This window comes from Nicrophorus vespilloides, unplaced genomic scaffold (genome assembly GCF_001412225.1).
Source record: "Nicrophorus vespilloides isolate i.1.1-1 unplaced genomic scaffold, Nicve_v1.0, whole genome shotgun sequence".
In the NCBI taxonomy this organism is placed as follows: domain Eukaryota; kingdom Metazoa; phylum Arthropoda; class Insecta; order Coleoptera; family Silphidae; genus Nicrophorus; species Nicrophorus vespilloides.
In genome coordinates this window covers 47,500-108,447 of record NW_017098369.1, presented here as the reverse complement: position 1 = coordinate 108,447, position 60,948 = coordinate 47,500, and the positions used below count along the sequence as shown (strand labels likewise).

At 28.2% G+C, this 60,948-nt stretch overlaps 3 protein-coding genes and 1 non-coding gene across 5 annotated transcripts; 3 read left to right on the top strand and 1 right to left on the bottom strand.

The window, feature by feature from the left end:
* Window positions 1-1,696: 1,696 nt before the first annotated feature.
* Window positions 1,697-43,411, bottom strand: LOC108562266 (anosmin-1). Its single transcript, XM_017920542.1, has 7 exons — window positions 43,191-43,411; window positions 11,788-11,995; window positions 6,369-6,677; window positions 6,103-6,302; window positions 4,940-5,081; window positions 2,142-2,359; window positions 1,697-2,064 (listed from the first exon to the last, which is right to left on the bottom strand). The coding sequence occupies exons 1-7, from the start codon at window positions 43,374-43,376 to the stop codon at window positions 1,888-1,890; spliced, it is 1,440 nt and encodes a 479-aa protein (XP_017776031.1). The 5' UTR covers window positions 43,377-43,411; the 3' UTR covers window positions 1,697-1,887.
* LOC108562267 (protein trunk-like) lies at window positions 5,171-6,076 on the top strand. Its single transcript, XM_017920543.1, has 4 exons — window positions 5,171-5,274; window positions 5,383-5,589; window positions 5,649-5,758; window positions 5,814-6,076. The coding sequence occupies exons 1-4, from the start codon at window positions 5,206-5,208 to the stop codon at window positions 6,013-6,015; spliced, it is 588 nt and encodes a 195-aa protein (XP_017776032.1). The 5' UTR covers window positions 5,171-5,205; the 3' UTR covers window positions 6,016-6,076.
* Window positions 22,060-49,809, top strand: LOC108562268 (mucin-2-like). 2 transcript variants are annotated; one of them, XM_017920545.1, is made up of 2 exons: window positions 22,060-22,172; window positions 49,527-49,809. In XM_017920545.1, the coding sequence occupies exons 1-2, from the start codon at window positions 22,167-22,169 to the stop codon at window positions 49,752-49,754; spliced, it is 234 nt and encodes a 77-aa protein (XP_017776034.1). In that variant the 5' UTR covers window positions 22,060-22,166; the 3' UTR covers window positions 49,755-49,809. The 2 variants fall into 2 exon arrangements, with proteins under 2 accessions (XP_017776034.1, XP_017776033.1); XM_017920544.1 differs by lacking the exon at window positions 22,060-22,172 and adding an exon at window positions 49,191-49,253.
* A 5,603-nt stretch (window positions 49,810-55,412) lies between these two features.
* Window positions 55,413-55,484, top strand: Trnac-gca. The gene has a single exon. It is a non-coding gene; the product is annotated as a tRNA-Cys (tRNA).
* The last annotated feature ends 5,464 nt before the right edge of the window (window positions 55,485-60,948 follow it).

Genomic DNA, 60,948 nt, shown 5'->3' with positions numbered 1-60,948 from the left:
CGAAGAAGACGATAGCCAAGAATATACGTTCTTTGGTTGCTGCAGATGGGCGACGATGAAGCACGAGACGGAATCAAATCTCGGAGAAGTGATGGCACCAGAGACGTTCATCGGTGAGTTGTTAAAGAGCCAAAAGAAGTGGTACATCATCACAGGCTACATAGCAGGGGTGCTCTCCATTAAGGGAAATTGACGAGCGGAGGATGGTGAGAGAAAGAGAAGAAAGTGATAGTGAACACACTCTGCATTGCAGAAGTATGTGAAAACACCGGACCTGAATGCTGATGAAACAGGGGAGAGGTACCACAGTACCACGACTTCACCCGTGGTCCCTATATAAGGTTTCCTCTCCTCTACAGTAAGTTAGTGGTTTCCAAATTTGATGTTACTACTGCATGTTAGTATTAAGTCATTTTAAATTAAATTTCGAAGTGTATAAGCAATATTACAGTAATCCCTCTTTAGCGCTTCCTCGAATAAAGCTGATTCGATATTACAAAAACTAAAAAGAGCTTTAAATTAACTATATGTTATATGAGGCTTCGTTTAACGCTGTTTTGTTTAGCACTGAAACTTATTGGAACGTTAAGCTGAGTCTTACTGTATGCATATAGGATACTAAAGTGTTTTCTTATAAATAAATAAATTATTCAATTAGTTTGTTGATAAATTAATTATAACAATATTCCAGTATTTTGACAATTTTATTTGCATTTTTGTTCTAATCATTTAAAAATAATCTACAATTATTCTATTTTTAATATATAAAGACATTATATTAATTACATAAACCATTTATAAGCTCTATAAAAAATTGAAATAAAATAAATAATAAACATCACACGCATCTTCAATTACAACAAAAAGATAATATTACAATATATATTTTATTTTGATGTAAATATAGAGATAAAATATATAGAGACAGAAAATATTATATAATGAAGAAATGTGTACATTGAGGAATTTGATTAACTTAATTATCAATAGGTAATAAGGATTAAAACTTAATAATAAATTTTGTTTGTTGTTTTATGCTGAAATTTATCTTATACAAATTTATATATTTCATTACTTATAGTAATAAAAAGTGATAGTAATAATTACAAAATATATTAATGTACTGCATCTAGAAATATCACAAAATCTTTTATAATTTTCAAATCAAAAGGACAGAAAGTCATATGTTTTAAAGTTACTATATTTTGATAAAAAAAAATATGTTGTTTTAATTATTCAACGAATAAACAAAGAAATTATATCTTAATTATTTATTATAAACTATTGTGGCTTGTGTAGATAGGATTATCACAAAAAAATGAAGTAAAGTTCAAGAGTTTAAATTGTGAGTTTGAAAATTACAATTTGTTAACTACAACTTTTAATTAGTCATTGAAAAATTTAATAGATAATGAAAAAATATTTAATATCCTTTTTTAATCACATTATTTTATATATTATGTTATAAAACTTTTTATCCATTTAAATTACGCATAGCAAAAATTATAGAAAATTTAATGATTGTTGTCATTAGGACAATAATAATAAAATGTGATTTTGCCCAACAAAAATGTAGATTTATTATATAGATTTTATTTTTTTTCGCAGCAAGCATTTTGTGTATATAAATAATTATTTTATAGTCAATATTATATGACTTTTCAACTTTTCTGTACATTTTTTTTGTAAAGTTTGTCCTACAAAGACTTCTTGTTGTGGTATAATTGTTGAATACCAAATATATAATGTGAGTTGATGTGACTTTCAGGGTTTATTTTCTAGTAAACAAAATATTATGTAACTCTTAATTAGCAATTGACAATGAGTGTTTTGCTTGGAATGACTTCTGGTTATGGTACTGAACAAATCCTTAAAAAAAACAATGTTTTACAATCTTCTATTGCATTTGGTTCTTTTGTGTCTGGACTGAAGTTCCTTGCAGGATGGCGTCGTGAAGGTGACGGAGGTATCGAAGATAGTCTTCATGGAAGCAGCTGCGGTCTCCCTGACGCTCACGCGATACCTGCATTCGAACTGCAGATCGTATATATCAAAGTGGGAGCCCTGGAACAGAGAAATACGAGATCCGTTGAAAGAGGACGAAGAAGAAGTAGTGGGTATAAGTATTTGAATATTTTTACTTTTGTGGTGGCAGCCAATTTCAGATGCGGAGCGTAATGGTCGTTGTTGCTTTTACACGGACCACTCCACCAAACAATGGTGTATTTGACGGGAGAGCTCTTTGCTTTCCAAACAATGCGTGCCTTTAAATCGCCCTGCGACCAAAACAACTTCTGCAATTGAAGGTCCTCGACTCGCCTAGGCGACTGCGGATTCAAATGGATCAAGTTCTCCGTCGCTGAAATCAACCGACAAACGACACACATAATAATAATAATAAGAATAATATTCGTAATTAAACATGCTTCGAGTGCAATAACACTTTAGGTTTTTTCGCATTCATAAACGAACCACACTCATTTCTCATATGCACTTATATTTTATATTATACTCATAACGAACAGTTCAAGATCACATAAATTTACTTTCCCACCATTTGTAGCAATCATTTGCATAGTCCGGTTTCAATTATTCCGGATTAACTATAGTCTGCTTTGAAAATTTTAAAACAATCTAAATTTTAGCGAAAATTAATTTATTCAAAATTAGTACCCAAAATTGTATTTCACTTTATACAGTCAAGTCTCATTTTTTTTTGGGTTTATTAAGTTCCTCAATTAGTATGGATTCAAACAGTCCGGGATATTGATAGCTACCCGCACTATGCAAGTTATTGTTGTAGTACAAAGACAATTTTTTTTTATCATATTACAATACGTTAAAAAGGATATACTTTATTGATCATTGGATCTCACTAAAATACAATTATAATAAGTTGAATAATTGAAATCTGTTTAAATTTCTAATAACAGGTAATGATAACAAAGACAATTAATTATTCAAAAACGACTTTCAGAAAAAAAAATGCCTTGAAAAGTAGTCACAATATGAATTTTTTTGACGACATCATTGTAAGTTTATTCGAATATGTACGTACGATATTGAACGTAGAAAGGTACAGATAAAAAGAAAATGTAACTGAAAAATAACGATTTTTGTATGTCTTCATGTTTTATTAAATTCTAATGTAAACACTGTAATTCAAATAGAGAAGAAAAAAAACTAATAATTACTAAACATTATTGCTTAATTAAAATATAAATTAAAATATAAAATGTTTTATTCAATCATTTCTATTTACTTTAATAAATATTTGAATCAAATTTATAGGCGACGATAAAATATTGCTTCATAAAAATATTACAAACATAAATTATTACAATTTGATTTTATCTTCGTATTTACATGTTATTTATTAATTTCTACCTAGTTCAATAGATATCATAATTCATTTTATGGGAATTTTCCAATTAACTAATCTCTATGAGGCGGAACTGAACGTCTATTGTTGTAAAGATTCATTATTATTTTCAATTAACTTTAAAATAACGGTGAAAATAGTAAATTTCAATTACGGTGAAACTTCGCTTCACAAGAATTTTCACAAGATTAGCAAGAATTTCGAGCAAAATAAATTGTAAGAAAAATGACTCGCTTAACAACCGACGTTTCGTATAACGAGTGACGATAAGAAGAGTAGTCCCGGATTGTGCGCCTGCTACATCATTTTCAAAACTAGTGCATGCATATTATGTGTATATTTTGAAAATATAAAAAATATTGGGAAATAGTTCCTGGTGTTAGTAGTCATCTAGTTTAATCTTAGTGTTGTTTGATTTTTCCAAACTTGTGTTTGAACTTGTTATTTGTATTTTTTTTTGTACAAAATTTACTCTCCGATAGCAATAGCCAAAGAATAAAAATAATCATACATATGTTAAGCAAAACTATTATAAATAACACCGAGTTTTTCGGCATAGATCGCATTATCGTATTTTATATTAGTTTACAATACGGATTTTTTTTTCATAAATTTGGTAATTCTGGAACGGATTATGCTCGTTAAGCAAAGTTCCACTGTATATAATCATCTTACATGTAATTAGAAGTTTTCATCACATAAATATGAAAAGACATAATGACAAGAAACTGCAAATATTTTTCTAATTACACTAATTTTTTTAATCAATGTTTTATGATTGTGAATTTTTATACCCTTTATAGAAACTATAGAATAATTTCATAAACAGCAGTACGATTGTAGAATTATTGAATTAATATCTAATTTCGTCTTAGATTCAATATAAATAATTAACTTTTTTAATCTGTTAAAGTTACTCAATCAACTTAATTCATGAAATCTTATAGAACTGAATGACCTTTATTTGATCTGTAAATCAATTTTGATTAAGAAAATCCGTTAAAATTATACTTTTTCTTTAATTATGTATAAATACTTACAATTTATGCAATGAAAAATGACTTTTTAAATGGTTATTTTTTGTTTATATCTATATTTCATCCGTTAAATGTTAATGGATGAAATATAGATTTTTTTTTATTTATAATTACTTTAAAATTCATAATTAGCAATGAAAAATAATTTCTATAATATACCAATTCTAAAAAAAAGAAAAACAAAAATGTGCATAATTTTCATATTAATATTTTATGTTACTCAAGTAATATTTCATTACACATTAATTATTGTCATTAATCGTACAATACTCTCAATACATTTCTTTATAAGTTGAAACAAATATACAAATTAGAATATTTAAATTTTAATTAAATTAATTATAATCACATAAAGATACAAACCTTTGGCCAGATATATTTTATTAATTCTATACATTTTATTGTTATATTTTTCATTTATTCATGATTTAAGTTCTGTTTTAGATAAAATATATGATTAATTACTATTTAATTATTAATGTTTATAATATGATAATTTATAATAATAAAGTTTACTCACCATTGGAATAATAAGTTGTATTCAATATCAATCCGGACTTCTCTCCCCTTAAAATCTCTTTCCCATACTGAACAAGGGCCTGTACTTGCAAGAAATACAATGAATCCATCTCCAGGTTGTTTATTATGAAATGCGTTTGATCCTGAAAGTATCATCATTGTTTCCACCTTATTAATAATACGTGAAAACGATACGGACTAATGGATTTAACAGGGAGTGTTAGGTTTCCGAAAATAGGGCTCTTTTGTTATCAGGTGTATATAAGGATGGGATCCTGGACCAAAGGGCATCAGTTCATTGCAACCTGTACAACCATGTTCAAGTCTACAGTAACAGTAAGTCACCAATATTTATAATATTATTATTTATCATAAAATTAATTACTAATAACAAATATATTTTATAATATGTTGATTTTGTCTTAATTAATTGATTTGATTTAGTTCATCGTTATTCTCTGCGTGGTCTCGATTGGAGCCAACAGGTTTTGGGAGAAGAGCGATTTGATGAAGTGGAACGAAAAAACTAAGAACTTGCCCAACTTTTCGCAAGATTGCGACGATTCATTAGGAGATTGTCCCAACGAAATTAGCCATATGGAGTTTAAACGCAAACAAAATCCCAAGACTTTGGTCCTCTCCGATCTTCCGGTAAACTATCAAACAATTTCCTTCGAAACTTCTACCATTAATTTAAATTAATTATTTAGAGAGAAGACCCGATGTTCAAATATCTGCCAACTTCTCAACCCGAGGAAAACCAATGCTCTTGCGGAAGGGAAAACAGATTCGTCGACCTGGGACCCAACACTTATCCCAGGTAATTATACTAAGACTATGTAATGTTGTTATTTTTTGTTATCGTTGTTGTACAGATATATTGCTGATATGGTTTGCAATGCTGGAGGATGCGGTATTTACTCTTGCCGCCCGAAGACCTACAAACTTTGGGTGATGAAGAGACGTACCTCTGGAGCATCCGCCTTCTCCGATTTGGACCCAATTCCGATGGAGCTTAGAGCAAACTGGAGCGGATTAGGAGTTCTGGTTACAGTGGATTGCGAATGCGGACTTTAAATACTATTATATATTATAAACTTGTATACCCTTTGGATTTAAAATAAACGTAACTGTGTGAAGCAAATTGAATTATGTAATTATTACCTTCGGAACAGTTTGCTGCAGCACCAAAACAGAATCCAAAGCTGTGGCCCCATGCAAACGTCTGCTCCAAAAGACCTTGTACTTCTGAATGGGAAGATCGGAGTAAGGTGGTGTCCACTTTAGTTCTGCGTGAAGAGATCCGTTGATGGTCCACAGTGGTCCAACTATCACGCTCTGTGGTGCCTTAGGAGGTTTTGGACCTGTAAAATTGAAGGTTTTGTTTATTTCAAGAGAAACGGATGTTAAATGATTGAGGAATTCGTTACCTGCTTGCGCTATGTATTGGATCGGATCGGAGAATCCCTTTGTGCCGTTCGTGTTGACTGCTGCTATTCTGAATTGATACCATCTGCCTGGTCTCACGATGTGCTTCAATAAAGCACCGGCCTTCGTCGATCTGTAACACAGATTCCACTCGCCCATGTGGCTTTCGGTGAAGTACTTTCCCGGATGGTGACGCTCCTCTATTACGTAGAGCACACGGTTCGCCGACACTTTCTTCGCCTTCCATTCCACGAATAACGAGCGCTTCTTTCGCGCCCTGATCACTATATCCGATGGAAGTTCTGGTAATCCTAAAAAAAACACACAATTCCATACTTCAATTAACAATAATATTAATCCAATTTATTGCAATAATCATAAAAAGTTCTTGAATCATTAACATTTGCTAGTCCACCAATTAGTTATGTAATTATATTAGAATAATGATCAAGTACATACAATTACAATTTATATAATTAATGGTATAAATAAAATCTTTTTGTTCAAAGAAACGTAATATATTTATAGATTGAAGAGTATCTAACAAAATACAAGAAAAATATTTTTGAGAATCAATACTTTTGGTATAATTATTTGATGTTAATTAGCAAATAGTATTCAAGTAGTGCAATTATTTATTTTTAGAGACTTATCATTAGAAGAAAGCTGTGACTAACTATCAATTTAACAATTTGAGGTCAATAAGTTACACTTCCTGTTGCATTTATATTTAATGTCAAACTACTTTAGCTTAGTCTAAGTAGCATAATGAAATTTCTACTTTATAATCACTTATAGATTCTTATTCTATCTTATATAATTGACAGGTATATTGACATATAGAGATTATTAAAAGAAAGTTACGAGTGAAAATCAATGACAAAAATTCTTGTTCAGAAGAATTGAATATCAATAGTATGGTTCAAGTTTCATAAACATTTGTACTTATTTCATCTGCAAAAATTAATGAATTAGTTAGTTTTCAGGATCTGTACTACTCATAAGTGAAGTAATTGCAAAATTACATTGCATTGCATTGTTGGAAGAATGTTAAGTTTTATGTAAAACTATTTATATATTACATTAAATATATGAAATAATAGCAGTGGATATTGAATACCAATTTTTCGAACATAAATTATATTTTTCTTTTCCTTTATTTTGATGTGTTTAGTTAGTCCGGTTCCACGATTAGTCCGGTTTCAAACAGTCCGGGATATTGGCGGTCTACAATTAAACATTTGCAAATGTAATGTCTAGTCAAATATAATGGTAATGGAGAGTCATCGTTAGAAGAATGTTAGTAGCGTTGAGGATCAATACCATAAGAAAATGTGTTGGCTGTTATGGTTTCGATGGATAAGAAGACTATTGAAGTACACTCGGTGCTCCTCGATTTAATGGGGGTTCCGTTGGGAGCAGCGCAAGAGCATGTCATGTATAAATAAGTAAATCCTCGTTGTACAAGTTTTTTTCTTGTCGGCGTTTCGAGAACCGAGCGAAGAAAAAAAAACGGTTGTAAAGAATCCAAGTACCGCCACTGATGATGTAGTTAATCAGTTGTATTGAATAAGGATAAGAAAACAAGAAGAATAAGACGAAGAAGAACCTCCTCCTTCTTCTTCTTATTCTTGGAGGTGGAGGAGGATGGGGAGAGAGAGAGAGTTATAACGCACAGGAGGTTGGCAGGAAAAAGGACGAGAAAAAGGAATGGTGCATCTCGAGTCGGGAGGGACGGAGCGAGAGGACGAAAAGAGAGATCACCGTTGTTGCGTGGTCCGGTGGGGCTCTTCGCAAATAAATTTCACCAATATTGAATTACCAATGGCCTAAATGTATGACAGACCACCAAGGATTCAGAATTTATTATAATTACGTCGACGATTTGTGAATACCAAAGCGGTCTCGAAACGCAACCGATTATTAAACGGCGAACTTGATGGCTTGTTTCGTGCCGTCGTCATTATGTAATCTCTTCCACTCTTCGTCTTTCTCTCTCTCCGTTTCTCGTCCTTCTCTCATCTCTCTCTCTAGGCGAGAGCAAGTGTGTATGTGTGTATTGGAAGATGTCAATACATTTTCGCATGCCTCATCAGTCGGCAATTTACGGCAAATTATTAAATGCATGAGGTCTTAATGGCTTAATAAATACCTACTGCGAAACCGACGCACTGCCTTCTTCCAGGTACACCCGTTTTCATTTTAATTGCTTTTTAATACAAAATACTATTCCTCTTCCAATAACAAACCTTATTATTCCTACCATCGACCATCCACGATCTACCATCTTCCATCCATCCACAATTCACCGTACGCAGCAATTTTCTCGCATCCATTAGAATAATCGTGCAATTGCTACAGCCGCTTTATTTGTGTCCTGAGCCGTTTTCAAATTAAAACTTAATCTCGCGAAAATGATTCTGCGCGTAATTATATGCATTACACGTAAGAAACCCATAAATATTAATTATTTTTGTAGATCCTTCTTAAGAGGTGTGCGTGAAGCGATGGATGCGTGGAATGTAATGATGGAAAGAAACATGATTGAAAAATTACACATTTCATAGCTCGTTAGCTTCTGGTGTAAATTGAAAGCGAACTATGCGAATCTATTATGATAAAAAATATACAGTTCTTAATAATCTATACTTCATGAATGAAAATACCAGATTTAACATTCCAAAAACAGGCAACTTCTATACAACAATATAAAATCTCTTATCGATTTTAGTAAACTATTTATTTCGGCTATTCTAAGAGAAATAGAGATTTATAAAGTTAATAATATTGATAATTTTAATAATATTATCACAATAGAAACATTAATTTCATATTAATGTCATATTTTCAATTAGTATTAAATTTCATTACATAAATTTCTTGTATGTTATGTCCTGTGTATACATTAAATATAATTTAAATCTTATACATTTTTTGTTAAATTTGTAGAATTAGATTTTTTTAATGTCTACTTTCAAAATTAAAACAATAGTTTGAACTATTATAAAAAAAGGAAATCTGAACTTTATCTACAAATATTTTTGTATTTCTATAGTAATTTCATATAAGTATTTATAAACACAAAGATTTGTAATTATTTATTTAAATACTGATTAAAAATACAATTGGATTGATGAGTTTATGTGAATAATTAAATAGACAATTATTTTTAAATTAAAGAAGATTTATGAATGCTCATAAAAGTGAACTATTAATACATTCCATATTTATACCAATTGATAATGAAACTCAATTATCGCATCTCCACTTTTTCATTATGATTTATATTATTTAAACGAGGCAAATGAGAAGTGAACTGCCAGGAATCCCAAGGCTGCATCATATAATTTGGGAACATTTTATGGGTTGCTGCCTTCGAACCGAGCTAATTATTATGAATCACATGCAAAGAGATCAACAATAAGTACCACGAAACACGTACTTAATTATGCATTGTTTCGGAATTTTCTTTGCATGACTATGTGTGTGTGTATTTTGTCTTTTCGGTGCGTTTTCTGTTGAGAAATCGCGAAAGTTCCCAGATGCATTAACTAAATACGCAATTATAAGAGAAATGAGAATAACTGGGGGGATCGACTTTTATGGTAATTGATTCTTCTACGGGAACAATAGGAATTACCATCACGACTCACTGCTTCGCCTGAGAACCGGTGCAGAATCTCAAGGACGTATTTGGAATTATAATAATTATTATTGTTGTTGTGATTAACGTACATTTTTTTCAAGATATTTCATGAGTGTTCATGAAATTATATAGACGAGAAACATGCTGTTGACATTTGTATTAATATATCAAAAGTTTACAGTTAATGTTCGATTAACGTACAAAAAGTGCAGTACCTTAAACGAATGTGCGTTATGAACGTACACTATATTGCCAAACTTATGCATCATAAGTCCTCATCTTAATATATCAAAATACTCAAAATTATTTAAAAAATAATACCATATGAATATAATGTGCACAGACTGTTTTCATTGTACGTTCGTGCGACTATATGAAGATGTCAATACATTTGCGTATGCCACATTAGTCGACAATTTGAATATGAATATGTATTTTTTTAAATTATCTATGTATTATCGAAAAAACGTTAAAAAAGAACTACGTTACCATCTATATTATGTGAATCACAGTAAATTTATTTGCATGATGAGATTGGTTTCTCAAAAGGCAACGTACCCAGAAGGTATACCTACCAGTAATCACGTGTGTTCAATTTACATTTGTTGGCAACTGTGACGCCACTGCGTCGGGTGTAACTGATTGATTTTCAGCAAGTTAATGAAACAGGTTTAGATATCAAAATAATGGCCCAGTTCTTTTTCCCCATCGTCCGTCCTCCGTTCTTTTTTTTGTGCTTTTCGTTTCTCTTTCGCCTCCTACCTTTTTTTTCTCTCTTCTTTTTCTTCTTCCTCACTCCACCTCTTCGATGTGAGGCACTCGGAATCGCAATAGGACCACCGGCTTACACGCCATCATTACGTAACATGTCAATATACATCAAGTCAGTGCCTTTTATGTTGTTCCACTCAATTTGATCGAGCCGATTTCTTCTACCCAAACCCACCTCTCTCTCTCTCTCCTCCACCTCCTCATTCTCCTCTTCTTATTCTTCTTCAGCGCAGAAATTAACGGACCAGGAAGATGACTTTTGTAAAACGAAATAACCACGAACGTTCACTAATTGCTTCGCAATATTTCTCATACAACTTTTTTTAATGAAGTTGCATCAGTTACATTATTATACTATAAAGTTTAATTATTGTATTCTTAATCACACGTCATCTAGTACAGATATTGTACAATTACAAGAAAATGTATTTAGAAAGCATTGAATATTTTTATTAACGTACATTTTGTAAAGATATTAAATAAGCACGGTGTTGATTTGTAGTCCTATATAAATCATTTTTCAAATATAGTAAATGTTCGGTTAACATATATAATATATACTTTAATTGAAATAATTTCCGTATAAACGTATGTATATATGGCCTTTGTGTAATTTTTTCTCTTTGTTTATACTTACGTACTTGTTAATGTAAGATAAACACTTTTTTTTTATAATTATTAATTTACTTTGATCAATTTATTGAGTTCTGTTATTGTTCTTATTAAAGTTTATAGTCAAATATAAATCATTTTTGAAATATAGTAAATGTTCAGTTAACGCACATAGTATGTACGTTAATCGAATAATGAATTACCATATAAACATATGTATTTACGTCTTTTGAGCAAATTTGTCTCTTGGTTTACACTCACTAATCATCGTCAAGTAAACACATTTTTTTTATAATTATAAATTTTCTTTCAAATTAGTATTCAAGTACACGTTCTATTTTAAATATATTTTTTGTGTACAAGTTTTCATTATTTATTTTTTCATGACTTACCTGGTGCATTATTTAAATTAAGTGCTGACTGACAAGTAATGCCACACTTATGTCTGCAACACTTCGTGGTTTTTGGACAATCCGTGTCGACTTTGCACGTGTTCATGCATACAGCTGCGAAGGGGGAAAGGGTTGAGCCCTCCGGGTACAAGAGGTTTGGGCACGCGCCAGGTTTCTCTGAACCCTTCTGCAAACAACTTTTCACACACTGAAACCAACAAAAAAAAAACATGATTAAAACCACATGTCGATATCTTCATTACATTACTTAAATTTCATAAATCCAATACTTTGTTAAAAATATGAGTTAAACTAATTACAAATAAAATTAAATTAAAATAATAATATTTTTTAGAATTATACAGAAATACCAAGTATAGTCCGAGTTTCCACAATATCTAGGAGTAAATTGAAATTTTCAAACCGGAATATTCTGAATCCGGACTATGCAAGATACTGCTGTAATTTGAATTTATGTCAGTTTATTGTTATATACTTCAAAGAATGAATCGTGTATATTGTTCAATAATCAGTAAAAGAAATTAAGTTAAATAGAATAAAATAATACAGTTTTTAAATAAACTAAAAAATCTAGCTAATATATGGAAAATAAGTTTATATAACTTTATTATAATTTCAGTAAAACATATTATAAATCAATTATCAATATAAAAAGTATAATCATTGAATTATTTAATAATTTAATTCTAAGCAGCTTAAGAATTTAACTCCGGAAATGTTTCAAATTAAAAGATCTATCCTTAAGATTTGATTGAATCCTTAAGTTATTGATTATTATCTTGTAACTAAGGGAAATTGCGGGTTTTTAATTGAAATAATTTAGTTACAATAAATTGTAAATTTAATATTTCAAATAAATTGAAAAGAGTAATTAATGTTATTTTATGTTTTCATGAAACATATGTTAACTTTCACTTTTAATTGTATAACATAGGTGATATTTGTTAATTTATTTTAATTGAGATTAATGAGAAGAAATAGGGAAACGAACAGTGAGTAATTAAGAGAAATACATTGATATTCTTAATAAATTTATGAACGTCGTATCACGAGATAAGAACAATTATTAATTAATATCGGAATCATTACCAGTAACTGGTTTTCGTGGATGATGCGAGATTCTGCAAGAGTTAGAGTGGATTTTCACGCCCATCGGACGTCGGATCTCACCCGTAAAATGCATCAATAGCATTTTACGATTATTTTTCTCCCTTTTCCCCGCCGTATTTCTCGTTATATCCATACCATACGTACGTATGTATACTTTTACATTTCTTTCGCATCATCCTCTCCTTCAGTCCACTTTTATTCATCCCCGATCCAATCCTCCTCAGTGCGAACGCTAATTACGCGAAGAATGCGGTATGTATTTCAGTAATTTTACGGAGCCGCGTGGCGGAATAACGATATTTAGAACTTATGCAACCGGCAATCTTGTGCAATCTTCTATATTTTATTTACTTTATTGCGAACCGCCTCGCATTACCACCTATCAATTAAAAAAACGGGCAATTCCGTCGGGCTCTTCTCATCTCTGTTCTTTCGACTTCTATGGATCATAATTTATATAATACACATATACGCACAGACTCGTGCACGGTGTTATGCGAAAATGGAGTTTCTTCTTGGAATGGCAATTAATTCGTACACATACACATACCGAACATTGGCTCCAACAATGAGAGGAGTCCATATAAGTCTCTTCGTGGAGAGTATACATTGCTCATTTTATTGGGTTGACGGCCTTCGATCATTAAAAACATACTTGTACCATGCATCGATTTAGTAAATCTACATATAACATAAGAGTACTATTGTACTTTACATTTATACAAGACAATACCTATTTGATTTATTGTAAAGCCATTATCATATACTGAACATGAGTTGAAATTACATTTCTGTTTTGTAATTGAAAAAGTTATAGGTGTATTAGATCATTAAAAACATACTTTATTGCATTTTTTTCTTTAATACCAAATTGATATATGAGAAATTATTTTTTTACTTTATAAATTATTGTGTTGACATGAAAGTAATTACCGTTTTCACAATAGATTTCTTCCTTCTGTCATTTCAAAGATGTCTCTTTTAGCTTTCTTAGGAAGCTAATTTTGTTTGCAGCTGTTAGTTTAGAGTAAATTATAGTAAATAGTTAAACTAATATCATAGAACTTGTAGCCCTTATCAACAATATCTGAACCAAGTTCGATTTTTGATCATCATAATTAGTGAAAGTTTTACCATTAAAAGAGATTTGCAAACTTAGAAATAAATGATACCTCAGATTATCAGGGTAATATGGCGGCCTTACTTCCCAACAAGTTCCAATAATTTTCCACAAGTTACCAAAGGTGTATGAGGATTTGAATTGTTTTTTTGTCATATTCCTTTAGTTGCTTCTTCCAATTTCATTAGATGTTGACAGTAAACATATCAATTAATCATTTGGTTGCAGCTCAGAATATGTAGTTTATGCTGGTTCATCACACACAACATCCCTCAAATGGAAAAAGGAAAAAAACATAACATAATAGAAGTTCTTCAAAATAAAAATAAAGCTATTATAATTATAGGAAGATCTCGTTTAGCGCTTTAGATGCGTTTCTGAGACAGAGAGCTAAACGAAGCAACACATAGCAAATAAGGAAATGAGAACACGCGACCAAAAATAAACAAATTTTACTTTAATTTTAAGTAATTTGTATTGTAATATAGGTTTTATATAACACAAACATTTGAAATATTAAGTTTATTTTTGTGCTGAAGATCTTGGCTCTTCTGATATTTTTTTGGCTATAAAATTCATTAAGCAAATGTTGTAAACTGACGATCACACAACTTGATCAACGATTTCGGTTATAGTTTCTAAACTTTTTCTAAGACAATCTGTAGCACGTTCTTTTGGTTAATCGTCTTCAGAATCACTAATTTCACGTTCTTTAATTCCTTGTTCTGCCAGTTCTTGAAGGTTGTCATTGGCTCTCACCAGAAACCTGCAGTAACTCCTTAATATCCTGCTTGTCTACATCTCAAACAAGCATAGATTCTGTGAAAGGATAGTGCTACGAATTCGTGTCTAAAGTAGGACTTTCTGTATATGTTACTATGGTTTCAGTTTTTGAACAATCCTTAGGCAAAATGTAAGTTTAATGTTCGAGGTTCCACTTTACAAGAATTTGAAAGAAATAGTATAAAATGTAATAGAGAGAAACAAAAAACATCACCACTTAGAATTGAAAAGTAAATAAAAATTTCATTTTTTTTTTAAGAATAACACAATAATAATTAAATAATATAAATTATTAGTATAATATGAAACAGGACAAAAATATATTTATTTTATAATAAAATTACCAAAATTCATTTATTACATTTATTTTTCTTCAATTTACTATTGTTTATTTCATATTAATAAGTAAAGATTTTCACATATTTCTAAAATTAGATTAATTGTGATTAATAATTCAAAAGAAATTTTAGAAAAATGTGTTAATTTTTTCAAAATTTAATTTATTCCTGAATATTGAAAATAAGTTTTAATATCTAAAATTACTAGAAAATATCAACCAATATAGTCTGTAAACATATTGATTGATTTATAATTGTAATGAAAAGAAGGAATAAAAACTTTACATGAAATAGCATGACACCACTCTCGTTCGCTTTCAATAATATCCTATCAACTCACCATTCACTACGCCTGCAAAGAACTTTTTGACATGAGATTAATATTTATGATCGTACGTTTATCCAGTCATAAATTAAAGAAAGCCGCAATTAATCGCAATAAAGTTATTTGAATTTATAATTGAATTACAGCTTAAATTAACGTTTTGCAAGTCGACATCATACACGTTTCTACTCAGTCTTTCATTTCATATTGACTTTTTTTTTGTCAGCAGAAATGTGATGTAACTCGTTACTTATAGAATCCGGCCGGCCTTTTCTAATACGAACAAGTCGGCTATACCGTATCGATTGATTTTATTTGAATTATGTAACAGTTTAATGGGAAACAGTTAGGGCGATTTAGATTCATCATACTGTTTTTTTTTTTGTGAATGTCGTGTCTTTGCTGCTTCGACAAAAAATAAACTATGGCACATACAATTGTGGATCTTAAAGAAATGTACACTCCTTTGATGGATTTACAAAACAATAATTCATTTTTTTTTATAATATATAAGATAAATTGAGTCAGTTTTTAATAAAAGCAAAAAGAGTTCATAGCAAATTGGACTTATTATAAGTATTTTAATAAAACTAAAAATAAATAGAAAAGAAAATCAAAGATTTTTTTTTGTTAAAATCAGTAATTATTATCAGGATTTGAGATTTTCATTGATATTTCATTGAAAAGCTAATAAAAAGCAATATAACTCGCATAGTCCGCTTTATCAAATTAATAATAAATATTTTAAACTTAATTATTTTTAAAATTTACTTTTTATTCAATTTTCGAAGAAGAAAACTAGTTTATTTAAAAAAAAATGATTTAATGGGAATAAACATTCCTGAAATAATATGAATTACTGTATACTTTATGAAACATGATAAAATGTTTGAATTTGTCACAATACTACTTATGGGTCAAAATGACCCATTTATGAAATATTACAAAAATCATTTGTTTTAAATGATTGATTTTTACAATAAAATTATTATTTATTATTTAAAAATTGTTGTGTTTCAATAGTCATTTTAAGCTGCATGATATTTGCAATCAGAATTCTAAAATTTCGGGAAATCTTTTAGTAGCACGTTCGCTCATTCATATATGGTTCACACAACACACGTCATACTTATTTTATCGAGGAATACCTAAAATTCCTCTTTCCCAATGGTGAGGATTCATATATAACTGTTGATAGCAGCGACATTCAATGCTTTAGTCTCATTATAGAAATGAATGATATCATTTTTTTTTCTATTTTTATTGACAGTATTAGTGTGGTGCAAACTGGATATCAGATTGACATGGGTCAATTTGACCCGAAATACAATCTACAATAAAATAAGTACCTCTCGGCGCGACTGCTTTGCTCCTACTGAAAAGTGTCATAGAAAATACTGGAATAACTAGAATAGTTCAACCTCCTCTATATTAGATGGGTCACTCTGACCCATCCGCGGTACTTACGGGTTAAGTCAATTTATTAAAATGTTACCTAATATATGATTATAAATAACTATTTATGATTGAGTAATTTGATGCATAATCCGTATAGTGTACGTGTGAATTGATATGTTATTAATAATGTGTAGTGCGAATCCACCTATATTTCTTGTTGTATGTTATAATCGATCCGTTACCTCCTCTAATGTTTTAATCATACTTTGAAATATCATTTTCAATTTAATATAAAATATATCTCAATAGTTATAATAATATGTTTCCATACACTTTCAAGTATTATAAAACATCCTCGATTATAAAGGAATGTGTTTAGGTGGGTAGTCAGTATATTCAATATAAGCAAAGAGTTTGATAGTTGAATGTTATAAAGCAATTCGCTGGCATCATACAGCCAGTTTACATATTTTTCTCCTTTGCCCCTCGAGCGCATGACTCGTTTTATAATTTAACAATTTAATTAAAATATAAATTGAATCGCATTGAAATGGGGCACTTTATTACGTATTAAATCGAAGGAGCCTAAGAATAAGAAAAAGTATGCATCGTGCATCATGTTCTTACGCGCGTTACCCTCCATGTGTTTCTTATGGTCATCTCATCTTTACCGGAGAGCCACAAGTGTTCCCTCCCCATCCACACTTAATTTGTAACCATCTCGTATGTCATTATTAATGCCTTCTACTATTAATTTCTGTGTGTCTACTTTTTGTTTGATTTTTTATTTGCTGGAGCCGTTGCCGGCCTCAAGATTTATGGACATTTGATGAAAATGCACGAAGCAAAGAACGATGACGCGAAGAGGAGTCGGCGCTCATCTTCTTCTTCATCATCATCAGGATGATCATCATCCTCTTCTTCTACTCTTCATCTTCTTCTTGTTGCGGCCAATCGCTGAACGTAAAACTCGTCTTGCCATTTATGACGTTTTCTAAGTTATAACTGCCAGTTATTTATTGTTCAAACGCATTCTTCAGCGGTTGACCGTCCGCGGCCGGTGGAAATTAACACACATTCGTCTGTGAATTTTCTCACATTATTTATAGCAGAGCAAATAATGTCTCCACATTCCACGCTAAACCTATACAAAATGAGTTTTTCTTTTTTTTGCTCTTATAAGAAATTCCTTTACTTTAAAACAAGGATATCTTTTATAAATACGTATAAAATTTATTATATATAATCTGATATAATTAATTTAAATTTACATATAAAAATATTAAAAGGCGTTTACACACTACATTATTTTAGATATGAGTAAAATTCAACAAAATAATAAAAAAAAATACATTTATCTAATATTTCTAATCGTTACCTCCAACATCCTGGACTGTTTGAAAGCGGACTAATCGAGGAACTAAATACACAAAAATATTCTTATACCAACAAATCTCTATGTCTGGGATCGGTAAACGCCAAATGGGGTATGGGTTTTGGTGCAAGGGAAACCATGACATGGATAAATTTGATCCGAAATACAATCTACAATAAAATAAGTTCCTCTCAGCGCGAGAAAAATTACATTGATCTAGTATTTCTAATCGGTTCCTCCAACATCCTGGACTGTTTGAAAGCGGACTAATCGAGAAACTAAATACACAAAAAGAGTCCTATACAAACAAATCTCAATGTCTGGACTCGGTAAAACCCTAAATGGGATATAAATAAATAATTTGGGGTAATAAGGACTTTTAGTAAATAAAATTCCTTGTAAACAATATTTTTGTATGTATAAATTTTATTTTAAAATTTATTTTAATTTTGTTCAAAATTTAGTTTTTTAGAATTTTTCAAACCGAAATATAGTGAATCCAAACTGATCGAAGCAGCACTATGGGAGGTATTTTAATTGAAACTACTATATATCGCAATAAGTTGCATAGTCCGTTTTTTTAAACGACTAATAAAATAAATAAATTACTTAGTTATTGAAAGAAAATCTTAACCTTTTTGATTTTATTGTTATATTTGGCTTATTTTCTATAAAATTTTGAATTATTATAAGTTATACAATAATAAAACAAATACAATAATTAAATGCTTTCAAAAAATAAAAGATGGTATATTTGACTCCATTATGAAAAAAAAAAACGATCATTTCTGATTAAAAAATATTGTGTGTACAGTTTTTTGAGAATTAATTTGTTGCTCAAATAAAATGTGGGTTGTTTAGAAGTTTTCAAACTCGGATATAGTGAAGCCGGACTAATCGAAGCTGCACTATGACAGTTATTAATTTTTAATATACTACTATATATCATACTAACTTGCACAGTCCTGTTTTTTAATCAGTAATAAACGAAATAAATTACTTATTTATTAATAATAATAGTAAAAAACTTAATGTGATTTAATGTATCAATTAATAAACTTGCTAATTTTATTGTTTTTTTTCTCTCTTATTTTCTATTAAATGATCTCATATTATAATATTTCTAAATAATACAATAATTCGCATAGTCCGTTTTTTTTTAAATCAACAATATAAAATTAGTTTTTTTTGAACCAATACAGGAACTAAATGCGTAAAAAAATATTAAAGAAACTTGACTGCATTAAGAAAAAAAAAATGATTAAAAATAATTATGTGTATTTTTTTATAATTTCTTTTTATTTTGCTGAAATAACAATTTATTTTAAATGCGGACTAATAGAAGCCGCACTATGCGAAGTATACTGTATAAGTTACTATATAATGTAATAACTCGCGTAGTCCGTTTTTAGATTTTAGATTCTTAAATCTATTAAATATAATAATTTTTGTTAATAAGTAATCCAATAACTCGCTTAGTCCAGTTTTAATGAAAAATATAATAATATAAAAAAAAATCTAACGCATACTTTCATCGAAATTAAAACATAAGTAGTTATATTTAACAATCAATTATTAAAAAAAATAATTATCAATAACCGAAAATTCAACTTTATAATTGTAAAGGTTATTCAGTATCATATATAAAAAATGTATGTAAATATGATTTTTTTTGTTGATTAATTAATATCTAGAAGGTAACGATGAAAAGTAAAAATTAAAAATAATAAATTATTAATAACCGAACATTGAACTTTTTAATTCTGAAGTCTAATAATTAAAGTTAACCAGTATCAAATATAAAAATGTATTAGTTGATGATAATCAAAGAATTTAATATCTACAAAGTAAAGATGAAAAGAAACAAAGAGTACAATTAAAGCATTTATCTGATGAATCAAAAGCATGCAAATACGAAGATCCGAGCAACATTACATATTACATAAAGCAAGGTACGACCGAATACGTCATGCGTGTAACTGGCAATGACACGTCGACATTGCCACGTTCATAACATTTACCCCATCAGATTAATTACGCCACGCAGACTCTGGCATTCATCCAAACATGCAGATACGCTCAGAGCCACTAACCAACTTTATACCTCTTATTTTCCATACCGGGCTCAATAAATATAATCTTAACAAGTTTATTATATTATGAATGCATATAAAAGTGGACACCGTTTTTCGCTCCGTCTCTTATTTTCTTTTTTCCTTCCATTCCTTCCCCTCCTTCCACATTTCTTCTCCTTATTTTTTATTTTTCTTTTCTTTCGGAATCGCGAGAGAACGTGCAGGCAATAAATAATCTATCGTATCACACGGGGCTCGCAATTAATTTTAATATGGAGCTTTATGTAATAGAACTGGCCTCGCGTCCACTGCGAGAGAATAAAATCACCAAGTCCGAAACGTGGATATTAATTAATCTCACAATTCTATCCGAGTGATTAAAGCCTGATCCACAATCATAAATCTACACCAATGCAAAATTGGTTTGCCATTACGCATTACAACAAAAGTAATTTTACATTTATAAACCTGTCAATTATGTATATATTTTTATTTGTTTTCTCCATTAAATGACGTAATCATATTAAAGTTATCTATTTTCGAAAATAAATACTTATATGAAACAGTAACTCGTATAGTCCGTTTTATTTAATAATAAAATTTCAATTACCGAATTTAACATTACCTATTTTTGTTATTCTCTACTTAGTGATGAAATATTTCACTTTATTTGCCTTAATTTGATATTTATTAAAGTACAAGTTTTTGTTTAGAGTCCATTATTTTATTAAACAATATAAAATTAGAACATTTTTAACATTATTTAAATTTATATAATTATATTTTTTTTATTATTCTCACTTAAAATTATTTAATATAATAATTTAATATTCGTATAGTTCATTATTATCACAGAAGCAAAGCATTCGTAGCCAGAGATATGTATTTTATTGTAGACATTGTATGTAGTGTGTTTTGGGTCAAAATGACCCGTCTATAGCAAATACGTTCTTAAAATATCATACATGTACCAATAATATGCCAACAGTTAGTTCATTGTATATTAAATATCACTGGTGTCAACAGCAGAGTTATATTTTTTTATGCGGTCTTTTTTTATGCGGTAGAAAATAAATCGCACGTTCCATAATTTTTTAAAACCGGATAAAACTAAAGCAATGAGTTACAATATACCAAAAATCGCATAAAAAAGGGTTTATTAAATTTCAGAAAAATAATTAGTCTTACTATATTCTTTCTGAAATGTTTAATCATAATTTTATAAAAACGTTAACAATCATAGACAAGTTTATTAAATTTCAGAAAATATATACTTAACATATTCCTTCTAAATTTATACGGACAAATTTTACTAAAAAAAATACCGAAATTTTTTATGAAAGTTAATCTTTTTTCACATTTTTTTCTTTAGAATTATCGTCGCTATATGAGAGTGTTCGGAATAATTTACGAACTGGTTCGAAATCACTTTCATCACTAGAAGAGATAGTCTGCATATCAGATCTATGCCCTGAAGATAATGATTCTTCACAATAAAATTAGTTTCAACTTCGCATGTTGATTTTTTCTCTTTGACAATATAATCAGTGATTAAACTTTGCGATGAATTTGCTATTTTTTTGTACAATTCCTGATATGCAGAAATGCAATTCTGAAGCTCGGGTTGAAACTTAAATGCTCCTTCAGAATTATCATCTTTTTCGATGAAATGGTTTTCCAATTTGTGTCAAAACGTGTCAAAATGGCCTAAAATAGTTATTTAAAAAAAAATGCTTCTTGAAATAAAAACCGCATAACTTCAAAACCGCATAAAAAGAGGACCGAGTGTATATCCTCACCATAGTGAAAGAAGAATTCTAGGATTGCAAATATCATGAAGGTAAAAAATTCTGTTGAAGCAAAACAACTTATGAACAGATTCCTACATCAAAAAAGAATAGGCGACAAGAAAACAGCAACGTTTTGTGAAATATACAAGAAACTAATTCTCAGACTATTTGTGCAATAAAACCAGTTTTAAATGATGTTAAATTCATTAAATGATAATAATTAATATGTATTTATTTGAAAAATCAATAATTTGTTCTATTTTTTTTTAATATGGGTCATATGTGTAAACTAAATATTGGTTTTTTCGTTTTTCATTCAGTAAATTATGTAATATTAGACAATTTTGTGTATTGATTTAATATAAATACAAGTTTTTATGTATAGTCATAACTCGCTTAGTGAGTTTCTTTTATTAAATAATGTAAAATTTATTCATTTTCCAATAAACTATATTTATGATTACAAAATGTACCAAATTTTAAATAGTTAGACTTAAAAACTTATTTTTTTGTTTGTTTCTGTATTAAATTACGTAATATTACATCATATAAATATATTCATAACTCGCTTAGTACATTATCGATAATTATAGTAGCAAATATAAAACGATTTAATAAACTATATTTTATTATTATTTTTTATTAACTCGAATAGTCCTTTTATTTTTTAATCAATACATTATAAATACATTATCATAAAACTTTATTGAAAAAATCTTAATAAAATATATCGATTTTATTTAGGAACAAAAAATATAGCAGTATTAAAATTACGTAAGAAAATTCTTCATTTGATGAAAAGTTTCTTATATATACAAAGAATGATGTTAATATTATGATTGAAACACCATAAGAGAAATCCGCGAATGATTCATAGGTTTCTATAAATATATGTTTGTGCTATTCTCATACAGTTCATGCCCCATTGCATTTGATTCGATCTACACTCAAGAAATCGTAATACTAAAAATAACCAAAAATAATAATATGTGCACATATTGTAACGAGTGTCATATGTATACAAGATAAAAGCGTTATTTGTCTGTCAAATGTAAATGTCTATTACGTTTTGTAATATAATTGTTAATTTATTGCTTTATTTAGTTGTATTATATTATAATGATACTTGGAACTAACATTTCTAGAAAATGAATAATGAAATCGGACAATTCAATGAATTAAATGCAATGTCAACAGTTTAATGGGTCTTTTCTTTTATAGAAATTTGAAAAGAAAATAATTAATTAAATTGAAAAAAAAAATTAGACATTTTCATAAATTCTTAAATATAACAAATACCTTTGTATAATACATTACAAAAACTTAGAAAATACGTGAAAGATTTACGAAATACATGAGAAAGTGCATCCAAACCAAATAAATGATTAAATTACACGTTTTAAAGTATTTAATGTCTCATTGTACTTATAGAGGAATTTTCAAAATGCACATACATAATTCACTGCTACTCATGTTAATCCAAATCTTCTTGTGATGAATTGGTTCAATATCGACTAACAGAATGCTTTGAGCAGGCTGTGTATATGCACACTGATATAAAACATTACAATGGTGCCAACGCCGTTGGAATTGGTTGGATTTCATAAACCGCATAAAAATGGACCGCACAAATTCTACTGTATATAATAAAAATAAATACAGAAAATATATATTTTATTTTTTATTTATTCTCTGTTTTCTTCTCTCTATATATTTATGAAACATAGTTTATAATTTGATAAAAAAAAATCATAAGCAAATATTATAAAAATTTTGCAGAAATTTTAATTAAACTTGACATATTGAAACTTTCTTAATAACTATATAAAAAGAAACGTTTTATATAAGTATATGTGTGTTAGAAATTAATGGAAATGTAATAATTGAAACTAAATTTATATCCAATTTCTACTTGTTAACTTTTAAATCACAAAAAGATATGAGGAATAAAACTAATTTAATTTATAATATTGAAAAACACCTGGATACACGTGTAATAGTTTACTACATTCAATTTATGTTTTGCACTGTTATTAATGAAAATTGGCTAATTTGATATTCTAATAGTATTAATTTAAAAAACTGGACTAAACGAGTTTTAGCTGTATATAGAAACTTGTAATTGTAATATGTACACCGACTTAATGTTATTTTTTTAAAGATATTTATGAACTATTTATGAATTACATAACTAATATAATATTTTTTACTGAATAATACTTACTTAATTTATTATTTTTTTAAATATTTCTAAGTATTTATAAATATTGTAATTATACAATCAATATTTTAGTATAAACAATACCTTGCATAGTGCGGGTAATCACTTTTGCATTGTTTGAAACCGGACTAATCGAAGACACTTGACTATAAAAAGGAAAAACGATCATTTACGTATAAAAAAAATACACATTTTCTTAGATATTACTTCTCTGCTTTTCATTTTTTTATATTAAAGTATTCTTTAAAATACAATATAATAAATAAAGCAGTATTACGCATATTACGGGTAATCGGTTTCGCACTCTTTGTAACCGGACTAGTCAAAGACTTTAAAACCGGGCACTAAAAGACTGTAAAAAGGAAAGACTATTATTTAAGTATAAAAAATACACTTTTTTTTTAGAATTTATTTTGTCCATTAAAATTTAGTTTTAAAATATTCAAACCGTACTGATCAAAGCCGCACTATACGAGTTATTGCTGTTTAACATAAACCTTTATTTGTTTTTAGATTATTTTTTTATATTAAAGTGTAGCAATTAATAAATTAATGATTACATATTTTGTTTAAAAAGTATATAATTCCATTGATTTCCAAATTATTTCTATTAAATGAATATCAAAGTATTTCTATGCTTAAAAAAATATTTTTTGTTATACATTATTTATAAAATATAAGTTATTAAAGCTAGTACAAAGTAAAAACATAATAATATTGTATAACCAATTATTTTATTAAAAATGTATCTAGTTTGTGTTCAGTGAAATGGAAATGAGTTCTGTGTAAAAGCGTGCGCGTTTTGTTAAAAAAAAAAGATATAAAATATTCGATGAATTCGTTAATTTGTGCATAATGTATTTAGTTTTACGTAGCTTCATAAATAATGCATGTCCATACATCGGGGAATTGAATAGCAGCAGTATTTCAGACTTGCCAATGCTTACCTACCATTATGCCCGGTGCCCTGTCACAAACGACCGTTTACGAACGACAATCCGATAAAAGATTCAACATTGATATTTATCGATATCTTCCTATGTCATTGATGCAAAACGCTCTTCTACTCGTTATGATTTATATACAACAACCAGTTCTTCAGTTTGCATTTGCAAAGAACAACATATCAAAGTCTTATACAAATTTTATACATTTTTAAATGAAATTATCACTTTGCAAATAAATCAAATTGATTACATTAGATAAATCAACATTTCAATTTAAATATTCATATTCGACGCTACATCGGTTTCCCACGTTTTTTTCCTTCAATCCTTTATTCTTAACCTTTAAAACCTTTTATCCTCAACCATTTTATGGTTTAAAAAATGGCGCCTCAAAATTAACCCATCCAAGACCAAACTCCTTATTCCCTACCATCGCATATCCCCTTCGTCTCCCCATGTTACGTTAAATATTCATTCAGTCCTTCTTGATCTTAAACTCAACTTCAATTCCCGTTCGAAACAACTCAAATCCAAAATAACATCCAGATCTTGTCATTTCTGTTCCTTAACCTTCCGTAACTCCGAAGTAACCATAAAGTGCCAAACATCCATATACAAATCCATATGCCGTCCCATCCTTGACTACGGTTTCCCACTACTTTCCCAATATCGAAATCCTGTCCCAGAAAACCTGTCCTTATCCGAACGTTCCGCCCAAAATACGAAATCCTAATCCTCTACACAATGCTCCTAATGATCTCCTTTACTCCAAAACCAAAATAGTCCCTCCAAACAGTCCAACATCGCCCCCCTCTCTAAATTCTGTGCCCCTCGACACCCAAATATCCTTCCCCACTTAACTAATATTGTCACTTAATCTACTGCTTAACTACTAATAAGGATCTTCTTCCTGCTTTTCCGAGCTAAGCTTCTTCAACAACTTCATGTTGCCACCATTCACAACCACTGTTGCGCACAAACACTGATTATTTAAAATTTTCGTCAAAGTACTCACAAAGTTATTAATATTTTTAATATTTCTCATTAAATTAACAATAATTCAAGAAATAGCAATATCTCGCACAGTCCGGTTTAGATCAGCGCGGATGCACTACAGTACTGTTTGTAAATTTCGAAAAAAAACACACAACTAAATTTTAAATTCTTAAAAGTTAGTATACAATTTTTTTTTGTATTTTTAAATAATTTTCTATTTGATTTCCCTGAGTTTTCATAAAATATTCATATATATTGTACAAATTATTATATTTTTAAACCTATTAAACTAATTAATAGAAGACTTAATTATGTTTATTTTATACAACAATTTAAATAACTTAAAACTCTTATTGATTATTTTGAATTTTCCTTAAAGTTCTCACAAAGTTATTTACCTTTTTTTATATAGAATAAGAATGAAGATTATGAATTATTTCTCATTAGATCAACAATAACACAAGAAATAGCAATATCTCGTATAGTCCGGTTTCGATCAGCTGAATCCGCGCTACAATACTGTTTGTAAATTTCTAAACAAACTGAATTTTAAATTCTAAAAAATTGGGATACAAAATTATTTACTTTTTATTATTTTTTGCCTCAGTTTTCCCCAAACTATATTCATATTTTTTATATTCACTATAGTACAGTATGAAAAATGTTCAGTTTTTTTATTCCTTTATGTATGGTTTTAAAGTACTCGATTAGTCCGGTTTCAAACAGTGAGGGACACTGGTGATTATCCGCACTATGAGAGGCATTGCTGTTTTTAATAATTAATTCTAAATTAATATTAATTAACTTGTATCTAATTAAATTAGGAGATTAAAATACAAGTATAATTATTCTAAATTGTGTGAGTAACTAAATCTACAATTAAAATATATCAAATAATTATATACATATTAAAACAAATACTTTAACATCAATAAAATTTATATTCACAAAACATAAATGATTAAAAAGTTATAATTTTTTATGTCTGTCGTTAAATGCATGAAATGAATATCTTGTAATTAAATTCCAACGTATTAATGCATATTTCTAATGCAACTAAAGTTACCGGTTATTGCAGATTTAATTATTTTACACCTATTAAATATCTGGGAATGTTTATTACGAATAAATAGATATAATTTTCAATTTTAATTATGTTGTAATTACTATAATTAACTACGTTTAACATCAATGTATGCCTTTTTTTTCATTTTCCAATCATAATAATTTATTGGAAAAAAAAAACAATAACTACATGCGTAAATTATAATCTACAACGTATGACGCTAACAGTAATAAAATTGCAGCAATAAAACTTGATAATTAAAGAATTTATAGAGCTTATTGAAATATTGTAAGTAATATAATTTTGTAGCTAATTAAGATTTGGTTTTATTCAAATTTTATCTTTGTAGCAAAATAGGCTTATTAATTAAATTTATTTTCTTATAATATTGCAAGTGATTAATGTAAATAATTGAACTTCAATGTCTTCTTGTATATCTTAACTTGGGGTTGTATTTTGTAGAAAAAACGTTCAATCAGTCCGGATTTAAAAATTGTAAAATAAACTACATTTTAATTAAGAAAAATAATAATAAAAAATATACAAAATTATTTTTTATCTATAAAAAAAAATATTTAAATGTGCAGAAATACCTGGCATAATGTGATTCAACCAAAATCTTGAATTGTTGAAAATCGTACTAATTGTGAACTTAAAAATTGCACAACTGCACTATCCGAAGTATTTCTGTATATATTAGTTAATGATTTAGCCTAGATTTTCCTTAATAATTTATAGAAAAGAAGAAAAATTTTATAATAATTTATTGGTCTTTTTTATGTACAGAAATATCTAACATATCTACAATATGCGAAGAATTATGCGGTTAATCGATTCCGTCAATATCTGGGAGTTTGTGAAACTGGTCTAATCGAGAACTTGAAAAATCCTATATCTACAATATGCGAAGAATTGATGTATATTTTAGAAAATAATTTAGCCTACAATTTTCTTAATTATTGATAATCATGAAAAAAAATTTATACAACATTTTTTTTTCCCTTTATATCAATTGACTTTTGTGAATGTACAGAAACACCTCACATAGTGTGAGTAATCTATTCCGCCAATATCTTGGATTTTGTGAAACCGAACACTATGCGAAGATTTGATGTATATGTTAGAACATTATTTAATCTACAATTTTCTTAATTATTTATAGAAATGAACGAAAATTCTATACAAAAATTATCGTTTTTTATACAATCAAATGACTTATGTTTATGTACAGAAATACCTCGCATAGTGCGGGTAATCAGTTTCGCCAATATCTTGCAACTTGTGAAACCAGACTAATCGCATAACTGCAATGTGCGATGAATTGATGCATATGTTAGAAAATTATTTAATCAACAATTTTATTAATTATTTATAGAAATGAAAGAAAAAATTATACAAAAATTATCGTTTTCCCTTTATACAGCCAAATGTCCTATGTGTGGTTTATTTTTTGTAGGTGGAGAAATACCTTGCATTGTGCAGGTAATCGGTTTCGACAATATCTTGGATTGTGTAAAACCGTACTAATCGAGGACTTCAAAAAATGCAGAGTTGTATTGCTGCAATTATCAGTTAATTATTTACCATACAATGGTGTTAATAATTTGTAAAAATTAAAGAAAATTTAAAACAAAAAAAAACGTTTTTATCTTTATGCAGTCAAGTCTCTTTTGTGCGGTTTATTTTTTGCAGGTACATAAATACCTCGCATAGTGCGGTTAACCGATTCCACCAATATCTCAGACTGTTTGAAACCGAACAAATCCAGAACATTAAAATCGCATAACTGTAATATGCCGGACTATTCGAGGAATTGTTGTACATGTTAATTATTTAGCCTATAATTTATTGAAGTGAAGAAAAAAAAATCCAGGAAACTGTTACTAAATTATATAAACTATTCGACAAAACACATTTTATGAAATATTAAAAATTATAATCCTGTATATAATCCTATGTAATTGGTGTACAGTTTCCAATTGAGCCGCTTTTCCTGCTGGACGTAATCTGCTTTAAATTAATTAAATTTTATTGCCCGATTTTCGTAACGTTGATCTGAACCATTTTGCATAATAGCTAATTTCATCGGAACATGATGGACGAGAAAGAAACCGCAATTACTGAATCATAACGATTATTGGGCATTATCGTTGCTAATTTTCTGCTCTCCTTTAAACTGGACCGTTTGTTTTTATTGATATAATAAATATGAAACACCGTAATTACTTATGATGTACCATATCTTTCTCTACATCTCTCTGTCTCCATTTCTCCTATAAATTATTACGTAACTGTGCGCATACTAAGTATCAATTCAAATACATGGATTTATTATGCGAGGTGCATGTATCATCAATAAAGTTACTAAATGGCAATATTATGATCATTAATTATATTATAGTCATATTTTTGAAATGGCAAAAGTACCAGTAAAAATTTTCATATATTCTTGATTTATAAAATTATTGTTAGTATTTCTATTTAAATACTAACAATAATTTTATCAATCAATCGAATAATTTAATAATCTTCGGCAATACAAGAAGTCTTAAATTAATGTTAAATATAAAGAAAAAATAATATGACTTAACCATAAATTACAAAATGTAATCTGTAAAAGGCAATTTGCTATATAATCATAAATCAATGCCCTTTGGCCAGCCTATTAATATATTTTTTTTATTTTAATTTATGTTAGAATGTATTTATTTGTAATAAAAAAATACAGTTCTGTATGAACATATTTAAGAAATACAGCAATACTTCACATAGTACGGTTTTAATCTGTCCAAATTCAATATATAGACCCGTTAAAAAAGAAACTAAATTTGAATGAAGAAAAATAAAAATAAATTGTAAAAAAATGGTACACAATTATTTGTTTGTATACAAAAATGATTATTTTTCTTTATACAGTCTTATGTAGTTTATTTTAAAGTCCTTGATTAGTCCGGTTAAAAAATAGTACACTAAATTATTTTTTTCTATACAGTAATAATTATTTTCATTTATTCTGTCAAGTCTCCATTTATGTAATTTATTATAAAGTCCGGTTTAAAAAAGAAATCAAAAAAGGATGAAGGAAAATATAAAATAAATTCTAAAAAAATAGTACACTTTATTATTTTTTTGTATGCAAAATATGATTATTTTCCTTTATACAGTCAAGTTTCTTTTTATACAGTGTATTTTAAAGTTCAGTAAGTTAACGAAATCGATACATGCACTATGCACGCTGTGTTAAGAATATAACTCGTTTTGTCCTAAATTTCAATATTTCGTTTACAATTAAGTTATTAATTAGAGTTTTCTTTAAATTAATTTTAAGCTTTACATCTATATCAAAGTACTTTACTGGCAACAATAATTTGATTTCTAATTTGACAAGTCAAGTCTCTATTTGTAATGTTTATAATATTTTAAAGATTGGATTAGTCCGATTTCAAAAAGTCCGCAATATATTAAGAAAATTGCTCGTTTTGTCCTTTATTCTCATATTTTGCTTACAATTAAGTTGATAATTAAAATTTGTAAGTATTTATTTTATTTTATTTACAAATAATTAATTTAATCCTTTTTAAATGAATGGAAAACAAAATCTTATTATTGAAAACTTTGTCATCATTATTTCTCAACCAAGTTCAAAAAGGTAACCCAAAATTCGTTTATTTTTCTAAAACTTCATTTAAACAAATTATATTTCTGACATGTTAAATTAATTACGTAGTTATTAAAATATTTTGCTTTTGTATTATTTACAAATTAAATGATTAACTATTAAGTATACAAGATACAGTCAAGTTTTGATTTGTGCTATTTATAAGATTTTAAAGCTTGGATTAGTCCGGTTTCAAATAGTCCAGGATATATTAAAAATATTACTCGTTTTGTCTCATACTTTGCTTAATTGTAAGTAAAGTATTCTTTAAATTCATGCAAACGAAACTACTTTGGTGTTATAAATTTACCGTCGAGAATAATAGATGTTAATTTTTTTCTAATGTGTAGAAAAATATTAATTAAGAAAAGGATTCAAAGTTTATTTCTTCCTTGTTGAAATTTATTATAAAAAACATAATAATCAATGTACAACATAAATTATTACATGTTTTTTTTTCTTTTTTATTAGCATAGTTTTCAAAATTTTGTAGCAATTATATCGTTTATTATAATTTCTTAAATCTGTGCGTAATATTATAAAAATATGTGAATGTTGTCTTTATTATTTCTCACAAAACTTGGATAATCTAGGTTTGTTGCATTTTCTAATAAACTTTAAATTATTTTGTATACTGTTTACAAATCAAATTAATTACTATGATGTTTTCAAGAGACTATAATTGATTAATCCTATTAACAAAGTAAATGATGACTTAATTATAAATCTAAAACGTAAATTAATGATTCCAGTGCGAGCGCAGTAATTAATTAATTTCAACTCAGTACAAGCAATTACAAATCAATTAACCGCGCATATTTTTTATACTTATATTAAAAATAAAGAAACCACGTTTCTACAATTAGTAATTTTATACTTCCACTTGAATATCCATGGTTATCCAAGTAAGTTCGTTGTTCCCATAAATCAAACTCATTGTTTCTATCCAACTGACTTTCAACGATAGACTTTAATTCAATAAATACTGTTCATCGATATCGATCATAAATTATATACAAAAGCATAAGTAGAGAACAGGCGAATTTATATAATCACTCAAGACTAAAAGGCGACTCATTCTGTTTGAAATATGAACCTTCCCAGACGTAAATAAATATGTGGGCATTGACCCATTTACATTACAAACATCGAATGCTATATTAATTATTAAAACTAACATTTATTTCTTTCAACTGACGTTTGCACGTTTTCCAGTATAAACACTAAAAGTAATTATATACATACAGCATCCATTGATTCATGTGTATAGAGCTTCTATTCAATTCGAAATATGAGAAAAATAGAATACAGTTAAATCTTTTTTTGTGCGGTAGATAAGGACCGCATAAAATAAATCGCACAAAACAAATAATAGAAATTTTCATAAATTTTTACATATAACAATGTAATATGCAGAAACTTTTATGCGGTGGATAGGGATCGCTTTTAAAAATACGTCAAAGATTTACGAAATAAATGAGAAAGTGCATCCAAACAAAATAAATAATTAAATTACACAGGGAAACATTTTAAAAACATTTAATTTCTTATTGTACATATGTAGAAATTTTCAAAATGTACATATATATTTCACTGCTACTCATGTTAATCCAAAACGCGCATCTTCTTGTGAAGAATTGGTTCAAAATCGACTAACAGAATCGTTTGAGCATAAGCACAATGATAGAAAACATTACAATGGTGCCAACACCGTTAGAATTGGTTGGATTTCATATACCGCATAAAAAAATCGCATAAAATAGAACCGCACAAAAACAAGTTTTATTGTATTGTATACTTAATTTAATCTTCAATTCTTAAATAACTAAATAATTTCAAATATATAATTATTATTATTTACATTTTTTTTTAATTATTTACAAGTTAATTGTTACAAGATTGTTAATATTTACAAATTTAAAAAAAAAATTAATCAAAATAATTAAGTTTTCAAGTTATTTTCATCTTTAATTAAATTTTATAGTAATAATATGAAATGAATTAAAATTTACTAATTCTTTATTAAATTAATTTATAAATAAAATGTTTATATAAAATTAATATTAAGGATTAAAGATTTTGGAAAATGTAAAAACAGTACTTAATTAAAATGCATCAACTTTCTTTGTATTTGAACTTCACCTGAATGGACTTTAGATTTACTCAATCATCTTATGCATCCTCCTGGAATGCAGTTTATTCTTCTATTCCTCAACTTTCTATTAAATTTCTCTATAATCTCATCACTTTTATCCCACCAAATCCGGCCTTTTATACATACCTCAAATAGTTATTTTCTTTGATTATTACAATTAAATGTACATCGTTATCAATTTAATAATAATTTATATTTAATTTAAAGTGTTTCGAACATTTTCTTCTATTATTTCAAATTATAGAATAGTGTATAAAATGATATTGAAGTAAGAATAAAAAAAAGTTATATTAAAACATAGAGAAGTTTCGTTTTCAATTTGATAATAAATTTTAATAACATACGTAAATAAAACACTGATTACATAATTATTTTAATGTGTTTTAAAGAACTTTTTAAAGTATTTCAATAATATATATATATATACATAAAAAGAACTAATTTTATAATTTCCATTAATATTATTCAACTTTATATATAACTCTAACAAATTATTAAGAAAACTTAATTATTGAAACAAATTGTATTTGGCGCTTGACCTCATTCCTTCACTTTTATTACTGATAAACTTTTGTATTCAAATTTCTTTATTCTCATTTTCAGTTTTAAAATAATCTGTTAAAAATTAACTAATTATATAAATGTATTTTAAAAATTTATCACAAATATTTCAATAAAAAATATTACATAAAACTTGAGAGAAAGTAAAAATAACTAATCTAATGACTTTCACTAATTTTATCCAACTTTGTATATACATTTCGAATATTCACCTTAATTTTTTTTACTCGTTCAACTTTTTAATTGGTTATTTTTTATACAGATATATTTCTTCGGTAAATTCTTTTTATAAATATTTCTCATAATAATTTTACTCATACAACTATTTCCTTAAAATATGTTATTTTTACTTTAAATTTTATACAAGTTGATTGTTTTAAATCGCAAATTACATAATAAATTTAATATGTAACATATTTAATATGTAATTTAATAATAATTCAATGCAAAACAATATTGTTTCCTTCCGTTTTACTTATACTTGATTTTGAAGTAAATCTGAATTATGTTCAAAAGTAATCATCTTTGTGTTTTTTCAATGTGAAACCATTGGCAAAATAAATGAAAGGAACATTTACCTTGACCCATTTTCTTGATAGGCTCAACACGCAAGCAATAAACTCAACGTGGTGTCCATGTCTTGTCTGAGCCTTAAACTATATATCATAATATGCGTGATACCTCTGTATAATAAACACACACTGACTGTATTAGACCTATTAATAGACAGCTCACTTAAATTATATATGTCTGTGAATTACATTCTAATTACTTATGGTTTAGTATGAAATATAAGACATATATGTGTTAGACATGATATCCATTTGAATCTCAATTACGCCCACCTTAACATCTCCAATTTTGTATGAAAATACAGTTATTTCTTCTATATTCTAGTATATATGTTACGAGGTTTTTATTTTTAATCATCTATCGACCATAAATTCCTTTAGAATCAGAAAATAATTAGAAAAATATTCATGAATATCTCGGCTTCACTATACAAAGTTATGAAAATTTGAAAACAAACTAAATTTTAAATGACAAACTAACAATAGATTAAAAAAAATACATTTTTTTATTTTAAATTTCTCAATCAGTCCGGTTTTAAACATTTCTGGATATATGCGAATTATTGCTATATTAATACATTTAGAAGGAATTTCAAAAGTTCAAGCAAATTCAATTTTCCATTAGAATTCGTGGAATTATATTGTATTTGACAATCATAACTTATTCTATATAAGTATGAATAAATGAATCGAATTTACTAATGAAAGGAATGGCGTTACGAAGGTTTTCTTGTAATTAGCAATGTAAAATAAAATTTGACGAACAAATGAGCTGTGACCTGTTTATGCCGAAGCAGGAGCAACGTTTCCCAATTCGATTATTACATAATTAACTGCTTTGAAAATATAATTAATTGACGTTTAAAGTCATAATTAATTATATAATTAATGAAAGGTTAATTCAGTGAGAAATTGGACTTAATTTCCTTTTGTTTCATATATGTACAATATTATACATTTGCATTTTTTGCTTCATACTTTTAAAGTTATAATTATAATTGACAATGGTTAACATAGTAATTTATTGCTAATTAAATTTACAATAATTGTGATTTATGATCAAAAGATACAAATCTTCAAAGAAGGATATATTTAGATTTGTTTTTGCGGTTAATATTTAACTACAGCAATTTCTCGTACAGTCCGGATAATCTGTTCCGTCAATGTCCCGGACTGTTTGAAACCGGACTAATCGAGGAACTGAATACACATAAAAATGGAATTGACTTATATAAAGGAAAAATATACATAAAAGCATACAAACATGGAAGACGTATTGTACGATTAAATAAATTAGGTTTAATGAAACTAATTAACTTCAATATGATTTTTATTGTTGTTATGTGATTTGTGCATAAGTTAAAGGTTTTAGTGTTATAAAATAATTTTAATTAAAATAAAATTAATATTTTACATAGAAATTTCAATTATAAATGTTAGGAGAAGTTTTATGGAAACTATTATAATAAGTTTTATTAATTGGACGGAGCTAATTCGAAAATGTCAAGGCTCTAATTGCGTGCGATATAAGATACAATTTACATTTCACGACCATATCGTATTTCGCATTCAAACCACTTTAAGAAACTAGTCATTCTACGAAAATAGACGTAGATTAATTTAGTTAATTCATTGTCTGATAAATAAAATGAAAGCCAAAACGAGAAAAAGGTTAAGTCAGATGGATTTAGGCGATTACGGTTTCCGACGTAATGCAAACGTATATATAAATGTCACATTTGTGACACGTGCAATTAGATATGACCGATCCATGCACTTGAACGTTGATGGTGATGAGAATGTGGATGTGGACGTTCCGAGGATTTCGTTAGATGGGATGCTAACGGTGATGCTACAAAGTTGGTCACATCTCTCCGACATCTGTGGGCGGATTTAATCATTCATTGTTCCGCGATTTATTTTTACTGCCACAGACAATTATTGTTAATAAATTATACATTTAGATGGAGAGACATTCAATTTCTCTCGCTGAACACGTTTACTATTCAAGCGAAGAGTTTGTCAGCGCTTATGGAACTTTGAGAAGAGGTCAATTTTACCAATGTCAAGATATCTGATATCGACAATAAATTTCATTTATTACAATGTTTCAATAAAATTATTTTTATTATCACAACTTTCAATTAAATTTCTATTTACCGTAGTTATATAACAGTAACTTTTGTATAAAGTAAATTAAGTTATGAATGCCTATATTGAATTAAATATACGCACCTATTTATAAAACGATTCTTTGTTAGAAAGGACTTACCTCATATTTTCAATAAAATTTACTTAGGTCTATAAATATGTTAGCAGCTTCCAATTAACGTATCTTATTCTGTACTTTTTGTTGTATAATACGCAACAATTTAAAAGACGCATCTTTGGTATAAATGACATACCTCATATATTCAATGGAATAAACTTTAGCTATACGATTATTGAAGCAATTTTCAGTTAACTTCTCTTATTCTTCATTTGTCGTTGTATAATACGCACCAATTTATAAGAAGCTTTTTCGGTATAAATGACGGATATATACAACTTTAGAACATTTCAATTAAGTTCTCATATTCCGTACTTTTCATTGTATAATACGCAACTTATTTATAAGATGTAACTTTGATATAAAAGACGTCATATATAAAATAAAATTAACTATATCTCTATAATTATGTAAGCCAGAGATGTTAATTGGAACTTCTAATATTTTCCATTTTTCGTTCTATAATACGCAACAATTTACAAAACAATTCTTTGCTATAAATGATTTTCCTCATATTTCCAATGGAAAAAACTTTAGCTCTACTATTATATAAGTAATATTCAATTAACTTCTCTTATTCTGTACTTGTCGTTGTATAATACGCACCTATTTATAAGACGTTACTTTGATATAAAGGACGTATATCACATATTCAATAAAATTAAATATATTTCTATAATTATATAAACATGAGAAGTTAATTGAAATTTCTCTCATTCTCCATTTTTCATTGTATAATACGCACCAATTTATATGACACAACTTTAGTATTAAAGAATCATCTGGTACATTCAATGGAATAAAATTGAATTTTACTATTATGTAAGCAACTTCCAAATAACTTCTTTTATTCTCTATTTTCTGTTGTATAATCCGCACAGTTAATAAATTAACTTTATAGTTACGCAAGTACATACTTTCATTGTATAACACGCATATATTCAATAAAATTAACTATAACTCTATAATTATGTAATCAAGTTAATTGAAACTTCTCTAATTTCCCATTTTTCATTGAATAATACGCAACAATTTGTAAGACGCATCTTCGTTATAAAGGACGCCCGTACATATTCAATCAAATAAACTTTAGCTCTACGATTATGTGAGCAATGTCCCTTAGACTTCTTTCATTCTCCACTTTTCGTTAAATAATACGCACCAATTTATAAAACGTGTCTTCAATATAAAAGACGTTACGAAGTGAATAAAATTGGTTTTGACTTTAGCTTTAAAATAATATTAATAACTTAAAATTAACTTCAATTTATATGTATCTTTTTTTGTACAATACACACCGACAAATAAGACGCAGCTTGTGTATAAAAACTAGAACTTTTTGTTAGTAATTGGGTAATAACCTTTATATTAAGTGATAATTTATCCGTAATTTTCAATGTATAATACGCACCAAAGTATAAAACGCCTCTGCGATATAAAAGACGTATGTTTATAGATATTCAACAAAGTTATATTAACTTTTATAATTTTCTATCTTCCAATTAATTAATATATTTTTCTTTGTATAAGACGCACCGATCTACAACATGCAGATCATTTAAAGACGTATCTCATATTTAGATATATTTTTTTTAAAGAACACAATAATTTAATTATATCTATATTTAAAAGTTAAGCATGAATTATAAATGTTAGTATTTGGATGGATGATTTTTTTGAATTTATTATCTACCACATCCAAAACTTAACGTATTCTGGACTAAAGTAGATCATGTTCAATAGCTACTTAAAATAGAAACTAATAAAGACATAAAGTTTTACTAGTTCATTTTATCAATCACGCACAAAACTGTCTTAAGTCACATTTTAAACGTATTCATAAACTTCAAAGTAATAAATACACTTGTCCATTAATTTACTTTAATAAAGATACAATAATTTGCTTACAAGAATATGTAAGGAAAATTATGAGTGTATCAATAAACACGTTTTTCTCTTTAAACTAATAATTTATGTTCTTTCACAACTCACATTATTGCTGAATTATTGTTCTATGTCAAGTTTAAGCGTATATTACGTTACATATGTTACATGAGTTATAGATATAATTATTAAGTCATTTTAGGTCAATGACTTACATAAATATTATTAGTTGAAACATATAAATACTGAAAAATGTACTACTCAAAAGTGAAAAAAATAATATAAATTAGATGATAAACTAGTTATATAATTATTTAAACATAAAATCATCACGAATAAATAAAATGTAAACAAGACGCACTTAAATAGATTCAAGTTTCTGAAGTTATTTTAGGTTTATAACTTACATTAATTTTAATATATAAAAATAAGAATACAAATATTGCTCTATTAAAAATGAAATACAAAATACAATATAATCCAGTTAATCAATCATATAAATCTATAATTACTTCATTAAAAATAATAGGCAAAGTTTTTGTTTTATTTTAATAAAATTGTTAAAATTCACACTATAAATATTAAAAAATACGTGTATATAAATTGATATACATTTTATAATACATGTAAAATTGGTCATAATTTCATTAAATTTAAGTTAAATATAGCAGCGTAAAAACCGCATAAACATAAATTATGATTATTGCTGCTAAGAGTGTAACCAGAAATGAATGATTCATGCTAAAACGAAACAAAGAACTTCTCGCGTTAAGGCGCGAAGGATGCAGGTTGCAGCAGGTAAAAGGCAACAAAAGAACATCTATGTGAATTATATAATGTTTAAAACATAACGAAGTAAATAAAATCTTAAGAACGAGAGAGAGAGAGAGAGAAAGAAACGAAACAAATAAGAATATGTAATTTGCATATAAATAGTGCTGTAATTTTTTGTTTATTTGCGTGCAAATTAGTGAGTAATAATTTAACGCGAATACGAAACAAAGAGGTTTCATTTATGTAATCAATTTAGTCATGAAATGTATACAATTTTAAAATAAGTATAATAATAACTCGCATAATGCGGTTTTGATTAGTCCGGTTTGAAAATAAAAAAAACTAAATTTTGGTCTATTAAAAAAGAAATTTTAAGAAAAACACAAACATTATTTTTATACATAAAAAAATATTTTTCTTTCGTTTTATACAATCAAGTTTCTTTTTCTGTGCTTTTTTTTGTATGTATTTAATTCTTCTAATAAATCCGGTTTCAAACAGTCTTTGATATTGTTGGAACCTCTATGCGAGGTATTGATTTATTTTAATACCAACACCATAATTTAGAAATACTTGTCAATTACTTGGAAAGTATTCCGTATTCCGAATACGTAAATATACCATATAATGTAATGCTTTTTCTCAACAAATTAGTAAAATTATTATGTTTAGTATATAGAGAAGTATATTCAAGCCGGGTTCTTCTTCAAGTATTAGATACAGTACTGTTCTACAAGTAATTAGCCAAGTACTTATGAAATCTCCCATGACTACACATTTTGGAACTTTTACTTAATACTTTTTTTTAGAAAATGTTATGAGATGTGACTTTTATTCCGAATAATTAAGGTAAGTCATATACTTGAAAAATAATTTATCAAGTGTGTGAAACTTCTAATAAAATCATTGTACTATACACAATATATTTACTTGACAAGTTATTTGGCAAATAACGCGCATTGTTTAAGTATTTTAATTTGTTAATATGTTAATACATGTATTTCTAAACAAATATTATGTAATAAAATGTATTGGCAAGTAATGAAAAGTACTTTATAAAGGTTTTATATTGAAGTAAATGTGATTTACAAGTAGTGTGTAGCGTTTACTTCTATTAATTGACAAGTATTGACTAATCAATAACTGCAAACCATTTGACAACTCCTTGACAAGTAATTTTTATATGTTGCATGCACATATTGTACGAAACATGTACTTCTACATGTATCATTGTATAAGTAAATTAACAAGTAACGTAAATCTAAAAATGTGTTATAACAAGTATCTAAGTATAAGTTGAAACAAGACGATAACTAAAATCTTGTAATAAGTAATCCTTGAGTAACGTTTAGTATGTAATGTACCTCTACAAGTATTCAAGTACATGTTAATATAGTAAGTATTACGTAATCAGTATCGTTTTAATGTTAAGCAACGTACGTATACGCTATTTGTAGATATTGTCCGGATCATGAACTTCTACAACTATTCAAGTACAAGTTAAATTGACAAGTGTTGCGTCTTACAGCCTTTTAAAGTTAAACAACGTGTGTATCAGATTGTACTCAGATGAACGCAAGGTTCAGAAACTATTAAGATATAAAATGCAGATACCACAACTAATTGAAACTAAAGAATCTCAATTCGCTTCAACTACTTTATTTTGCGTAAATTATAAATTGTCTTCGAACAGCATTTTCCATCTAGCAAATCGCGACGGCTACGAATAAAGTCACTAATCCCAAATATGGAATATCTAATTTTCATACTCTATAAATCAACATTAAGTTGCATTACGTTACATTAAACATATTACGTTCGCTTTTTCCTTGTTGCCTTTCGGTATTACATATGTTAAGACGAGTTACATCAAAATGTTCGGAATACCTGTGGAAAGAAGCTGCATTCGCATTCCCGACGTTCCATCGCCGCAAAGCGCCTTCGACTCGGAATATAATCTTGAAATAAAACGGCTTTCCATATAATAACCATTCAATTCCATTTATTTCGAGCAAAACTTAAACGCGAAACGTTTTATTATCTAAACAATTAGAATTTCTATTTGCGTAACTACAATATTAGTCAGACGTTTCAATATGAATTTTTTTTTCTTATTATTCTTGTTTTGTTAGGTTTGTTACAACTGACGTTGGTAAGATAATGTTCAAGAAATACAAATAATTGGGACACATGTAATTATGAAATACAGTTTATTGCGTGGGTAGGTCACTTTGACTTTAGTCGCAATTGTTATTTACATTACGTAAACATAAATACAAAATATTGAATTTGCATAAAATATTTAATAAGGAAATTATTTATTTATTTTTAGGAATATTTACATATGTTAAAATAACAGCAAATGAAAGGAAACTCAGTTTAATTGAGAACAAAATCATAAATTCACGTTATTATTGTAAATTTAATGTTTTTAATACATTGTTTTACATTTATGAGAAAATGTATACAACATTCTTATTAATAGGTTTAAACCAAGAGCCGGCAAAGTCGGAAGAGCCATTTTTTTTAGATATTGACTGTTATGAAATAGACCAGTGAGCCGCATTACATTCACTATTTTTTATTTGTGAAATGATTTTTCCAAGATAATCACAATTTATCATCAAAAGAGACAAATGCGGCTCCGGAGCCACAAGTTGCCGACCCCCTGGTTTAATATATTTAATAAAAAGATATAGTAAAACTATTTCCTTATTATAATTTGGAAATCTAAAACAATTTTATAGAAATTAATAATAATATAAATTTTTGACAATAAATTTAATCATTTTAATTAATTTAAACAATTTATCAATTTTCTTAATTAGCAAAATTTTTAATAGAAATTAATTACAGTGATTTATAACAGTATCGTTTCTTGGAAGTCCTTAAGTGTTTCATTTTATACTATCTCTTTATTTATGTTTACTGAACAAATATAATTATTATTAATAAGTGTTAACCATTCGAAAACAATGCTTTCTCTTTTAACTTTTATAATTAACAGTTTTTTTGCAAAAACAAAACACGAAACGAATATTTATATTTATGCAGTTATGTAATTATATTGAAATCAGTATCAGCAAATACGTAAATTACTTATATTACAAGAAAAATATATAAGATGATAAAAATATTAAAATTATTACTTACTGTATTAATATTTTTTAAATTATGATCTCAAATTTAACTTTAATGGAAATTTCGAATATCGATTTTAAAAGTTTATATTAATAAATGAGTTTCAATTTACGAGAAATAATTACAATTATTTATACATAAACTTTATATATTTTTGATAAAATGTTTAGAAGATATTTTAAGTAAATAAAATAAGTAATTCTATTAAAAAGAAAAGAATTGATTGGAGGTTTTTTACTGGAAATATTTGCCTAAACTATAAAAACAAAAATTAAATAAAAGTGATTCAAAGTTAAATCATTTCTTAAGTAATTACCACAATGATTTATTGATACAAATATTGTAAGATTTATGGTGATAATGCAATATTAATTGTGAGATATTTCGACTAAATTATGAAATATTTTATTGTATGAAAATTAATAAATGAAAATTGATATTACGTAAATAGATTCTTGATTTTTCTACTACATTTTTAATAAAGCAACACTAAGTAAATTACATTCAATATTTAAGAGAAAATATATTTATTTGATTAAAAATAAGAGTACTTAAAACTGAATTCTATATGAAAATTTTAAATAATTTAATTAAATTAACTTATTATAAATTTTTAATAAAAATAATATAAAATTGTAAATTAAAATAATTGATTGATCTGAAGACTTTTATGTAATTAATGAAATTATAAATAAATCAATTTTAAATAATTAATAATTTTACCATTATTAAAACAATAAATTAATTGAAAATTTTATATTTCGTATGTATAATGTGTTTGATCTAAGATAAAATTTTGAAGATGTTGAAATTGGATGACTTACGACGTTCCTATGGGAGTTATCCCAGCATTTGGCCTCGCAGGTAGCCACAATGAGGACATCATAGTGCTCATACTCTTTGGTCTTGGGTCGATGCCGGCCACTTAACACAGTAGTGGCCAGTTGAGCCGCCACCAGCAGAAGGAGGAGGACACTTGTATGCTGCACCACCGACGACGACCAGACCATACTGCCAGCTGCTGCTGCTGCCGGCTGTGACTACTGCCATACTCTGACTAACTAGTTAGATCTCGTATCCCTGTGGCCCCTGTGGTACTTACCTACTTTCCTCACCTATATTAACGGGAAAATGTGATTCGGCCACCACCCAAAAACATAAACACAACAAGAAGAAACAAAAAAGATGATGATGAAGAAAAAAAAGAGTAACAACAACGTAAAAATAATAATTATTTAAAAATAAAAAGGAAACGAACCGAAGCGAAATAACAAGATGGACTTAAATTAAAACCCAAAACACCTTCATCATCCTCCACCTCTTCCTCCTCCTCTTCCACCACTTCCCCCAAACACTCAAAGTGTGCTCTCATAAACATACTGAAATACCCACATGCAAACACTGAAGATATGATTAACCGTCTTCTCTAATTACGAAAACCAATTAAACCAAAACAAACAGAATTTATTTTATATAAAGGATCGTACACACCAACGCTTAACCAAAATTTTTCACAACAGTACAGTAATAACTCGCATAGTGTCGGCACAGACTTTTGAAACCGGACTAATCGAGGACTTTATATTTAGCTCAAATATAATTTAATTATCAATTGCTGTATTCGCATTGTTTTTCAATACGAGAATACTGGTTGTTTTTTACATTAATGAATTTTAATCATCGGTTTTGTTTACTTTACATATTTTCAAAAATGTACTTACTTTAATTGCTACCCTCCAGCTCGATATCAGAATTTGCACATAAAACACGTAATTACGATCGTAAACTTTCATACCAATTAGATAAGTCCTATTAATTAAGATTTTGCTTTCGTCGTCCGCACCTCGTCCAGTTTTATTGCCGACGTAACGATAAATAAACAAATAAGTAAATAAACGAACGCGGCATATCCTTGGCCTTGCGTCTCTTCCATTTTTTTCTTTACGTTTCTCTTTATTTATTTTTGTTTGTTTGTTATGTTTTTCTCTTCACCTGCCTACACGGAGGATTAGTTTTCTGGAAACGGTGTCACAAATTGACGTGCAACGGACAAACGCTTTTCGCACTCCGACTTACTTATATAACGAGTTTATAACAGCCTGGCATTCCGTGACTTCTTAATCAGCGCTGCTGTTAAGAGTGTAATGATAATTCTTTGTGTAACCTTTTGCGGTCGTACAATTCACTTCGCTTTGGAGGACCACAGTGCTCGCAAGAGAAATAATTTAATTAAGAGAATTCTCTTTTTCTTTTTTACTTTTCTTTATTTCTTTCTTACTTTATTTTTTTTTGTTCGATTGTGGACTAAAGCAATTAAAATTATCTGAGCGTTTCGTCGAATTGACCAAAGTGTCGCAAGATCCGCGCGCACAATTAAGATTCGCGGAATAATTAAGATTTTCGGACGCTATTTTTAACTCCTTCTGATTGTTGAAAAATCGCTTTTGAACTTTTCACCATTCGATTTGCTTTTTATCTGTCCAATATTTATCTGGAAGAACGAGATGCATTTTAACCATAAATTAACACAATCAATTGAGGTTATCATTTTTTTTTTTAAATTTTATATCTTTACATCCTTATTGGATTTACGCACATTTTTTCTTCACTCAATCATTAAAAACATAAATATTTTATCACATCTTTTATTTCATATATTTTGTATTTATATATCTTATTAATTCAATTACAATTTCTTAAAAATGTATTAAAGTATATCAATAATATTTACAAGAATTTATGTGCAATATACATTTTTATACTTTTTTGTCTTTAATTCTTGAAATAAATGTATTACTATTATAATTACGATTACTCAAATAACACGGTTCTTATATGTTAATTTGTGTGTATATTAAAATACCGACAATTAAATTCCCGACATACAAAATCGCAACGGAATCAAAATCCTGACAGTATCAAAATCTTGGCAGTATCTTTTATCATTTGATATAGATTTATTCATAATAAACTTTAACCAATTGTATTTTAGATTATTTCTTATTATTATAGTTTATTGTGAATAAATCTATAGCAAATAATAAAAGATACTGCAGCGATTAAAGTTGTCGGAATTCTGATGGATATGGATTATCGAATAACACGATTTGTAATAATCATTTATATCCAATTTCTATTATATTTAATAATATTTTTTAGTATAAATATCATTATATTAAAATTACTTAATTTAAATATAATTTACTCATACTTTTTACAATTTACATTTGTAATTATTTAACTTAAGTAATATTATTTAGAAATTGCTAATTTCCTGAATAAAAAGCAATAGAAAATTTATTTTATTTTTAAATTACTTTATTTGTTCTTATTACATTTGTTTTGATGATTATTAACTAAAAAGATAGATTTCTAATGACGTCAATAAATTTAATACTCTTACTAATCAAATAATAAAAACTAAAATATTTTCAAACTTATTTATACGACTTTCAATATTTATTTATTTCATTCACAAAATAATAAGTTCATTTTGTGTATGGGCATTTGTATTTTGAACGTATTTTGTAATTCTATAATTAAAATAAATTTCTTTCAAAAAATCAATTGTCTTTTATGATTTTTTAAATTTTATTTTGAAATATTGTTATAACATTGAACTAATTGTTCTTTACTAATAATTGATTGTAATTATTATGTTTCAAATTTTTGATACCATTTTAAATAATTGAAAAAAAAACATCTATAAATACTTAAACATTTGATTTCTAAATTTAGAACTTGTGAAGTTTGTAACATTTGATATTTTGTAATTACAAGAAAGATTATAAATATGTCTGTTAATAGGATTGCAATAAAGTCTAAATATCCATTTATTTTTAGATTAGTTGCACTGGCTGTATTATTTCAAAATTGTCGAACGATAAATTTCCTAGTATTATTACGACACAATTTACAACTGCATAAAATCTATATTTTTCAACAAAACCGAAATATTAATGTGTGCCAAAAATTACATAGTTTACTGTTTCTATTTTAAAGTAAAGGAAACGGATTGTTAAATTTTTATAACTCAAAATATTTATATCATAATTCTAAAATAATATAAAATTAGCATATTTATAACAGTCTTAAAAATGTATATATGTATTACCTCGCACAGTGCGGTAAGTATTCACAAAAACAAACTAAATTTTAATTGACAAAAATAAAAATAAATTCTAAAAATTGCATAAATATGTTTTTATTGTTTCAAACAGTCCGATATATTGGCAAATCAAAACTGATTATCCGCACTATGCGAGGTATTGTTATATGAATTTTATTTAAATAAATATATATTAGTTAATTGTCTTTTGTAATTCTGATGATTGTTTTGCAGACGTGTTTGATAGCAGCTTGTGAAAAGATATATTTCTGTTTTTTGGCTTCGGATTAGGTGTGTGCTGTGTGATCGCAGTTCATACTGGTGACCATGAAGCCTCAGAGGGCACCGATTCATCATCTTGCCCTTCGGAGGCCATGGGTTCCGGATGGGAGTAGGGAAAGTGGAAGCTCGGAAAACCGAAGAAAGGATCCGCAAGCAACAAATATTTGAACACTTTCAAGATAACGTTCGCGAGGCGATATCGAGATCGCAACTATCAAAATTGTGGTCGAGGGGAGCCGGCAACAGAAAAAATGTTATTCTGCAAATAAAGACAGTCTTCATTTTGAAGTCAGACAACCCTAAGGCTGCGTATCTGACCGATATACTTCGTTCCTCCGAAGGAGCCAAAAAACACGGCCACAACGCGTCGCTGTCCTCACAAGGATGTACCTGGACATTACAGACGCGGAAATCAGCGATCATCTCAAGTCGTCTGGGGTGGAACACAGGTACTGCAAGAGGATCGTATTCAGGGCGACGGGACAACCAACCTACAAGATGCGCATCATTACCGGGTTCGCGTCGTCCTTTCAGAGACTCCTACATGAGGGCTTGTTCTATATAAACAAGCACTTCCCGGTAGTACAGAGCATTTGACCGCCTCCTATACCTGAACCTTGCGCTAGGTGTCAACAATTTACTCACGCAATGAACGCATGTACCAACAAGACCGAGTGCTCCAAATGCCAGGGCCAACATCTGACAAACCGATGCACTTTGCCACATCCCCCCAAGTGTTTGGCATGTAACTCGGATGACCATGTTGCATGCTCTTCCAAATGTCCGAAGAAGCCAACAAAACACATACCGGGTATACCTAACATCAAAGTAAGGCCACTTAATAAAAAGACGAGTGATCTACCTAAATACCTTCAGTACAACAAAATTCACAGGCCAATAACAACACACACATAGTTACAACCTATATTAACAAATTAAACTCGCCAAAGAATGCAGAAAATCGCACAGGGTTGCTGAAGCGTTTGAGAAGACGATTTATAGAGAACTTTAATGTTGAAACACACGTTCGCTTTTCTGGAAATCATGTTTATGTTCTAATGTTCGATGTCGGTGACCGGGTGCGGGACTCTTCTATGGATGTGAATCAGGGGAGGGTGGATAGACCGTGTCCGGACGAATTTTATCATTCTTCAGTCGAATGATGCTTCAGAATATATTATTTGTTTCATTTCAAGAAGATTTACTTTTATTTGGTTTATTTATAATTTCATATTTCAAAAAGTGTACTTTATAATCAGTTTTTCCGTCTATTATTATAATTTCATGATAATTTTAAGTATATTAGTTATAAAATAGACACAAAAATGTATATACAAAAGTGTCACTGTTTTTCGACCAACACAAGTTTGAGTAGATAATGCCTAAATCCTCCCATGTATAAATTATAATAAAATATGCTTGAAGTTTTCAATGAAAATTTTAAGAAAAAATATTTTACTTTATAATAATTATGAATAATTATCCTTATGTATTTATATAATATTAAACATTATTACGGCTAACAATCACAGTTTTTCCGTCTATTATTCTAATTTCATGATAATATTAAGTTTGTAAATTATAAAATAGAAATAAAAACGTAAATATAAAAAGTATACAAGATTTATAATTTTATACACAAAATATTTATATCATAATTCCGTAAAATCAGTTTTATACGTTTTGAGGGCCTACGATAAACATTGTTTAGGGGCCTTGATTAATACTGTTTAGTGGCCCTCGACTCACACTGTTTTGAAGCCTACCCAAGTTTGGTGAAATCATAACTAAATTCGTTTCCATAAAAATAATGATCGAAATGAGAAACTATTTTCTTATATACATGCTGAATATATTCATTCCATCTAGCGTTCTGCAATACTAAGCAATTTAGCAGAAGTTTAAAAGTATTGCTCAACATTAATATATATGCTTAATCCAATACTCCACGCACGAGAGAACTGTTACATTTATCAAAAATTACTTCACAATCACTTCGCATTAATCTATCCTAATACTAATTTATTGATTATTTAATCATCTTGGAAATAATACAAAAAAAACGTATTAGTTCAAGCGTTTAAACAACTCTGTTTACAACAAAAATAATTTACACTTGACATTGCAAAATATTTGTAAACAACAATAAAATTCATATTTTTTATGACCAAAGTAGAACAAATCTTTGTTCCGCTAATAAAGCGATAGAAATGAGCGCAACTAATCTTGATTATCGGTCGGCCAATTGCAGATTATCGGGGTGACATAGTTTTTCCGTTTACTTTCGGATGTTGTTTAAAGAAAATAAAAAAAAACCCGAAGGACGTTTTGAATTCGTGCACGAAACAAAAGGGTTTGTTACGATGATTATCCTGTTTTCGTATTATAAAAGGTGTTTTCGATGCATTTGCAGACAGAAAACGTTAGAATGTTCGGCATGAAATCAGTTACGTTTGGCATCTTGCTTTTGGTGCTTGGCATTTCTAAAAGCGAAGCAGTAAGTTTTTTTTACCAAAATTTAAACTAAAATCTGTATTGATTCCTCAAAATTGATTTTAAATAGTTTTTATAGAATTATTTGTAAAAGTACTACATCCAAATACTGTCCCATTCATTGCTTAATTCTTCCACAAAATTAATTAATTAATTAATTATAAATCAAAGAGTTTTCAGAAAAAAAAAACAAGAGATGGTGTAATAATAGTTTAATAAATTAAAACATTTTTATACTTTATATTATACATACTAATATGTTATTATTTATTACTAGTTCTATTGCTGCGAAGATTGTTCGGATGACAATGATGAAATTTTACTTGACTTCTTCTGCGATTTGTTCTGCGAAGACGATGATGAGACAACGACCAAACCTCCTGTTACCGTTACTACTAGTACTACAGTCGCGCCACCCTCTGAAACCACAAAGCCACCTCTAATAACCACTGCAAATGTCCCTGATGCACCACAACCAACTACAACAACAACAGCTATGCCTTGATTTTTAAATTACTAACTATAAATATTTATAAATTGGGAATATAAGGTATGGTTGTTAAATGTCAAAAAAAAAGTATATTTTCATATACTAATACAATCAATTAATGTTCTATAAATAAATGTACTAATAAAGCAGTTATAAATTTTATATATTTTTTTAATTACTGATAAAATCTTGTGAAATTAAAAGTTATTTTTTTATTTGTAAAAATAATGGATGCTGCAATTAATTTAAGAAACGTTGCTATTCTCTATATCGAAATCTCTAAAACACTGAAATCCCGACAGTATCAAAATCTAGACATCATCAAAATCCCGACAGTATCAAAATTCCAATAGTATCAAAGTCCAGACAGTATCAAAATCTCGAACATTTCATTTTATGTGACGAAATTATTTGAGAACATTAATTTTTGCAAATCTTGATGAATCTTAGGGTTAACAATAGAATATCGATATTCTTTTTTTTATATTCACGTAGTAAATAGCAAAGCTCACTTTTTTCAATTCATTTAAATAAGAAAAAATACTTTCGGGATTTTTAGTATCGGGATTTTAACACTGTCCGGATTATGATTGTCGGGGTTTGGATCCGAACCGATTCTCAAGATATTAGATTGAAATTCATTTATTAACTAAAACGACAAAGACATAGAAATATTATTTTTAGGATTAGTTTTGAAATAATTCGTACTTGCAAAATGTTTATATTTTTGTAATGGAAAATAACTGATTCGGTAAATATATTTAAAAAAAAAATAAGTTTTCGAATGAATACTCCTTGTATTCGGCATTTCGGATTGAGAGGAAGAGAGGTAGGTTGACCACCCGAACTTATTAATGCAACTCGTGGCATCTCTATAAACCTGTCAGAGAGCGCGACGGGGTTCCACTTATATAAGCCGCCCCATTATTCACGGAACGCAATCATAAAATAGGCCACATTTGTTTTCGTTTTTCGTTATTTACTTATTTATCAGCCCTCTCGTCCAACATTCGTCCCTCCGCTTCTTTTATTCTCACTCGCAGTTTGTTAATATTATCATCATTATTATTATTTTCATCATCATCATCATCATTCCTCGTTCGCTCTTTTACATAATAATCATAGGCGCCGTTATTATCATCATCGTAGTTACGATCATGGTAAAACGTCGACCGAATATCAACGCATGCTCGCATATTTTAAGAGACTATTTTGAACAGCTTCATATCATTATCTAAATATTATAATTTTATTACATAGATCTGAGCTATTCAATTTCACTATTAATTTACTTTCTATAAACTTAAATTAAATTTTGAATTAAAATTAATTAATTATTTCTAATCAATACAATATTCTAAATTAGATATAATCTTGTCCTAACTAACTTATTATATTAACTTAGATTAACTTAATATATAAACCTAGGTTGGTGGTATCTTACATAAATAATGTTATCTTTGTTAAGTTAGGTTTAGCTAAATATATTTCAATTTTTACCTTATACATAGGTGAGATAATTAATATTTTTTTCTTATAGAATTATTATATAGTATCCAAGGGCTTGTCAAACACAAGGCCCGCGGACCGTATCATGACTTTTATAGATACGTCCAAAAGAAATATTAAACTTACATCCTTTGCTACTAAAAATAATATTTTTATACTTAGATTATCGTGAGTATTGACGTATTTTACGTGTAACTTAAAACAATTATACTTCTTCCAATATGACACAAGTTAAAAGTTTGTACAACACTATATCATTTAGAATTAAACCTATGAAAGTACAACATTGAAATTAAGGAATTGTCTATGCGTAAAATGTAATGGAAAAATGTCCAATTTATGTCTTCAATTAATATCATTACGTGTATTACCAGAAGTGGCTCAGAAAGTGGCGCATCAGAGTCAACGAAACCAAATCCAGCCATTTCCCTTAAAAAGGGATTACATTACCTTGGGTATGTTCTTGGATCGCCGCATCACGTGGAAGAAGCATTGTAATATACAAGACATTGCTGAAGCCCGTGTAGACATACGGTATCCAGCTTTGGGGACAGCCAGCAATTCCAACACCGAAATCCTACAATACTTCCAGGCCAAATGCCTGCGCACCCTGGTGAAAGTCCCCTGGTATGTGCCGAACGACATGATACACAAAGACCTCCACATGAACACTGTTAAGAGTGAAATCCCAAAATTTAGTGCCCGTTATTAGAATAGAATGGAAAACCATCCCAACAGTTTCGCGTTATCCCTGCAAGACAACAGCAGACCCCACAGACTAAAGAGACACATTATATTTTCTTTTTTTTTCTAACAATATTTTAATAAATTTCTTAAAAAATATTTTGAAGCTTATATCTATCAAAATACTACTTTTATATTCTAACAAAAATCATATTTACAATATTTTTCCAATTATAAATTGCACGAAAAGATTAGTGTTAATCCTCACAAATGGGAATATCGAAAGACTTATGAAAAATTTCATATTGCCATGTATTTCAAAATCTTGTTAAGGCTATGGCATCATAATTCTTTAGATTTAAATTAATATCTACTAATAAACTATAGATGTCAAAGGTAATGAAACTCATTCTTGAACTTTAAAACTTGTTTATTTTTCTTTTGTTTCTTTTAAAATCATGCTATTTTTTACATTCAATGAAAGAAATTATTTATTTCAGCAAGAAAGTTTTGAAGTATTTTTTTAACAAATAAATTAGTTTAATGAAAATTTCCAAAAATTAAAATTGAATTCAATATACACAAAGATTGAAAAGTTTTATGTATAATTAGATAATAATAATTTTTAATCAATAATATTTTTTATTTCTAATTATCATACAATTATTTAATTCATTGAAATGAATATACTTAAAGTAATAAGTAATTAATGAAAACAGTAAAAAGTAACAGTAAACTCTCTAAAATCCAGTATAAATTCAATGCTAAAGTGTAAATAATTCCATAAATTTTGAAAAGTATATTATTTTAGTGTTGAAATAATGTGAAATAATTACGTAATATTTTTTTTTCAAAACACCAGATATTGTTTAATTATTGGTTTGTTTGTTTATCTTCACATGTTTTTTCCTAGGTAGTAGCGGACTTCCCGTGAATTATTGGTTTAATTGGATTAATATTATGTGCATGATCTCAAGATCCATTAAGAAACGTCAACGTAACAGTTTTGCCACGCCATCTATCGTTTTTTTGTAAACTCCCGAACTGAAAATTACTTTAACTCTTTGTGCGGCGGTGGGAATTGTATAGGAAAGAGGAATTGGGATTGGTCCAGTAACCAACCTTAACATAATCACTTTAAAAGCACACGCACAATCAAGACGCACATTCTAAAAACGATTTGGTAGGTCTTGGGGCTTGAAACGCTTCAATCTTCGGCGATGGTTCTCTGTGTTAGTCAGCTCCACAGCAGGTATTGATAAATAACGCTGAGTTTGCTTATCTCTTCCTTCACTAGTTTGGTGTCGGTGAAGGAATGGATATCGTCGTTTGTGATATACCACGGGAGCCCGGTTACCATTCTCAGCGTTTTAGATTGAAACCTCTGGATCACATTGATAGTAGCGTTACATGCAGACCCCCATAATTGAATACGGTTATGGGTCTAGAGTTATTTTATTTATTTGACTATCCTTACAATGTATTATCATCGTCATCATGATTAGTATTCCAAGTTTTCTCCTTTGCATAATAATCGAGCCTCACGTCAAACATCATCATCATAATAATAATAACGATCATTATAATAATCTATCGAAATATAAACATATTCATGCATCCGCACACTTTAGCATATAATCTTGCTGGGATCTATAAAATACGTATCTATATAGATACAGATACGCAAACAAATTAATACAAACTCGGCGCAATTTATGTGGCACTTAATAAAAAAAAAAGAAGCAACGTTAAAAAACGCTGCGAAAACGGCCGTTTTCTCGTATAATTTATATAGGAAATAATCGTTGCGATGTGCGGCATTAATGAGCCGCATTATATAATATTGAATTTAATGCGATGCACGGGAAGGGAAAACAAACGACCGACGAAAACGGAAAAACGAGCGCAGAGAGCAACGACGTCTCGGGGTTCAATTAAAAGTGAAACAAGCAGTTTCAAATGCAGCATTCCAGACGCCATCTGCACGCCGTTTGTTAAATATGATTGCGCTATTAATTACGTTTTAAGTCACTTAAATCCAATAATTACTATTATTACATGGACATATTTGCGGAGCATGAATAGATTAAAATAAAAAATATATTTTCACTAAAGTGGTGTCATCATAGAATCATCAATGTCTAATCCATCATTAATTCCTTTCATATATAACGAGTCGTTAAGTTTAATTACGAAATGGAAATACCGCATTCATTACAACCATTACAATAGAATAACAATTTACTTGTTGAGTTAAAGTTGGATTATACTTAATGTATAAGCAAATTGTTACTCTTTTTGTTTCCAAAATGCTTAGAAATAATTTATTTCATCAACAAACAAGTCAATTTATAATTTCTTATTGATAATTATTGTTTTCTATGGTTGAAGTTTTTACTGTGAATAAAATCTTTTTTTATTTATTACATTATTAGCATAATGAATTAACTTTGTTTTTTTACTAAAGAAATATAAATATAATTTAACGTAAAATTATATAAGAAAAAAATTACTTTCCTTCATTTATTATTAATTTTTGCGTATTTATTTTTAATATCATATTTCCAATTTATATTAATTCTTTTCATTCTTTTTTTTTCATTTAAATCTTCTATTCAAATGTATATAAATTTATTATTTTTATTAATGAAAGCATTTTTTTTTGTTATTAATTCAAATTAAAAATGAAAAATATTTAATAAAATTTATATAAAATAAATAGATACAAAATTTTCAACATTTGTTATTACAAACAAAAAGACTATTTATATTTAAAAAAAAAAACTTAAAACTCACATTCATATTGAAGCCTTTTTAACTACTGAAATATATTCACAAAACAGGATGTATAAAAGTCCTATTTTACAAATTATATGTCCTTTTTGTCTATGTTCAGTAGATGGAATGCCTTTCCATGAAATTTACTGCAGCTAAACGATTAATGGTTTCCATAATTTGTCTTCTAGGTGTAGCTGCAAAGTTCCATGTTTTTATAAAATTTCTAATAATTTTAAATGCGATAAAAAAAAATATTTTTATTAGAAATTTGATAAGAAAATTGCAGGTAAATAGCATTAAATGAAATATTACTACTACAGCTACTTTCGGAAATACAACGTGGATGTTGTAAATAAATGCAGTCAATGCATTTAGGTATCCATGAAACACGTTATAAAATATGACAAAATAATGATAATAAATATTTGTATGTGCATACTGTAATCATAATTAAGTGTCGAGATAACAAATCTTAAAATAATATATAGATTGTTCAATAAGCGACAACCGTATCTCAGCATAATTCATCAAATCTTATTGACGACACATGTACTTCACGAAAGTTTTGATTCGTCGTCTATTAGCGACAGTCGTAGTTAAAGGGTTTATTAAAAAAAACTAATTAAATTTAATTATCTTTTCGTTAATTTATATAATTATATAATTAATTGGAAAATTGTTATTTTTAATAACATATATAAAGGGGATATAGCTCAGTGGTAGAGCATTCGACTGCAGATCGAGAGGTCCCCGGTTCAAACCCGGGTGTCCCCTAATAATATCTTTTAATCGAGAATATATTTTAAATATACAGTAAAATTCGGTTATAACGCGTCTTTTATAACACGCATTCAGATATACCACGGATTATTTCTAACACATACAAGCACTATAAAATAAATTAAAAAATATTTGAAAGAAATAAATAATGTTACTTTTACTAATTTAATTGTGGATATTCGTCGGTTAATATTGACAAAGATGAAAAAATCTATCACTTCCTACCAGATGAGGATATAGTAAAAGATGTAAATACTGAAACTATTGGGTTGGCATCAAAGTAATTGCCGATTTTTTTATACCAATTGAACATGATTTTTTTATATAATTTTTAAACTTTATTCAACAATAAATTTTCCATTTCGATCAATGACCCTTGGCCATCTTTCCGTCAACTTCATTATACCACGTTCATAGAACTTCTGGTCTTTATTAGGAAAAAACTGATCAAGGTTTAATTTCAAAGCGTTATCATCATTGAATGGTAAAACCCATTCAAGGAATTTTGTAAGACTCTGAATAAATTGTAATCTGATTTATAGCTTGTGTTAAGTTCTTTCATTTTCGGAAATAATAAAAAAAATATTTTTTTCTCCGTGTTAAAACAGAACCCACACAAACAAATCTCACAAAAATATACTTAATTTAGTTTTTAAGAAAGCTAAATTTACAGCTGACAAATGCCAAAACTATATAATTGTAACATTGACAGAAGTCATTCAAAAGAAACACTACTCCCATCCAAATTTAAAATCTGCAATTACTTTGTTGCCAACTCAATATTTTAGAAGAAGTCGACGAAGATGTGCAATTCTTCAACATTTACAAATTTTGTAAGAATTTTTCGAAAACATTGTTTCTTAACTATACCAGAGTCCGACAAAGTTTTGTTATGGAAGAGCCAATAATAATGACCATCACAACAATTAAAAATTACTCGAATTAAAAATATATTTTTTTAACTTATACAATACAAGAACGTTATATATTTATTATTTTTATTTTTACTTTAGAGCCATAAATGTGTTACACTAAGAACCATATTTGGCTTACGAGCCGCAGTTCACCGACCTCTGAACTATACGCACATATTCCTAAATTCTTCTTTAAAACTAAAAAATAATAAAGCGAACACTTTAGATTATGAATTATCGCTGATTAAAGTGTATATTAAATTACATGATAATCCATCTTGTAATCCATCATTTTGAAAAACAAAAGCTATTGTTATGCATATTTAAAATGTAAATTCGTGTAATTACAGTTTGAATTATTACTGTAGATAACTGAACTAATAAATGTCCTATACAAACAAGGAATAACATTTATTTCGTATCATATAAAGCAACTATAATATATTTTAGTTTGTAATCTACATTGTTTTACTTACTTTACTTACAAAATAGTTAAATCAAATAATAATGTGATTAGATAATAAAAGAAAAAATAACAAATAAACTTATTTACATTTTGAAGACAAAAATAATTATTTTTTATAATAAATTTATTTAACACTAAACCTTCTTTTTGACTTTTACTCTTTCACAATCTGCCACAAATATGACAATGATTTGAACAGTTTTTTGACATAGACAAATAAAATAAAAACAGAAAAAAACATGGAGCGGAACGATTTCCCATCGGAAATTTTCCTATAAACAAATGTAAATTTAACCAAAAAATAATAATTCAGGAACAATAACCCAATTAAAAATTGATTTTGACGACACTATCAAACTTAAATAAAAAGAATTACTCTAATGGAGAAGAATAAACTTTTAGTTTCTAAAGGGACGGTCAAGGGTGTTGTGTCTCTTTAGTCTGTGGGGGTGTCACTGTTGTCTAGCAGGGATAACGCAAGACTGTTGGGATGGTTTTCCAGTCTGTTCTGGTAAAGGGCACTGAACTTGAGGATTTAATTCTTAACAGTGTTCATTTGGAGGTCGTTCGTCACGTACTAGGGCTTGCACCAGGGTGCGCAGGGACTTCGACTGGAAGCGTTGCAGGATCTCGAAGTTGGAATTGCTGGCTGTTCCCCAAAGCTGGATGCCGCACGTCCACACTGGCTTCAACATTGTCTTATATATCACTAGTTTATTTTCGAGGGATAGCTGTGATCTTTTGACGATCAGCCAGTACAACTTCGCAAACTTGATGCCCAGTTGCTTCCTTTTGGTTGCTATGTGTTCCTTCCACGTAAGTCGGCGAGAACAAGCCAAAGTATTTGCATCGTCGGCCTGCGGGATGATTTTGTCCTAGATGCGCCATTTCCTGAGCTACTTCTAGTACGCGTCGAGATGTCCACGCACTGCAACCACCGGATCCTCGACAGGACGACAGGACCGCGACGCCGTCGGCGTATGTTGCAATTGTGGTGTCCTGGGATGTCGGCTGGTCGTATGTGAAAATGTTGTACAACACCGATCCCAAGATGCTTAGGTACAACTGTGTTACCCTACCCTATCTTTACTTGGAAAAATCTGCTATACAGAAAAGATCTTAATGTCGTAATAGTTGTGCACGCGGGTTTGATCTATAAAATCAAGAGCTCGCTCCTAGATCTTGATTTTATAGAGCAAACCCGCGTGCCACACTTTGTCGAAGAACTGTGTTATGTCGAGGAACACAGCTGAACACTAAACCTACTGATACTTATAGTAAATATTGAAAAATATTTTCAGTAAAGTACTAAAGTTTGAAAGCGATTGTAGTGTAAGTTGTGCAATAGTTTGAAAATGGTAAATTTGATCGGTAGTGTAGTAAATTTAAGTTCAAAATTTGTACTATAATTATATTTTAAGAATTTTGGCTCGTTTATTTTTTTTTAATTTGTAAAATTTCATTTTTATATTATTAATTACAAAATATTAATTATTTTGTTACTCAGTAATAATGTAACTTCATTTATTAAAGAATTTAAATAAATTCAAGTTTTACTACAAAAATATTGTAATAACATATTTTTCACGTTTTTTTTTTATTTTATCTGTTATGAAATGAAAGCTTGTAAAATTTCAATTATAATTATTTGTATTAGTTTATATCATTATTTTATTATGTCATAATTTAGTAAATTAATCTATTTTCGCACAAGTAATAATGTTTTTTGTATTATTCTTAAAATATGTTTTTTTCTTTATGTTTAAGTCAATGTTAAGTAATGTTTCATTTAATTTCTAATCAATATTACATTTTTTTTTTCTTCATAATCTAGTAAAAGTACAAAATTACTAATTTACATACTATTATTGTAACTATTGATTCACTTACGAGAAAAAAAAGTTATCTGAACAAAGTAAAAATTTTAACTGATTTAATCATTTTTGGTACAAATTTCATGATATTTCTATGTAAAACTTAATAAAAGTTTGAAAAATAATTAATTAATAATAAATCTCTTGTTGTATATTACTTATATACATATCTTTTTATTTACATGTAATTTTTATATACATATAGTTTTCCAATTTTTTGAGTAAATAAAATTAATTACAATCATTTAACAAAATTAATTATTTTAATGCAAATTTTTTACAAATATTTTTTATAAGTAAAATAAATAAACCTGTTTACAATAGTTTCATGATAGTGAGTAATGAGTTTCTTGCAACCTCCAACAGCTATACCGACCGAAGAATGGAATTAAAAGTAAATAAATATAAGCGTATATGAACAATTCATACTTTGGCTCCGTTTCCTTCTCGTCCGTTCTCCGCCTCGTCCTCCTCTCCTCTCGCTTCATTTCCCATCCTCCTCTTCTTGTTGGTGGCTTGACTTTCAGAGGTAGAGTTGATATATAAATTAAATCTCTGTGTGGTGCAACATCAATTATAAAGGTTGTTCTTTTTGTTGGCATCAGAGCGACCACCAACACACAGGCATTACCAAAAGAAATAAGCTACCGATAAAGCTGTCGCAGTCCCAGTTGGATCACGTTTAACAACCTAAGAAGAAGCAGCAGAAGCAGCTCCGACCGAAATGCATTCAGCCAAAATGTAAACTGGAGGAACGAAAACGAAGAAAAAAAAAGAGAAGAAACAACAAAAAGAAAACAGCACCGCGAAACGAAAGCAGAGGAACGAATGAGAATGAGATGAAGGAGGCTGAAGAGAAGGTATAAGAGACGCCGTCGCGGGTATTTCTCCGCTAAAACAAATTAATGAATATTTATTTGTATAATTATGGAAGATAATACGTGCATCGTCTGTAATTGCTTAATTCCGTAATTATCTGAGGGTGCGTTCCGAAATCGTTACATGATTTAAAAGCTGCCGTAATTGATTTTCTGCGCAAACAAAAATTGTTTTATTTTCTTCTTCTCATTTCATCATTACAATGTTGCTTTTTGTGAGATCTACCATAATTGATCAATTTACGTTAATTATGTATTTTAATTAAAATCACTTAGTTGTAATACTCACTAATATTTCGTTTTTTTTTTTTTCGAAAATAATCTTAAAAAAAGTGTATATGCTGTATGATTACAGGCCATATCGCCCACTTTGAACTCAGGGCAATTATATAATATTTTCCTATAAATAGCCAACTGGTAATTTAAATATTGTATTGACTGGTTCGAGCAGGTTTCGCGGTATGTCATTTAATTTTATTTTTCCTCGAGCTTAATTAAATTATCACTGTTTTCATTAAATAAGTACGGTGATTATACAAGTAACGACATTCCAAAAATACTCATAATCTAATAATTTACAATTTTCAGAGTTTTTGAGTGCTTAATAAATTATAAAATATATTTTCAAAATAATAATAGTATTTATGATAATAGTCACATAAAAAAATCAATATATTAAAATATAATTAAATAATATATTTTTTTTGTCAATTTTTATTTACAATCTATTCTACTGAACATTTATCAAATCGGTTCGCTGTTCACATTAGGAAGTTGCTACCCAGTGGCACCATTTCATGACATTTGTATATAATATTTATTTATTGATTATTTACTTAATTAACTGGAGATCCAATGGATTGAACTGCTTTAATGTTCTTGTTGTCATACTGTTTTTATTCTAAAATCCTGGAGCAGTCTCTTATTGGTGATGTACCATGGTGCACCCGTGATTCTATATAGGAGATATAAAATTGGGTCTAAGACACTAAACATGTATGCCAAACTTTTTCGAAAGTCTATGACACATCGAGGAATACAGCTGAACAATATCTTTTCACTTCCAGATCCTGATCGATGGCATCAACTAGTCATTTAACTTGTTTATCGTTGTTCTTATACATAAATAATCAATAATAATCATTATTGTCTATTGGTCTTTCCAACTTAGAAAATATTTGAAATATTTTCAAATTTTAATATTGGAAAATTTTTAATCAATTCAAATAACAAAATAGCTAATTTTGCTTTGAAATGTTTAGTGAAGTATTACAAAATGAGTAATTTACATTTTTTATAAAGAATTTATGATTCATTTTTGTATAA

Coding starts and splice junctions, on each gene's coding strand:
- LOC108562266 (XM_017920542.1), bottom strand. CDS start 43,376: ATGGTCTGGTCGTCGTCGGTGGTGCAGCATACAAGTGTCCTCCTCCTT. Junction 11,996..43,190: donor ATAACTCCCATAGGAACGTC/GTAAGTCATCCA, acceptor TGTTGGTTTCAG/TGTGTGAAAAGTTGTTTGCA. Junction 2,360..4,939: donor TACAACTTATTATTCCAATG/GTGAGTAAACTT, acceptor GGTTGATTTCAG/CGACGGAGAACTTGATCCAT.
- LOC108562267 (XM_017920543.1), top strand. CDS start 5,206: ATGGGATCCTGGACCAAAGGGCATCAGTTCATTGCAACCTGTACAACC. Junction 5,590..5,648: donor TGGTCCTCTCCGATCTTCCG/GTAAACTATCAA, acceptor TTAATTATTTAG/AGAGAAGACCCGATGTTCAA. Junction 5,759..5,813: donor GGACCCAACACTTATCCCAG/GTAATTATACTA, acceptor GTTGTTGTACAG/ATATATTGCTGATATGGTTT.
- LOC108562268 (XM_017920544.1), top strand. CDS start 49,194: ATGAAATCAGTTACGTTTGGCATCTTGCTTTTGGTGCTTGGCATTTCT. Junction 49,254..49,526: donor GCATTTCTAAAAGCGAAGCA/GTAAGTTTTTTT, acceptor ATTTATTACTAG/TTCTATTGCTGCGAAGATTG.